Below are 72089 nucleotides of genomic sequence, written 5' to 3'. Positions count from 1 at the left end.
ATATATATATATAATTTTTATTCCATATTTCATATTTATATATACATACTTCTGAACATGTTTTAAGAGTGCGGTATGCTTTTACTGTAGAGAGACTTATAATATAGCAAATCTATGTACTGTCATCGTTTCAAGCCACGGTCCGGAGTCCTCATATATATAGCTCTATTCAGAATGGGAGAGAGTATGGTACGCAGGGACCGCATATAATGTTTAATCCTCATATAAGACAGCCCCGGCGTTCCATATAATAGGCTCAGTCGAAAACGATATACTTAAAAACGGCTTATAGAGACAAAAGGGTTGCATTATCGATACCAAGTAGTGCACATTAGACTACCAAAAATAGGGAAAAGGTGTGCCAACGCCAGATTTAAAAAAAAAATGAAAGGGGGGGGGGGGGGCAGCCCCCAAGTGCCTGTGGAGAAAAGACTTGTCAGAAGTTAAGTCATTAATTGGATTGATTGTTTTAATGAAGGAAGCGAAAAATTTAGAAATGATGTTTGTTCTTGCCCAGTAAAAGCAAGCTCTGGAAGAGATGTGTCCTAAAATAAAAAATTAAAAATAGAATTAAAATTAAAGATCGCCAACTTACAGTTAGAAAAAAAAGATGAATATCTTAACAATAATATAATTATCGAGGCACTCATACTTTATCCATATTGAATAAACGACGCCCCCAAGACAGAGTTCTTGGGTTTTGATGGTCACCATGCTCATTCTGGAAAAGGATATCCTAATACACATGTACCATTGCCGAGATTTAGCCATTTCTGACATAATTGACTGTTTTATTATTTAAAAAAAAAACAAAAAAAAACTTGCATGGTAAGAAATATAAGAGTCGGCAAAATCTTTCATCTTCTGTGACAGAACGCTAAACAGGATGTCACGTGACCGCCTAAATCACGTGAATCGCACATGGGCAAAACGGTTGCAGATGTGCGTAAATTGGACAGGACTAGTTTTAAAAATATTTCAACACTGAAACCCTATATCTTTTCTTTTATGGAAGTTACTCAATTAGTTTCGCAAAGTTTTTAATCAAACCTCGTATGTATTTTAGTTCAGACTGCTTGTGTGTCAAGTTATAATGAAATCAGGTTAAAATCGTAGGAGGAGTAGTGTTTTGAAACATTGCTTACAGACAGACGGACAGACAGCTAGCCGTCGTCAATCGATATTGACTGTTGCTACACTGAAGGGCATGAAAATACTGTTTCTTAATGAAATAAACGTTTCTCGACAAATCGGATTCAACTAAAAAATGCAGTATAATTTTGAACAATGTTCTATGGGATAATCTTCATTCTCTCAAGAAAAATGTATGGCAGCGGTGGGATTCGAACCCACGCCTCCGAAGAGACTGGTGCCTTAAACCAGCGCCTTAGACCGCTCGGCCACGCTACCACTTGGACATGGCCAATTGCCTGTGCTATCCAGGTGGTTCATTCTCAGCAGTGTGTTATATCTATGTACTGATCTGCGAATTACTACATTCTCGCATACTTATCTTTTACCCGAAGGCCAACATATTTATGCTGTTTTAACATGATAATAACCAATCACTGCACAATGATTAGTTGTCAGTAATTGTTTATAACAGGAATAGAAACTGTTCATCACACTGTGCACACGTTTTAGAATAATTGTTTTTTTTTAGAGAAACTTATAAAATGATGAACTTATCAAATATATTTATTCTGTAACTGTATCAAATGACAGAATGTAATACTCTGTTTTGTCTTGCTACAGGTGTTTGTACTAGGTTTGTACTACAGAAATCACATTCGTCAAGCAAATTGGAAATGACGTGCTCTGTAGGGTTCCATGTACACTTGGTTTTATCCGTAAGAAGATTCCGAGGTCCGACGCCTATGAAATTAAATGATTCAATTTCATATAATAAAACAAAAATGTGATTTTTAAAACCATTTATATAGGAACGGATTTTTAAAAAAAAAAAATTCTCTAGTAAACCCTTTGCCCGCTGTTTGTCCTTAGTCTTAACCTTGCCACTTTTTTCGTTCACATGATGTGTTGTCAATTTTAACTTCCTGGTTGCAGTTTTATTTTCGCTGACTTACCTTGTCAGTTAAGAATACAATAAGACATGTCATCAATTGTGTCGCCTTCTAGCTGCAATATGCATTTGTGTCCCCGTTAACAGGGAGTCTGGGTTATACTTTGCTACAAGTTTTATAAATTTATGATATAAACGAGCCATCAAAAAATAATGTATTTCTACAAATCATTTATGTCTAAGCTTATATTCAAACGAGGCTCAGTCCGATTCTGGATCTTTTAATAAATGGCCATTAATTTTTTAAGAGAAATCTAATAATGAAAAAAAATAGTTAAGGACACATTATACAAATATTGTTTTCTTTGGAGGAGACTTAATAACATGTCACAAGTTTAGAAAAGTGTATAATTCGTAGAATATTTTCTCAAAAGAACTGGAAAATGAAATAGACTTGGAAAATATTAGTAAATATTTCAATAAAATAAGTCTCCCCCAAAGAAAAAAAATGTTTGTATCATCTGACCTTAAGCCTAGAAGAGAAAAAAAAATATCTGCATCAATTTTACCCTGGTCCCAAGGCCTTCCTTAGCTCGGGAACCATACTACCTCAGTTTAGGAGTTATTTTCATTTTCCCTTCCCGACTTTCGTTTATCAAAGTTTTGTGACATATACAATGTAATATTAATTGACTACGATCAATGGTTAACTACTTATAATTCACATATTTTTAAAACTTTTCTGTATTTAATAATAACGTTAACCTTCCAAGGTTTTATGAAATGTTTCCTTGTTACAAATCCTTACACAAAAGTCGGATTTTTTTTTTTCAAAAGTTTTTTGATGAGGAACAATATCACAAAATCTTGTCAATGTAAATGTGTAAAATGTGTAATTTACGTAATGCAAATTAAGAAGAATGGAACATGAGTAATTGTTGTGTATTTATTATCTTCCACGACAAACCATACTAAGAAGGAATAAGGCACTTAAACCCGTCTTTAATTACTTTGACTTTCAATCCCAACAGTTAAACCCTTTCCAGCGCGCTTTCCTTTCCGGAAAATCCGGCAGATATTCAACAAATCGGGATCGTTATCCATGATACTGATCCTGCGCTCCTTGACGCGCGATGAACCGTCAACCTCAGCAAAAGGATTTATGTTTAGGGCATCTTCTCTTACTTTGAAGACGAAGTCAACATCAATTTTAGTTGGCGCTCTCGGAGGTGGTTTCTGTTTTAGCAAATCTTGTAAAAAAAAAAAAGAAAAGTGCATTTATCAAGATACGCAGGTATGAAGTAATGAGGGGGGGGGGGGGGGCGGCCACCTTTTTTTCTAAACATGTTTTAGGAAAGAAAATGTTTATTGAAAGATTGCCCCCACCCTGCCCCGCACTTCTTGTTGCAGTGTAGTGTCAAATTAGTTTTTTTTTCGAGTTTGAACGATTTTTTTTTTTTGCTTAATTTTTTTTAAGTTGATTTTTTTTTGTTTCTGGTTGCCCTCCCCCTCTCCCTAAAAGACAAATTAACGTCACTCCTATAATAACAAATTTGTGTAAGTTAAAAAGGCGTCTAAAAAGAATATTCCGAGGGTTGGGATAATTTCTACACACTGATAACGTATGTCGGCAACATCATTTACATATATCAGAAATAAAAGTGGTCAAAACAAACAAAAGACTTTCATTGAAAAAAGGAAGGAGGTGGGTGGGGTGGGGAGGCTTATACACAAAGAAAACAAAAATTACCACTGTATGCTGCAGTCATTCCGCTGAATGCTGGTGTGTATCTTTTTTCGTACAGACTGGCGATGGATATCTTAGCTTTTTCTTTATTTTGGGTGGTTTGGTTCGACGCCCCAGGAGATGGTTCTTTCCTGCGGTTAATTGCCAATAGGACTCCGTAGTTTGGATCCGAGCGTTCAGACTGACGACTAAGAGTCTTAGGAGGACGGTCTTTATTTTTACACATGGAAATACCCATTGCCTATTGAATTACAAATAAGATGCACTGCTTTGAATTGACATATGTTAATCCACGTGAACATACATGTATATATATTCATATTACTTAGATCTATGTTTTTACATATCTATACAATGTATGTTTTATCAAAATTAATGAATGCTTAAATTAACTTAATTTGACATACTGCACACATTTGTATAGAATTATTTGACAAATCCCAAGATTTATCTAATTATATATATGTGTAACCAAATTTTTTTAATCAAATAAAATTTATGTAGTTCAAGCACTTGTTAATATAAAATTTAATTACCGATAAATGCTTCAAGACTGATTTTGGTTTTCCTGATATTTGGTGTCAAAAACCAAGGCACACATAGGACAAAAATTGGTATTGCCTTAATTTACCCTTGTTGCCTTGAGAGTGAGTCAATGATGGTCATGTTTGCCAGCTGCCCTTTTTTAAATAATTGGGAAATTTTTATTATTTTCTTTTTTATCTAGAACAACATATCTATCGAAATTGATGTGTTACATGCGTTTTAAAATAAAAAGCACTGAAAAATGCAATAGGCTGTGGGAATTTTATCTAATGTTTTTTGGGGAAAAGTACTCTTTCAATTCACAGGTAATTGTGATATTTACAAAATATGACAAAGGCGTCGGAAGCGGGGGGGGGGGGGGGGCTACCCCCCCCCCCACTTTTTTGCAAAGACATATATTATTATATAGGCATTGAAAATTGGGGTTGACCTTTTTTGTTGGTTAAGCCCCCCCCCACTTTCAATTTCCTTCCGACGCCTTTGTATGAGCTTGAAGAGAAACAATTGTCTGTGGTGCTTGAAGTATATAAATTTCATATGAAGTAAAAATAGACCATATGCAGTTACACATTATATATAACTACATGTATATAGCTTGATTTGAAAAACATTCTGAATATAACAGGTTTCGTTTTGATTTCCCTCTTGATTTCGTTTCGTCAAAAGATTTTTTTCATCAATTATTCTTCTAAAACATATTTACAATGAATTCCATATAAAAAATCCAAAAATAAAGGCACACATAGAAAAAATTAATTAACGTTTTAATTATTCAAAAATTATACCGAAAAATGCAATAGGTAATTTTATAATTTTTTTGGGGAAAAGATTTAATACAGGTATTGAGGTTACTTTTGACATGATTTCAAATTTAATTCCATTAAAATGGTTTAATTTTTACATAGTTATTTTTATTAATCGTAAAGTACGGAAAAAAGTATCTAAAACAATTATGACGTCATAATGAATTCAGCACTGTAAAGACAGTTACAGCCTTTTGGGGAAATGTTTCGGTGTGAAAGTAGTAAAATAATGTAAAGAAACACACGATTAGTAATATTTTGAGATGACAGCTTAAATATATGGAAGAATTCACATTGAACCTTTGTGTGAAATACACACCTTTTTTCCGTATGCTGCACTTTGGCTCTCTGGTCGTCTATTTCTAGTTTGTTTCAGACCAGCGAGTTACAGATATGCAGCTAGTGCTAGACAAACCTGATTTTTTTTGCAGTATCTTTATTCTATTTGACAGTATTAATCAAAATTTGCCTTCTTACTATAATATTTTCTTTGTAAAAAAAAAAGTACTTACTTGAATTTACTTCCTTTATTTTCTTTGTGTTCTTTGAAATCTCAGCTAAAAATACCGTTTTATGTGACGTAGTGCAACATCACAATCGATTCCTTGGATGTGACGTCACAATAAGAAACAATTTTCTATTCAAAAACGTCGCTTGTTTCTCGCTTACATGTTGTCCTCAAAATTACAAGAATTTTGTAAAATAACTAAAAAAAATTCATACGTTCGATTTTTTTTTTTATCGTATTTTCATTTTTCATGGGAGGAAAATCCCAATTATATTATACATGTATGATATCATTTGTAGCTTTTCTGATATGAAGTAAACTCGAAAAAAAACCGCATCGAACATTTCCAATTTAGATAAAATAGAATAAAATTATCTTATCGATGGTAAAGGTAAACTTTTTAATAATATTTAGTATCGTACATATTGAAATCATTTTAGAAAACATAAAAAAGCAAAGAAAGAATTTATTTGATTTATAAGGCTTTTCAAAAATTGGATTTAAATTTTTTTGTTTAATTTGTTTGTTAAACATAATAAAATTATTTACAAAGTGTAGGCAAAAGAAATAGAAAATAATGTTTTCATCATATGTTAGATTTTTATGTGATCAATTTTATAAGTAAACAGATTATTGAATTTTCTACTCTTCCGTCAGGTTTAAAACATTAGTAATGTAAACTTGACAAAGAAAAAATGTGAAAATATTAACACTTATTTTGAACTTGTGAGTACGATTTCTAAATGTTCAGTTATATCTCTTGTCAGAGATATAACTTTCTTTCCCATTGCATTTGATTGTTACTTTCACACTGATTTAAAAATGATTTTATTCATTTCAAGTTTTTTAAATAAATGCTAACAAATAATTTTGGAATGCTCCTCCAATTTTTTGTGAAAACTTATTGAAAAATTAAACCCCCTAAATATCTGCTTTCTAATGCCACCACCGTTATGCAAATTATATCATGTATAAAATTATTTACAAAGTGTAGGCAAAAGAAATAGAAAATAATGTTTTCATCAGATGTTAGATGTGATCAAAGTAAATACTCACAGGTCTACATTAGGAAACTCTGACAAAGAAAAATGTGAGTATTATTCGTATTTTGAACTTGGAAAGTTATATCTCTTGTCAGAGATATAACTTTGTACCCCTTTATAGATTTAAAAATGATTTTATTCATTTCAAGTTTTTTAAATAAATCTATACATAATAATGCTCCCCCGTGAAAACAGAATACCCCTCTCCTTTCTAATGCCACCACCGTTATGCAAATTATATCATGTATCCTACTAGCTGCAGAACTGTAGCTCTCCGAAAAAAATATATTGACAGACCGCATTGACAGATCTTCATCTGTATTTTTCGGAGAGCTACAGTTCTGCAGCTAGTTGATTTGAAAATGTAGCGATAATAAAATGTACACGTTGACCATTTTTAGTCAATCCGCCGAGAGAGGTCAAACAAGCTGTTTTTTTTTTTTTAAATGACCTAATATAACATTTTCAATGAACTATCATTTTCACATTCCGTCTAAAAATTTAGGGTACAAAAAAGTTGCATGATCCAAGGTCAGATAAAGTACACACTACGCATTGACCTATTCTTCCACTTGGTAACTATAGCAGAGTCTGCACATTTTTTTCTTTGTGTCGTTTGAAAAAGAAATAAATCTGCAAATGATACTTGTAGGTCATATGAAAAAAAAAACTCTGCCCCAAAAAGGACGGTAGGACATTGACTTTTCCTGTAAGCGGAGCTGGGTGTTCTCACGCTCCATTGAAGAACGCGGTATATCATTGTCTTCTGAATAGTATTACACGTTTAACAAGTATTATTTAAATTTTTATACATGAGTTATCTATCACAATCTGGTAGAATTTAAGGACACGATCCAAACGTCCTTAAAGCGAATGTCAGTAAGGTGATATCACAAAGCCTAAATGATTCGTTGTCTCTGTCCAAAAAATGATGACAGACTACGTAATGTGCTATATTATCTATTATCTGGTGCAGTTTTTTATGCATAGCTCTCATTTCTCAATCTCATATATAAATGTATATATATATATATATAGAGAGAGAGAGAGAGAGAACAGGAGATTCCCAACCGCCCCAATCTTGGGGATGATCATCAGTCTCCTGCGTGCTTGACCACGAACTAGAAAAAGTTAAAAAGCCACGGAAATTTCGGTACTGCCAAAAACTAGTACTATGACCTTAATGGAAGTCAGATACAGCTACTTGACTATCGGTATCAATGGGTCATTATAGAAGTAGTTATATTATTTATATAACAACTCTATCTGAATCTATCGGATCTACTAAATAAATAGGTAAATAGACACGAACTGAAACTTTACAAAGCTCCAAAATGACTAACAAAAAGAATTATAGAAAACTGTCAAATTTTCGGTCGTCTTGTCTCTTCCTCGGGACAAAAAGGTTACAGAGTCATGGAAACAAAGGAAAACGAAAAATATTTAGCAATACAACGACAGCCACGTCAAGGACTCCTGATCCACTCCTCTCTACATAACAGGAGTATATCAGAAACCCTGATGTAACACTATTTAGCTCTTTATATATCAAAAATCTACTCGCTTAATAGGTCCATGTACTGTACTCTGTTAAAATATGATTTGCATAATTGAACGAATTTGGAAATTATCAATACATGTTTCATTGTTAATCAGAAATAAAAATAAATCCTCTAATTAGTTTAAAATAGCGTGAATTCAGAGTTTATTGGATAGTAATTTTATTTTTTAAATGTTAAAAGCAAAAAGTTTTGGGTTATTCAGAATTTGATAATGTAGTTTACTAAAGATTTTTCACTATTTGGAAATTATAGTTTTGCCTGTCAAAATTAGGAATTATAGATTAAGTTCACGTTTTCATTTTAGTTCCATAAAGTGACCCCCTAACTGAACTATTAAAAGGTAACTTTAAAAGTTTCAAGTGTGAAGATTTTCTTTTTTTTTGTATAAATGTTTTAAAAGCAAATAACGTGTGGAAGTGTTAGGTATATTTTGTTTCTTAACTAACATTAAAGCCAATGTGTGAAACTTTTGAGCGCTAAATTAAAAATTAGTAAAAATGAATAAGAAATAACTGTGGGCGAAAGTAAACATTAATTAATTATTGATGTTTGCACATCGGTAGGTGGGAAATCAAACTTTAATCAAGCTTGAAAATAAAGAAGAAAGATGTATTTAATATAATTTTAACAGTTTAACAGTTAAACAGTTTAAGGTAGAATACACACATCATTATCTTTTCTCATGTAATTATTAAACCAAAGCCAGGAAAGAAAAACTTATTAAGGTCTTCCGTCTCCAACGGAAGACCTTATTGTTTTCGTTCGGTTTCTTTTTCCCTATTATTATAATTTTTCTTACCGATTTTGTGCACGCGACTTCTCAGAAACAACTTGCTCGATTTTCACCAAACTTTCAGGTCTGATAGATATTCGTCTGAACCTTGTCGGAAATTTTCGTCGTCGATGACGTCACTTCCAGTCGTTAGATATGGACGATTTTCTGACTTTTAGAGGGTTGGCTTGTCTTAAGATATTGAGTTGAGATTTTCAGTGAAGATAGTGGAAGGATAGTATAGATGTGACATTTTGCATCTAGACCTCTCCAGGGAAAAAGGCATCGACGCTCGCCTGGGCTCAAAAAAATGGGTTTACAAGCATCTCGCAAAATTTGACACGTTTTCTTTTATATCTTTTTCCTTCTTAATATTTTGTTAAGACATATATAATAAAAGATGTGCAATATAATAAGACCTTTCATTTGATATTTGACCATTTGATATCAAGAAAAAAGGGGCTGATCCCTCACATTAGGGACTCAGAGGGGTCAGAAGTCTTTCAATAAACCATATTGAACAAATAAACCATATTGAACAAAAGATGTTCAAGATGTGATATGAATCAAAAGAAAGAAATTTAATAAAAATTTAAGGAAAACTTTAAACCATTCTCTTTTTACGAATATCTCAGTCAAAATCACATCTCATCTGATCGAGAAATCGGACGGAAGACCTACTCGTTGCTCGCAACGAGATCTCATCTAGTTATTATTATTATTTTCATTATTTATTTATTTATTTTTGATAAACTGAATGCAATAACAAAAATTTTTAAAAAATCAAAATAGAACCACATACGAGGGCCGTTCAAAAATTACGCGGACTCTGCTAATATTTACTCTTACAGACGTCATATAGAAATTTTCTTAAAGATTCCAATAAATTTTGGGCAAAATGTCTGTATTTTAAAAACTTTCTCCTAAAATTATCGCTGTGTTAATATCGCTGACGGAGAGATACGGAGCACGACAAAAAAATTAAAACAAAAGAATGCGGAACCCAAAATTTAACTCATTTATTTTCTATAATTCGCGAAATTTTTCGACAATTTTCTCAAATGTATCTTTATATTGTTCTATTACTATGTATGTAGATTTCTGACGTGGATTTGAAGTACTAACAGAAGTAAAGTGTTTTTACTCCGATGCGATTCCTGTGAAAACGACTGTGAAAATACATGTAGGAGCACCACACTTTTGTTAAATTATGTGTAATGCTCGAGATATCACCAACATAGATTCAAAATATGCAAAATGAAAGATGTAGTAAACTTGGGTATTAGTGACATTTGTCTACAAATGGCAAATTGGAATTTTAGACCGTTATACCTCTGTAAAAAGGCTATACGGGAGGGCGGGACGAATCTTATCGACAAAAAATTTATCCGGACTGTTAAGGTCGTACGCAACGTAGTTTGAACTTTATTGGGTTCTTCCCTGGGGTTGAAGAGTTCCACTAAATAAAGGACCTGCGTGCAATACTTTTAATGTCTATATATGGATTCACCTCTTCTAAAACAATGTTTGATAAAAAAAAATCTGGAAATTATGTTTTGTAATTTTTGTACATTTTTCTTTGAATAATGCAAACATTTTCACAATTTGATATCTTTTCAAAACCCCAGGTATTGCATGCTGATTTTTTGTCAAAGAAAATGTGGTGGTATTATAAGTTTAAATTCAGAATATATTGATAAATTATCAGAAGGTAAGGTACCTTGCATATGTCCTTAAGAACGTGATTGAGAGTGATCAAATGTAACACTATATCTCATAAGTACCTGAAGTCTTTGGTTTTAAAACAAAAAAGAATATGTTTTACATGTTTTGTAGATTTTAAGCTTGACAAGAAATAGTGTATGGATGTTGAAAAGAGAGAACAGGTAGCTCAAACTGTACGTACAGGAACTCTTGGGAAAATGTTGAGAAAATGAAAGTTAATATTTTTAGCTCACCTGAGCCCAAGGCTCAAGTGAGCTTTTCTGATCACATTTTGTCCGGCGTCCGTCTGTCTAGCTGTCTGTCTGTCTGTAAACTTTTCACATTTTCGACTTCTTCTCAAGGACCGCTGGGTCAATTTCAACCAAACTTGCCACAAAGCATCCTTGGGTGAAGGGGGTTCAAATTTGTTCAAATGAAGGGCCACGCCCTCATTCAAGGGGAGATAATTGGGAATTTTTGAAAAATTGGTGGCATGCTTTAAAAATCTTCTTCTCAAGAACCATTGTGTCAGGAAAGATGAAACTTATGGGGAAACATCCTCAGGTAATTTAGATTTAAGTTTGTTCAAATCATGACCCCCGGGGGTAGGGCGGGGCCAAAATGGCCGACCAAAGTTTTACATAGAAATATATAGGAAAATTCTTTTAAAATATTTTTTCCTATGAATGACAAAGCCATAATTCATCATATTTATATGGAAGCATCCTCAGGTAGTGTTGATTCAAGTTTGTTTAAATGGCCCACCAAAGTTTTACATAGAAATATATAGGAAAATTCTTTTAAAATCTTCTTCTCAAGAATAGCAAAGGCATAATTGATCATATTTATATGGAAGCATCATCAGGTAGTGTAGATTTAAGTTTGTTCAAATCATGACCCCCTGGGGTAGTGGGGGGGGGGGGGGCAAAATGGCCGACCAAAGTTTTACATACATGTAGAAATAGATAGGAAAATTCTTTAAAAATCTTCTTCTCAAGAATGATAAAGCCATAATTCATCATATTTATATGGAAGCATAGTCAGGTAGTGTAGATTCAAGTTAGTTCAAATCATGACCCCCGGGGTAGGGCGGGGCCACTATGGCCGACCAAAGTTTTACATAGAAATATATAGGAAAATTCTTTAAAAATCATCTTTTCAAGAATAGCAATTCCATGATTGGTCATGGGACTACTTTTGGGGTTAAACTTTTCAATAATAGATCAATTTCTACTTTTTCCTAGCCGCACTGCTCAGGTGAGCGATGTGGCCCATGGGCCTCTTGTTAAATTTATAATGTCCGTGACGTCGAAGATTTTGCTGCTCCGTGACGTAATGATATGTCCTGATAAATCACCCAAAATTGATATGAATTTCAACATTTTGATATGAAATTTTGAAGACCATATAAGTAAAGATTCTTTTACATTATGTGTGACATTTTGACCGAATATGTCGTCAAATATTTTTTCTGTGCAACAAGTCCGCGTAATTTTTGAACGGCCCTCGTACATGTGCTAAGTTTTTCAGTTTTATTTTTCAGTTCTTTATTCCCAGGGACGTACATCCCATAAGCATCATAAGTACAACACTGTATTTATCAATTACATACATAGTACAATAACATGTTATACACTTACCAACTAGTGATACATAGCTAATTGATTTAAACATTCTAATTTAAGTTTTAAATTTAAGAAAAAGCAGTTTTCCATATATTATGTACATGTATAATACATAATACTGTATTTTCCTACCCTGAAAAAAAACCCGAATTACAGAAAATACTGGTAGGTAGTCCTTAATGAAAAAAGGTTCGCCATTATAAAATAAACAACATGTGTCTGTGAAACACTTATGCCCCGTTTGACAGTATATGCCTTTCTGAAATGCAAGTCAAACTCCGAGGTCAAAGATCACAATGTTTTCACCCACGTCTTAAGAATTGTGAAAGCATAAGCATCTATTATTAGTCCACTACCTGTGAAACGGAGGGGACTATAAGTTTCCTCTGAGTCTGTTCATCCATCTGTCTGTCTAGCTGTCCCTCTGTCTGTCAGTTTGTCCCACTTGGCTTTCCGCACTTTTTTCCTAAAGGTTGCAGATATTGAGCCGATTTTTGGTATGTGAATGTATCTTGATGAGTTACAGATCAAATTTGCATTTGGTTGCGTGTCATTGATTTTTAATGGAATTACGGCATTTTGATTTTTTTTTTATAATTGGGATTACTATCGGGTTTATGGTGCAAAAAATTAATGTTCCAAACGAGCTTGATTCCAAAGAGAAAAGGGAATCCGGTATGGGGAAAAGTATTGCTTAAGCAATCTCTCAGAAAGGTTGTTCAGAAGTAATTACCATTGTCACAAGAATATGAAAACATTAGCACAACCAATCACAAGTTATGGTTAAATTTTTCAGGAATAGGTGAAACTATAAGGTCAAGGTCAGAAGTTCAAAATTGTTGGTGGCAATTGGCTGGTCTTGTCACAAGGTATACACTTGTGAAATATGAAAGCCATAGCTCCAACCAATCAAAAGTTTTGGAAAATGTTAATGTTTTTGTGGATAAACAGACAACCTGATGGAAGAGCAGAAGATACGTGCCCCTAATCTTCGATTACGGGGACATTAAAAATGACGTTGAAGAACGCTATAGCAGCAGTAGGTAACGATAAATATTATTACTTGTAATTATAAACGGAAAAAAATCCAGGAAATACGGCATATGCGAGTTGTATTACAATGAGAGAAACTCTGTATCAGATGAAGTGGATCTTTGAGAGAATGGATTACAATCTAATCAACTTTATAAGTTAGTAAGTTGCTGATCTTGTGATTGCTCTTACAAAGGAATTTTTACTTCTGGAACAATTGTTTTGCAAAATAAAGTTCATTGATAGAGAAACGTTATTAATGGGTGGGTATTGGTCCAGACTTGTGAAATGTTGAGGGAGAGTATTTTTAGCTCACCTAATCGAAGGGGGGAGGGGCTTAGATGATACCCTCAGCGTTTGTGTCCAAGGTTGAAGTTTTTTGGAGCAGATTTCTTTTCAAGTGCATGTACTTCTATGTTCTATATTTAATCAGAAGAATAGACAAGGAGATGCATCTAGTCAAATTGATTGAAATCAGATCCTTTGATCCGCTCACTTATAGATCGCTACATAAGGATCTGAAGAAACCCCATTCAGGGTCATCTCCTGGTGACCTTTCAATTATCCAATCAAACGTTCACTTCCAAGAATTTAGAAGTATCTCCGAATACATCGGAATTCAGTTACACAAGTTAAAGCACCCATGAGACACGAACGGAAAATCGTGACCTAGTTTCCGTAGTCTGCCAAGAGAACGACTACAGTCTTTTCTGTACAGAAATATAATAAGTACTTGCTTTTGTAGCGGACAGTATATAGGGAAATTATACTACCTCCCTAGTGAGCTAGCTTTTCTGGTGATGCGGTAGAGTCTCCCTCTATTTCAGGCAAGTTAAGTAACGGTGAGCCTGTTTAACCCTTGTATGGGTGACCGCTTCACGTTTCAAAATTGGTGGCAGCGTAGTGACTCACTCTGGTGTCTGGTGTCCTGCTTCAGGAAGTCTTAGAGCTAGGACTAAGTGTCCATTTACAGACTTCGTGTCTGTGGACGGCAGGGATTGTCGTAAACGTAACAGGTTCCGACCTGCTTCAGGAAGCTCTATGGCTAGGACTTTGTGTCCATGTACGGACTTCGTGTTCTGGAACGGCATGAGAACTCATGCTAAGCTTCGGGTGGAAGCTTCCCTGAGCGGGGGGAAGTGTAGCGGACAGCGTATAGGGAACTTAAACTGCCTCGCCAGTGAGCTAGCTTTTCTGGTGATGCGGTAGAGTCTCCCTCTATTTCAGGCAAGTTAAGCAACGGCGAACCTGTTCAACCCTTGGATGGGAGACCACTTCACGTTTCACTTTTATATTTGTTTTTAGCCCTTTGTTTGGTACGAAACGATATTATTATATATACCTCATTATAAATATTCTAAACAACGCTTTATCTGATTGGTTCTAAGTTATCACGTGATCGGGCCGTAAAACTTCATATTTCCCGGCCGTCGGCACGCTTTTCATCATATTCCACCTCTTCGGAACACCTAGTGTATTTTCCCGCAATATAGTTCTCGTTTGTTGAACGAAAACTTCCGAGAGAAGTAGACATCACAATAGCCTGGTTTACGTCACAAAACTCATGATAATGTGGGTTTTATAGTAACTTTACGTGAAAAATAAAAGTGAATTTGAGAGCGGTGCAGAATTTGAGAGTTTATATTTATTTCAAAGGTTTTGCTTGTTTCGGTATAATAAACAATTCATTGCATGATAGTGAGGGAAACGTGAAGACTTATTCAGCCAAGAAATATCATATTCCCCTCGGGCGAAACCCTCGGGGAATATGATTTTTCTTGGCTGAATAAGTCTTCATATTTCCCTCACTATCATGCAATAAATGTATAATATCTACTCCACAGCTACTTTCACTTAAACATTCATATTCCCGAACGTTGTTTAGATACGATATCTCTGACTGGTCAAAAATTTAATGAGTATTTTTATTAGAAAGGTCACCAGGAGATGACCCTAAATGGGGTTTCTTCGGATCCTTTTGTAGCGATCTATGTGAGCGGATCAGATTTCTTTGTACAAGTAAGATTGCAAGTACTGCAATTTCAGCTTAAGAATGACCAGTGTTTTTGGAGCAGGTTAAAGTTTTTGGAGCAGGTCTTATTTCAATGCAAGAATATGTATAAAGTCAATATTGGAGCAGGTCCATTCTACAGTAACTATTTGCCCTACTTGGACCAAACTTGCAAAACTACACTTCTGGACTTACTTCGGATCCTGGAACTGGTCTAGAATCTTCAACTGAGTAACAAGGTGAAAGTTTTTGGTGACTACATTTGGCGTATGCTAACCAACTCATCACTGTTGATAAACTAACAGTAATTAAAGCACATGATAAGAGTTGCTTTGGAGTTGCTGGATTTGACCTACAATTTGCAAGAAGTGACCAATATGAGCTACATGTTTTAGAATTTTATTTTGCCGTCAAAATGTGTTATTTGATAAATTTGTATGTAATTTAAACCTTTATGTTCAATTATACTAAAATAAAGTATCAAATTGTTTCAGAAAAAAAGCCTTCTGTACAATCAAATATATAGTATTATTTTAGGATCAATATTGTACAGGACGCCAATAATGCAATTTTGTTTCAATCATACATGTAGCTTATAAAAAGTTCTTCCATCGCAAATATAAACAAAAGAAGATTATAAATGTTCTTTTTCTCTGTTCTTGAAATAGTTACAATTTTGCAATAAAAAATGTCAGACATCAAAGTCGCAACTCATTTGGAGCAGGTCTATTCTAATGTAACTATAAAACATAATTGGGTCAATCATGCATGGATGAACACTACTAGATTTGCTTCAGATGCTGGATCTGACCTACATTTTCCTAATGAATAACCAGAATATTTTTAGAGCTGGTCCTATCCAAGTAGCTTTTAAGACCTACTTAAATCAAATTTGCATGGATGATGCATCTAGAATGCACACCACTAGATCATTATCCTTTTGCAGTGGAAGGGATACAGTGACACAACCATGTGTGCCATTGTTTGTTGGTGTTGTAACGTTTTCGGGTTCTTTTATGGGATTCGGCTGTTCTATCTGAACAATTAAAGAATAATCAAATTTCTCAATCACAAATTTAAATTAATAATATATACACTAACGCCTTCGTTTCTCGGGAGCGCGTGCGCCTTCCAAAGACTGAAGCGCGTCCGCTTCTTATCTTCAGTCAAAGTGTATCAAGGTACAATATAAAAACAAACCAAAGCCTCGAAAGTCTATTTCAGACACGTAAGACTTTATTTCACCAAGGTTTCCCTTGAAGTACCTACACCTTTGACTTCTGTTCTGGCGATCTTCTCTCATCAGCCGTCAACAACAGACTCTCTCATCAACCCAATTGTCTCCGTATTTATATACACTCCAGGTCACATGACCTGCGGAGAACCGAAGGGTACAAAAGAGACAGGAAGTTAAAATGCAACTACCGAGAAACGAAAGGATTATTTGATCTGGATTACAGTTTCGCTTCATTACCCACGCCTCCAGGAAATGCGTCTCGCATTCCTCCTAAATCATGAAGAACAAAACTTTAAATATCATTTACACTGTATATGTTTTTTTTTAAGGGTTTTCTAAGAACGAGCAAAATCACTTAAATCTGGCAATTAATTATTTACAATATGTACAACAAGTTGCATGCTCTAAATTTTGTAATCTACAACAAAATCATCATGCCAAGCAGGTAAGCGTCTTGTGCGCTTTGGCCTGCTTTGAAATCAGCGCTTGCATTTGAATTCTCTTCTTACTTGCAGCAAACTGCTCATTAGTGTCAACTTCAGGTAAGTTTTCTGTTTCATTCAGGGTCTCTTGCTCATCTTCAGAAAACATTTCCTCTTCTCCTCTTAATATCTGAGATCTACACTTGCGCATGCGATCAAAATGAATTACACTGCTCTTGCCTCTATATCCACATGCTACAGTGTAAAGAAAATCGGATAATTTCTTCTCAACTGTGTAGGGACCTCTCCAAAATGATGTAAGTTTTGGAGAGCAGCCACTTTTTCTGGTCGGAAAATAAACAAAGACTTTTTCTCCGGGCTCAAACGAAGACCATGCAACCTTTGTATCATGATATCTCTTCTGGAAAGCATTTCTCTTTCAGTATGCTCCCTAACGATTTTATGCGCAGTTTCCAGACGTTCGCGTAGAATCCAGACCCACCGATTCGATGGTATATCTTTGATATCCGGGGGCATCTCATACATCAGATCCAGTGGAGTGGTTGCTTCGCGCCCTAGCATCAGCATGTTTGGAGAAAAGTTTGTTGTCTCATGCGCCGTTGATCTGTAGGCCATCAATATGTAAGGGAGGTAAAGATCCCAATCACGATGGTTTTCTTGAACATAGGTACTAAGCATGGAGAGCAATGTCCGGTTAAATCGCTCTACCATCCCATCTGATTTAGGATGGTAGGGAGTGGTACGTTTTACATCCCTAGAACCGACACATTTCCGCAAACAATTTGCTCTTATTGGCGACCTTGATCCGAATGTATTATTGAAGGTACACCAAATCTAGCAATAACTTGATCCATTATTGTGCGTGCTACAGTTTCTGCTTCCATATCTGGTAGAGCGAATGCCTCTGTCCACTTCGTGAAGTAATCGGACACTACCAGTATATGGCGATTTCCTGTCTGTTTCTGGCAACTCGCACAATATATCTGTCGCAATTCTCTCCATAGGAGTACCAGATCCAACAACTTGCATAGGAGCTCTTTGCTTAGGATTTGGATTCTTTCTCTTAGTACACTTTTCGCAACCCAATACATATTGATGAACGTCTTTTTGAAGTCCTGGCCAGTAATATTTTTGCCGTATTTTGGCCAATGTCTTGGTCACGCCTAGGTGCCCTGCTGTATGATTGTCATGGCACATTTTCAGTGCTTTCCTACGCTCTTTATCTGGTATGATAGCCTGGTAAATTTCTTGCCCCGAAAGCAATACCCACTTTTCACTATCAGTCCCTCTTTAATGCATAAACGATCAAACTGATTCCAAAGGGATTTTACCACAAATCCTTGCTGTGCTACATTTGAAAGAGATGGTCGCTCACCCTTCTCTAACCAAGAACGCACCAATTGAATGTCTTTGTTCTCAGATTGTGCCTCTTTTAAAGAAAGGTCATTTTCTTCGATTGGACATAGTCTTGTGCTCACAGCGCGCACTTCGTGCTCTTTTACCGATTCTTCATAAAATCCACACTGAGAACAAGGTATCCTGCTGAGAGCGTCAGCATTTCCGTGTTTACGACCGGGCCTGTGTTCAATCTTGAAATCGTAAGTACTTTATCACTTCAGCCACCTCGCCATCTGACCTTCTGGGTTCTTAAATCGTAAAAGCCACTTCAGTGAACCGTGGTCTGTTCTGACAAGAAAATGAGACCCATAAAGGTAGTGACGGAAATATTTCATAAAATGAACAACAGCCAACAGCTCTCGTCTTGTAACACAATATCGCCTTTCTGCTTTCGTCAAAGTTCTACTTGCATACGCTATCACGCGCTCTTTGTCATCTATTATCTGTGATAGCACAGCGCCTATTGACGTTCCACTTGCATCAGTGTCCAGAATAAACTGCTTGCTTACATCAGGTAATGCTAATATTGGCGCACTGATTAATCGATTGCGCAATATCTCAAAAGCTTCTTGCGTTTCTGTTGTCCTACCTTGCTCAGTTAACCGATGCAAGGGTTTTGCTATTGAGGCAAAGTCTCGAATAAAACGCCTGTAGTAGCTGCAAAGTCCCAAGAAAGATCAACTTCTTAAGACATTACTGAAACCGGCCATTCTGCATCTATCTTCTAGGATCAGTAGAAATACCCTCTTTTGATATGATATGCCCAAGGTATGAGACCTTCTCAGCAAATAGGTTGCATTTTTTAGCCTTTAGCTTCAGACCTGCCTGTTGCAATCGCCTGAACACTTCTCCAAGGTTTTCCAACATGTCCTCAAACGACTTTCCGACAACAATTATATCGTCAAGATACACCAAGCACTTGTCCCAATGAAGTCCTGCAAGTACTGTTTCCATGAGACGCTCAAAGGTAGCAGGTGCGCAACACAGACCAAAGGGCATAACTTTAAACTGATATAATCCTTTGCGTGTAACAAAAGCAGTTTTCTCCTTGTCAGCGTCTTCCATGCCAACTTGCCAATACCCACTGCTGAGATCAAGTGTGGAAAACATTGCATGTCCGGAAAGATGATCGAACGCTTCCTCTATTTTTGGGAGCGGATACGCATCTTTCACTGTAACCTCGTTCAATCGACGATAGTCAACGCAAAAGCGCATGGTTCCGTCCTTCTTGCGAACCAACACAACTGGCGAAGCCCATGGGCTCATTGAGGATTCAATGACACCCTTTTCTAGCATTTCGTCGACTTGTTTATCCACCTCTTGAGATAAATGGAGAGGTATCCGTCTAGCTGCTTGCTTAATAGGACGTGTAGTGTGCTCGGTAAATATTTTATGTTTCACTACATTGGTACGCCCTAAATCATAATTTCAGGTAGCAAACAAATCTTGGTGCTCACATAAAAATCTCTCTACTTTAGATAACTGCACAGAGGACAAATTTACTTTGCACCTGTCCAGCAGTTCTTTCAAATCACTGCGCAGTCCGAAAGTATTATTCACTTGCTCAGCAGGAGCCTTCTGCGCTTCAACTGCAGTCATTTTTGCAATGAAAGTGCCGTTGCGAATTTGTTGGACATCGTTTTTAACATTCAGGAGGCAAACAGGTACAGTATTATTTCCCTTAACTAAAGTTCGACCTACTAGAGCACGTCCACTCTCTAGAAACTTTCGCTCCGCTTCTACCAAGTAATCTGCACTGCCAAATTTGTTGTTTTCTCCTTGGACCTTTGCTTGAATAACTATTTCACTTCTTGGTGGAATGCATACATCTGAGCTTGCAGTAACTCTATAGCAACCTAACGTGCCTTCCCATGAAAATCGACATTCTTCATTATTCAATTTCAATGTGCTTGTCTGAAGATCAATTGCGCCATTACAAGCTTTTAAGAAATCAAGTCCAAGAATTCCATCGACAGTGATATCTGCTACTATCACTTCAGCATTATTCTTTGATTTCCCTTCTTGTATAACAAATTGACCTTTCCCATACTGACTAAGTCGTGATCCACCAGCATTCGTTATTATTTGTCCATTATCTACTAATCTAGGCTTGTCTGTCAACTGATCATATTTTTTCCTAGACAGTAAAGTTAAGGATGCGCCAGTATCAATCAAAAATTTACTTTTCATACCATTTACTTCAACATCTATGAAAATGCCTGTCTCTTCACATAAGTTGCTTGCCCCGACATTTCCATTTGTACGTTTAGATCTCTTCCGCCTTTGCCGCGTTCGAATTCGACGCGCATTTCCCTTTGCGGAATGATCACTGCGCTCATCAGTATTATTGTTTTTCTTCTTCAATTTAGGACAATTTCTACGAATGTGTCCTTCCTCTGAGCAATAATAGCATTTGATCTTTTCGCCCTTTCGTCTATTGCCAAATTTACGTTCCCCTGGAACATTTTGACTTATTCCACTGGATTTGTTCTCATCAATGCGCTTTTCTAATGAATCTAATTTCGTCTGAAGTGTCTGTATTAATTTATATAAATCTCTAGGATGTGATTCGTCTTCATTTGTAGACTTTGTGAAACTCACAACGTGACTGTGACCTCTCTTTTCAGTTTTGTAATAGGCATCCAACTCGACTGCCAAACGAATAGCTTCGTTTAGATTTTGAGGTCTGCTTTGTTTGATGTGCAAACGCATTTCAGAATCAGCTAACGCATCGATGAAAGCCTCTTTTCCTAGTGTTTCTCGCACTTCCATTGATACTGAGGAATAGGCCAAACTTGTGAGTCTTCTGATACTCTGTCCTAACTCTGACAAGGTCTCTGATGCTCTCTGGCGTCTCTCCTTTAACTGAGCGCGATACAGCTCCGTTTGGTTTGGCGGTGCAAATCTCTCCTCCAGTGCTTTAACCAACAACTCGTACTGCTGACCAGTCTCGGCAGAGACATTCCCAAGCACTCATTGAGCAGCACCTCGTAATGAGACGGCTAAATAGAGTCCTTTTTATCTGTTGGACCAATTATTAATTGCTGCGCAAGCATCAAAATGGGACTTGTAATCAATCCATGAATGACTTCCGTCAAACGTCGCAGGCTTTATGTTACATTTTGAAGCCTTTTCCTCTCTGCTATTTTCCTTTTGTATTAAGGAAGGGTTGTCTCTGGAGGGAACACTTTCTATCCTTTGCGCCCGACCCCCATGAGGTAATTCCTCATTTCTTATTTGCGCAGGAGGCCTTATTTCATTTTGCTCTTTCGATGGTTCTTGCAATTGCACACTCCGTGGAAGTTCAAACGGAGAATGCGCAAGAGTGTTACACAGCAAATGAACTGGATGCGGATGCGCTTTTGATATCAGGCGCGGCGTTTCACTGCTAGGCCGTGGCGCAATCGCTTCATACTGTTGCGCACTCGCAGTATTATCTGTTGTCAAGGGGGGTGTACTCGTCCCAGAAGCAGAATTTCGTTGCGCCGTTTTTCTTCTCATCGTAACACCATCTGCATCTTCTCCAAGATGGAACCCTTGTTGTGCGCTTCCACCAGCCATTGTCGCAATGCCTGAATCGCGCATGGGTCTATCTGTAGCAACTGGTGTAGACTGCTTTTTCAACTCAAGGCGCAATCGCTCACAACTCCTTTCGAGAAATGATATCTCCTCATTTATCATTTCCTCCATCGCACACGTTAATTTACAAAGGCAGATAAAACACAATTAAAAACTTGTCAATTTAAAATTTATATTACTTCGATTATTTGCCGAATCCCACCGCTGCCACCAAATTTATGTAACGTTTTCGGGTTCTTTTATGGGATTCGGCTGTTCTATCTGAACAATTAAAGAATAATCAAATTTCTCAATCACAAATTTAAATTAATAATATATACACTAACGCCTTCGTTTCTCGGGAGCGCGTGCGCCTTCCAAAGACTGAAGCGCGTCCGCTTCTTATCTTCAGTCAAAGTGTATCAAGGTACAATATAAAAACAAACCAAAGCCTCGAAAGTCTATTTCAGACACGTAAGACTTTATTTCACCAAGGTTTCCCTTGAAGTACCTACACCTTTGACTTCTGTTCTGGCGATCTTCTCTCATCAGCCGTCAACAACAGACTCTCTCATCAACCCAATTGTCTCCGTATTTATATACACTCCAGGTCACATGACCTGCGGAGAACCGAAGGGTACAAAAGAGACAGGAAGTTATCACAATGCAACTACCGAGAAACGAAAGGATTATTTGATCTGGATTACAGTTTCGCTTCATTGTGTTATCTCCTGTGCAAAAAGGAAGTGACGTAATTTGCATCATGGTATATGTGGTACGCTGTCTTGATTTATATAATCTTTTCGAAGGAATATTCCGCCTTAGAGTGCCCTGTTAGTTTAGTGCGGGGCTTTACCTTACTTCAAGACAACATTCGTTGGGGGGAGATCTGTATTCTATAATTTCCTATGTTAGAAACTCATGACACTTTGTTTTTGACTTCACAACTTTGTTAGGCTCCCTGGACCGATTACAAAGCATGTTGATTTTAAATTAAGTAATATGATTTCTAGCAAATCAGATAGAATTAAACTTCGCACGTGAGCAAAATTAATATTTTTATACATGATCATGTGCTCATTTTAAATTTCTTTAAAATATATAGCTTAAGAGAAATTGACATGGTCCGCGGACTTTTGGAACAGCAATTGAATAGGAACACGTCAATGGAGAAAATATTGAAATATCGTTCACCTGCTTCAAGTATATGAAAAATAAGTGGCTGGATTTTCAAACAATCGGAATCTTTAACAGTCAATTACAGTCCTGAAAGAGTAAAGCAATCTCAATTGTGACATTTATTTGTTTAAAACTCGTTACAAAGAAAGGGGAATACATGTAGTTTAGTCATGCAGAAGCGAATATTTTGAACAATATGCAAAATCTCTTTATAAGATGGAGGACCACTTTTAAGGTATAGAAATATCGAGGGGGGGGGGGGTTAAGTAATTCATCAGAACTTCTGAACAATTGAAAGCAAAGAGGTTTGTCTAAAAAAAAAACTCTAACAAGGAAACGGAAGAATTTTAAAAAAGAAAACTATCGAAATAGAATAAAGTGGGAGAGCACCCCATCCCCTTCTATTTTATTTGAAAAATTATATAAATATTATTTGGGTGCCTGTTTAAGAATACACCAGCATGAATGCATGATAAACCGAGAAGAAAGTCTGAAATTTCTGGACAGAGGATTGGAAATTAGTTGAGACAACAATGGGCCTTCGTAGGATCCTTCGGGTTCCAAAAGACCCCCTGAGTTGAACATTGAAAACCACGAAGCGTTTCGTCTTTCCTGTTCATCCGATTAGGGCTAATACACACCAAGGTTATATTTTATAAATACTTCTTTGAACTTTGTTTTTGATGGTGATTGAAACTGCTGAAAATGGCGAAAATGTCCATATATTGTTTTGTTGCTTTACTATTAGGGAATGCGCCTATTATTAATGGAGGTAAGAGTTGTAAATCGATAAGAGAGGAAATAACACGGGCAAGAAATTCTGAAGTTGAGTAAAAAAATTAATAATTTTTCTTAAAGTGATGCTCTTTTGGAAAATTTACTTAGTAATTAAATCAAATATCATAGATATATTACTAACCAATCAAAGGACTCAAAGGGTTTTATTTGCACAAGTATTGCACAACTGAAATAGCAATTACGACAAATGAAAGTATAAATGTGACACTTGTTATCACTTGAATGCTAAGAATTGCTAGATTATTGAGGCCTTGGATTGATTGCTTTTGAAGTGTTTGACATAGCTGATTTATATGCAATCTATTTTAATGCTGTTTACGCAGACAGCATAAAAGCAGCGTTTTGCTTAAAACACCTCTTATATAATTTTACAGTTTCTAATATCTTTAAAGATCAGACAGATTCTGTTTAAATACCTACCATAAACATTTCTGGTCCAAAAATCTTTCAAGAGTATTAAATCTTTTGTTCATATGTTAATAACTGAGCATTAATGGCTATACATGTGATCTTCTACCGGGCTGATGACGAACTTTCAATAAGTTGCACAAAGTGACATGTGATCTTCTACCGGGCTGATGACGAACTTTCAATAAGTTGCACAAAGTGGGCACGAAGCTTCGTTTTCAAGGATAGGGTGTAGAATCATAATTGTCAGCAACATACAAGAAACTTATTTTGAAAGAATAAAGAAATCAAAATTTCTCAAACTCGAAAGAACCTATTTCGAGGGGATGGGATGGGGTGAAGGTTCCATTTTTTGACAAGATTTTCTTATAGTGTTGCATTCACGGGCATGCACTTGATTACATTTCCGTAGGAGGTAATTATGTTCCCCAAACGAAGTTGGGGTACATATTGTTTTTACTCTGTTTCTTACTATTATTATTTTTCTTCCTGGGAAAATTTTGTCCGCGAGTGATCTTGTAAACTACACATCCAACTTAGGTGAAACCTTTTTAGGGTCAATAGACATGTTATGTAGATTTGCGGAACGAAGGTCATTTTGCGCGCACGTGCTTGCAAGAGCGCGCACGTGCAACACGTGAAATGATCAATGTAATGGATATTGCCGTAACTTTCCTATTTTTTGATGAAATGTTTTGAAACTCATAACGTAAAGATATATTAGTAGTATAAACAAGATGACATGGTCAAAATAGCAAGATCTCACGCACATGCACGTGTGCTTCGCTCTGATTGGCTGAAATTAAAGTCTCAATATCTTTCTTGTTTTCTGTCATAATCCTTTAAAATTTTGAACATAGTCATACATTATGGAGATCTACAGTTTGAATTATAAGAATTATCAAGAAAGCACGTGCGTGCACGTGTGCTGCAATCTGATTGGCTGAAGTTTTAAATTTCTATAACTTTCTTCGTTCTCAACAAAACGGGGTGAAATTTAAAATATGAATAGGTATAAAGGAATCCTACATTATGCTACTATTAAAATTGAATGCAAGGACGTGCATGCATGTGCGCATGCGCAAAATAAATATCATGCTTGAAAAATGGTAACATATTTTATATTTGTATTATTTTTTTTTTGATTCTCAGTATATAAAGATATGTTAATAATTTAGCCCACATGCCATGATCATTTTGCATATGTATGAATGTGCGCGCGCATGCAAAAGTTATATAATATAAAGTTGATATCATTGTAACGTTTTATTCTTAAATGAAATCCTTCGATACTGAGCAAATACAAAATAAGTCTAACATGAATAAGGTACAAAGAGGGATTTGGGGAGCGTTTGGGGAACATCTGTAACGGTCCCCGTTACAATTAACACTAGTTACACTGTATTTTCCACACTGCAACAAAAACCACAGGGGCTTGTGTAGATAAAATAAATCAGTTAAAAAAATTAGTACCTAGGAGAAAAAAACATTTTCTCCTAGGTACTAATTTTTTTAACTGATTTATTTTATCTACACAAGCCCCTGTGCAAAAACGGGGTAGATTTCAGTGAAAGTATCCTTGTCAGATTAACATCAAAACATTACTTTCGTGAAAAAGCAGCCCCCTCCCCCCGATACTTTGTGCCTGCACTGACAGACAAATTACATGTATTATTCAGCAGGCCACACTTGGTCATACGAAGAGGGATCAAACGGCCCATCCTCCTGGAAGTCTAGTTATCCCATCTGCGATGAACAGGCCCAGTCCCCCATTGATCTCCCTCCCATCGCAACTATGACGTATGATAGAAAACTGGTACCATTCCGGCTTCATGATTTCGATAAACCAGGCTCTACGTATAATCTGTCAATGAAAAACAACGGGCACACTGGTAAGTTCAACTCCACTCAAGTAAAATGGGATCTTATAAACGAAATACATGTTTAGTATATTAGTATTTATGGAACATAACTCTTCATTTATTATACTGAAAGAGATAATCCTGAGATAATTTTGACACTAGAAAAGATTCCATATTCTGTTTAGACACAAAAAGGGATATATGTTGGTAAACTAATTTTACGGATCAACAGATAAACGGGATTTGTAGATTTAGTACATGATAATTTTCACCGGAAGCTTTATCTAGTATAATTTATGAAATTCAAGGGTTAGAAGCATTATTGAGCCCGCATGAATTACTTAATAAATTTAGGTAGTTTAGCTTTTTTCTTAAAAAGTGAAAGTGGACTTAGAAGATAATGCCTCTGTGATGGTTTCCGGTGGAGGTTTGGTTCACTCCACCTACAAAGTGGCGCAGTTCCACTTCCACTGGGGTAGTAACAACACCAAAGGTTCGGAGCATACATACAACGGGATGTCCTATCCAATGGAGGTAAAATTTAAACTACAAATCATGAAATTAACGTCTTTGAACAACTGAGACTCAGAGTACTTGAAATAAAACACACGTTTCTATTTTCAGCTTCACATTGTGACGTACGACAGCCGTTATAATAACGTTAATGAGGCCGCCGACAAACACGCAGGACTGGCCGTTCTTGGTTTCTTCTTCGAAGTAAGTATGCCAGAAACTTATCCATTTATCAGGAATAGTTTATTCTTTAAACAGTTTAAATTTTAATTGCACGTTATTGATATTTCTGTTTGCATTTTATCGAAAAAAAATATTAAAATTGCAACGATAAATCATTTGTAATTAATCAGAATGATTTTTTATAGATAAATGACGACGCCAATTGTAATTATTCTCCGTTAGTGGAAGCCATGACGAACATAGAAGTTTACGACGGTATATATTTTACCTTACACTATAGTAACACATAACGAAAATGAACAATGAAATCAATATTAATATAAAAGGGGAAAAATTAAAAAATAAATTCCAAAATTCTTGCAGGGAACAGTTTTAAGTTTCCTGGTTTTAAGTTGCGCCATCTGATGCCGATGATGTTCGGTCAATACTTCCGGTACGAAGGCAGTTTAACCACGCCCCCTTGCTTTCAATCAGTACAGTGGACTGTCTTTTGGCAAAAGATTCCCATTTCTTCTGCTCAGGTAATCAGATGAAAGCAATTCAATAGATGTTTCTAATCACTGAGAAAATCGACAAAAAAGCTATAGATGTGCATGTCAAACATAACAAATATCAGGATGAAAACGAGTTAAGTAAATAATAAAAATCTAACTGTACAAAAGATATTTATAAGGTCGGTTCATGTTGCTAAATTTTACATTGCAGATGGAGAAGTTCAGAAAATTATATACAGATTCCAGCAAAGCTCACTCTTTGTCCAATAACTACAGACCTATACAGGCTCTGAACGGACGAACAATCCGGACCAACGTCAGACTTCCGGAGACTACTTCCGGTTCATCCAGTGTGTTCAACAACATTTTGTCATCCATTCTTGTTTTAATATCAGTGTCCAAGATTTGGGTTTGATAAATGAAATTTTTGAAATATTTTTAATATTTTAATTTAAGAGTGTTCGTTTACTGTTGCAATATAGTTCACAGAAAGACATCATATATAAAAAGATATCACTTAAGTTTTCATAAATAAGGTCAAGGGCTTTGAAATGTAGATCGCATTTACTGATAGGAAAACCAAAATAGGGCGAATTGATAATTATAAGTTATAAACGTATGCTAATGAGGAGTTTAATAATTATTTTGAGTCCTAGTTGCATTAAATTAAATTTATCGAGATATTACAGTAAGCTAGATTTCACTAAAAATGTTCTTTAATAGCTCAATAATGTATACTTTAATAAAAACGCAAAATATATGTATATTAAAGAATCATAAATTTTCAAGTTCGTTGACACTAGAATACTTATGATATTTGAGAACAGTTTAGTCATGACGACAGGTGCTATGGTGTACACAGCTAACATACCTTTAGATGATTTTTACAGACTGCTGTTGATTCCTTTATCCCTTAGATACAACTATTATGTACTCAAGCAGATGTAAAAATAATTGTTCGGTTTCTTTCTTTTCACTTTTTTTAAAGACCAAAAAAACAGTACTTGCGTAGTTATAATATACTTTTTTATGATATATATGTATGAATTTAAATCCTGTTTTTTATCTATTTTAGTTGAGAAAAGATATAAAGTACATGGGAAAATAATGCGTGTCTTCTTTTTCTTTTTTTTTTTAGTTAAAACATACGTTTTGCACTATTTTTGTAAAATATATCAGGATCATGAATTGTATGTAATACAATGAAAAGGGAAAAGATATAACGAAAAATAATCGATCTAAAAATTATCCTAAAAAATACACACATCTGTGGATATGACATGAACATGGACTCCTAGAAATTTCAAAGGTTGAACCAGGTGCCATGAAAAAGTAAGCATCCCCTGTTGATCTGTCACATCCGCCATAAGACCTTTGCATTGATAATGTAGACAGAACATTTCGTAGTCCAATTCAATATTAAAACAAATTAAAGACCTAAAAATTGTTGTTAAACAAATCGGCCAAAACACGTCCCGGTGATGGGTTACATATATTTGCTAACAAGGTCATTATATCGGCGACAGAATTTACGAAATGCTGGCTTCAAACCCTGTAACATCAACTTATATGTCAAAAGCATGTCAAGAATGGTATTTGCGGAATGCTCTCGACTATCCAATGGGAGATATAAACACCATCTGTAGGTGATAACATAAATAAAGAAGGTTGACGATGTAAAAGTTAAAGTCATCTCGACTGTCACTTTAATTGTTAGTTGGTCCTTACAATGCCTTCCAATGTTGACGAATCACACTACCAGTGCTTCAATCAGAAAGGAATGCCTTTTGTACATTTAAATGTGAGGTCCTTATTACCCAAAATTTCAGAGCTACGGATTTTTGCTACAAAATCGAAAGCCTCAGTCATAGAAGTTAGTGAGACATGGCTAGATCAATCAGTTTTTTGATGGGGAAATTAACATTGAAGGTTATCATATATTACGACGTGATAGGAATAGAACATGGGATGGTATTTGTTTATATATACACAACAAATATGCCTTCACCCAGCTGGAAGGTATAAACAACAATAAGGACCAAGAGTCAATCTGGGTTAATCTATTTTTACCAAAGACCGAACCAGTTCAGATTGGAGTGTGCTACAGACCACCTTGCCAGTCCAATTTTCTAGAATATTTTGAACAGTCTTCAAATGCTACGAAGCGACTGCTAAACCTACATTTTAGGAGATTCGAAGTCGTCAAAATGCGTCCGGCGACGTCATTTCCGGTCAAACCGGAAGTCGTCAGAAAATGCACATTTTTGCCATTCTTGACAAGTTTTTGGGGAACATATGTCACTGGAAGCATAAAACTTAATTTTCCGTCCGTCGACATCACTTCCGGTCAAACCGGAAGTAGCCAAAAATAGCTTATTTTTTAAGGTTTTGACGCAAAATTGAAATTATAAAGTCACTGGAGACGACTTAGCTCATTGCTTTCTTTTGTTGACGTTACTTCCGGTCAAAACAGGACAGAAGACTTACTCGTTGTTTTGCAACGAGCTTTGCTCTAGTTATTATTATTATTATCATTAGTTGTTTCAATTACAATTATGTGAATATTTGGTTTATATTCATACTACAATTCATTTTTAAGGATCTCTGTGTTGTCAACTTGATCCCATATCTTAGCTATAGTATTTATTTTTTTTTCTGTTTATTTTATCTAACATCCAATTAGTATAAGGACCCCATTGGAAATAAGCCATTGGCTTTCATGGGTTATCCTTGGTATACAAATGTAATGTCTATCATATATATATTCATGTCTTCCGAAAACTGATTGATTCCGATATTTTATCTTAATTCTATTGTTTAGTGCCAACTTTTATATCTATCATAAAATTATATTGTCAATAATGCATTGTAACAACGTATATGTAGTATACCAAATAAATATCTATCTATCTTAGCATCTATTTTCTGTTTAACATCTAAATATGAAACTTAAAGGATATGGCAGACACTGTGGTGTCTTGTACTTCAAGTTCACTGAGGAAAAGGTAACAAAGTGCGCGGTGATTTCTGGAAAAAGTTCCAAAAAATGGTATACATGAGGACAATGTAAAATATTTAAAATGCATGAATTCAGGTCATTTTGATTTACTTAAGTATTTATTTTTTATAATATAAAAGTAAAAACTATTTTCAATTTGGTTCTCAGCGACAAGGTTATCATTCTACTCAGTCCAAATTGATAAAAGGAAGGGTATACACTATATTAAACTTAAGATTACAGTTACAGTGGTCATTTTTTTTAAAAAAAATGGTGATGAAAATTATAGTAAAATTTCGCTGTCATCCTACTTATAATTTTAGCATGGCTTTGTCAATTCCAGAGAGCAATTTGCGTTTTAATGATAACAACCCTTTCCCCCACTTCAGTGAAATTCGAAAAGTAAGCGAGATAAATTCATTCCGTCATGCGTTATTTTCGTGTTCAGTCAATGTTTAATTTTGAAAATTACGTGAACAGAAATATATACCAAGCATGAAGGACAAAAGGTTGTCTATATAATGAGTCTGCAATGTTTTACCAATTCATCCGCGAAGGAATGTTTCCTTTGTGTTCCGAGATCGTAAATGCATTTCTGGGCCAGTGTTAAGTTTATAAGAAACAAGATATGTGTATTTAATTATTTTATTTTTTAAATTAAAATACATATATATCATTTTGATAACAAGAGGAAAATAATACAAGAACAAAGGAGGAAAAAACAGAATTGCAGTATTTGTTTTTCAATAATATTCAAAATAAAAGTAATTGAATATCAGGTAAAATGTCTATTTGCAATGGAGTCCTCTTCCTTGGTTCAAGGTCATTTGTAAATAGCAAGTAACAAAAAAAATCTAATAAAAAATATAAAGTACAAAAAACAAATTGCATACATAATTATCTACTCTAAATTTAAGATCTTCGTTAAAATTTTGTAATGTTTTCAATGTGATAAAAAATGGGTTTTATCTTAATAGAGCGAACAACTGAAAAATAATAAAGTTCAATAACCTTATCTTTAAAAAAGAATCAGATAAAAAAGGTTTAAAAAATTAACAAAGGTATGCGTTTACTGGTTACGCAATAATAAAAAAAATTAGGACACAGAAAAATATATGACTTCTTCTTATTGCATGTACTACTTAAGCCCAGTTAAGGGACACATTAAACCAGCTGTCCTTCAGAGGGGTTTACAGAAATTGTATCCATAAAGGAAAAATAATGATGTGTGAATAATCCGGGTTTAGTTTGAATTCTATGTATGTAAAAATCATGCTATACAATAGAACAACGAGGAAAATATATCGTTTAAAAAGTGGATTTTTTAAAGAAAAGAAGTCCTTTACAAAGAAGAAATGAAACCACCTAGAAGCCAAAATGTGGTCAGATGGCGTACAGTGCATTCTAGCCGTTTTAAAACATGTTTCATCGCCGGGCGACAGGTGCTTTTCTACTCAGCATAAAAACGCCCTTCAATGACCTTGCGCCGAAAAATCTAGGAGAGAGAGATTCTACAACTCTTTTTTTTGGGGGGGGGGTTAAATTCAAATTTACATTCGATTTCTAAAGTTACGACTTTCCAATTTTTAAAATATATAAAAAAAAAAAACGACCCTTAGTAGTGGCAATGAACTAATCGTGTTACCTGCATCAACTTTTTTGCGTTTCAACATCATAATGTCTGATCGTAAAATTAAAACGATATACACTTTTTAAAGATTTTTTTCCTACAGTTTTCATGTTATTTTTTATTTAGATGCTGCTTGCATCCCCTTTTATGTTTTTGTACGGTCAATCATATGCAAATTCCAGCATATAAAAAAAATGTAACAAAAAGTTAGAGAAAGGACCACTCTCCCAATAAGATTTTAGAGTTTGGATAGTTTTCTTTTATTGGCTTCATCAAATAACCACAGGCACCTGAAGCATGGATAATACCCCCCCCCCCTTTTTTTTAATAAAAAAAATGTAGAGTGTTTAGAAATATAAAATTTCCCCGTTTGGATAGTTGTACTTTTTCTCATTGGCTTCGAATAAAAATACAAATAACCTTGTCGTTAAGCACTGATACTATATCAACAACTTATATCACTTTTTAATATTTATGTTTTTAAAAATGTTTATTCGCTAACTGAAACAGCTGCAAGTTAAAACAGTAGATGTTGCCCATGTGAAAATTAATTATGATTTTACGTCCGTTCAACGTCCCTTGTGTGGGCGGCGGAAAGGGTAAAAAAGACATTAATGTAAAACTAACAACTAATTTCAAAAACATAGTGAAATACAAAACAGACAACCTTAAAACCAAATCAACAGACTCGTTTGCAAAATCAACAGACTCCGATGCAAAACCAACGATCACCAATGCAAAACCAACAGTCATTCACAGAATTGACGCTAGATGGCGTGCGAAAAACAGACATCTTTTTCACCCTTTCCGCCGACCATACCCTTGGAGAATTTTTCATTCGTATTATGTCGTCACCACTTTCTGTCGAGTAGAGCAATAATGACATTGATTGTATCGATTACATATTGAGTAATATTTCATTTATTTTAATCTGTGTTATTTTATACCAGGTATCAAAGGACAGCTCGCTTTTACCGCATGAAAAAATATCACGGAATAAGAACTCTTTAGCGGACAGAGTGTCGAAGGTCCATACATGTTGCAAGTCATCAACAGAAGTTATATGATCAATAATGGATAGAAGGTACATGATAGACCTTTCTTACAAAAAGCTGTGAATACACATCAATTTTATTTTGTACAACCATCCCCGTGGGAAAGGTCCCCCTAAAGACATGTTAAGAATCCCTGCCGTCATGCTCGTCTGGCCTAATGACTTCTGTCCACGAAGATTGAGAACATTTTTTGTCTGTCATTCTGTCTGCCCAATACTTTATTGGTTAAATCTAGAATTATTTTAAACAGAACGTTTTTGCACACTGTGTTCAACACTATAGTTTTAATGCCCTCTCAGCTATACTCAGTTCAAAAGACGACCTTCTTGTCCGTGATGCTTGAAAGGATTGACCAGAGGAAGTCTGGTATAAGTTGTGGTATTACAAACTTGTATGGGTGCTCGCTTTGCGAAATGGTAGTCCCTGAATAGCGGCCACTCTAAGCCTACATGTTGTTGATAGAAATTTCAATCTCTATTTAAAACATCTTCCTGTCCATAACAAAAGCTTCGTTTATGGCCAAGAATCATTGTTTATATCACAAGTTGACCGAATTTAAAGGCAGTTATGTTAAACAAACACGCAATATATATTCAACGTAACATTTTATTTAACAAATTCGTTGATCTTTGCTTGTTTGTGTAATTTTTCCATTAGATTCTTTTGTTAAAATATTCTGGTCATAGTTGTTACGGTACAATATTCGACATTTGGAAAGCGGCAGAAAAGACGTTCGGAATTAACTTATGCAACATCTATTGGTCGACGAAATCTCGGAAATAGGCCGATTAGGGGAATGTGTTGATTTTATAGAAACAACGTAAATATACCATGTATACTAACCTAAAGAAATTATACAGAGCAAATGAATCATTAATTTTTTTTTAAGAATAATAAAAGTTTTTTTTTTCTATTTTTATTCAAATAAGAGACATTTTTATTTGCATAAATCTTATGATGTGCGAGACTTTTTATCCCACATGTACCTGGTATACCGGTATTCGAGAATTTTTAAACTGTTTTAAATACCTTTATTTTATCACGATTTAAAATAATTGCAGTAGTGTGAGTAGTCAGATCAAAAATTTAGTATAAAATTATTAACAGTTTAATGGAAAACAGGTTATCAAATAAAATTTAATCACCTCATTCGCAACTTCTCGGGCCTTCAAACAATACCATAGGAACACTTGGAGTAATGTCAATATCTTAGAAGGCTCAAGTGAGCTTTTCTGATCAATTTTGACCGTAGTCCGTCCGTCTATAAACTTTTCACATTTTCAACTTCTTCTCAAGAACCACTGGGTCAATTTTAACCAAACTTGGTACAAAGCATTCTTGGGTAATGGGAAGTTTAAATTGTTAAAAATAAAGGGCCAAGTCCCTTTCCAAGAGGAGATAATCAAGAAAAGACAAAAAATAGGCTGGGGTCATTAAAAAATCTTCTCAAGAAACAGTAGGCCAGAAAAGCTGAAACTTTTGTAGAAGCATCCTGGGATAGTGTAGATTCTAAATTGTTCAAATCATGACCCCCGGGGGTTGGGCGGGGCCACAATAGGGAATCCAAGTTTTACATAGAAATATATAGGAAAAATCTTTAAAAATCTTCTTCTCAAGAACCATTGGGCCAGAAAAGCTGAAACTTATGTGGAAGCATCCTGGGGTAGTGTAGAATCTAAATTGTTCAAATCATGACCCCCGGGGGTTGGGCGGGGCCACAATAGGGAATCCAAGTTTTACATAGAAATATATAGGAAAAATCTTGAAAAATCTTCTTCTCAAGAACCATTGGGCCAGAAAAGCTTAAACATATGTGGAAGCATCCTGGGGTAGTGTAGATTCTAAATTGTTCAAATCATGACCCCCGGGGGTTGGGCGGGGCCATTGTCCAAGTTTTACATAGAAATATATAGGAAAAATCTTTAAAAATCTTCTTCTCAAGAACCACTGGGCCAGGAAAGCTGAAATTTATGTGGAAGCATCCTGGGGTAGTGTAGAATTTAAATTCTTAAAATCATGACCCTCTGGGGTAGGGCGGGGCCACAATAGGGAATCCAAATTTTACATAGAAACATATAGGAAAAATCTTCTTCTCAAGAACCAGTGGGCCAGGAAAGCTGAAACTTAGGTGGAAGCACCCTGGGATAGTGTAATTCTAAATTATTAAAATCAAGATGGGGGTGGTGGGAAGGGGGGGGGGGTAGGGGGCCACAATAGATATAAGAAGAGGGGGGATCTGGTAAAGAATTGCATCACCAAAGTTACTGTGAGCGATGTGGCCCATGGGCCTCTTGTTTTTAATTTATTTACTTGTATTGACAAAAAAATATTTAGTTATCCAAATGAGATACGAAAATCATATTTGATCATTGTCCTTTAAGTATGCGATTTTGTCTGACCTTGGATTTGATTTGAGTCGTTCTATCTTAGGTTCGGTGTTCTGAACAGAAAACAAAACCAGATTTAACATCCTTGATCACATGAATGTGAAAATCAGCAAAACGTTGAAAGCTGGATGAACTTAACAGAACGTGTCCAATGCGATATCAAAATACATTTAAATGCGCTGTTCAAAAAATATATTAAAATACATTTAAATGAATGTTTAACTATTTTCTCACTACATCACCTTGTAAACTTTAGTGTAATTCAGATGAATTTAAGGTAATTGTTTTGGAACTTGCAAAAACTTCTGAAAAACCCTAAGCGATAGTTAAGATTTCACACATATTTGATTTAAAACCTGTATATGCCATTTGAAGTTTTAAAAAAAGAGCGACATAAACAGTCCATCCTCGATCTTAACAAAATAACAGGATATGGTTCTTTTCACATGTATATTACAAGATGTTGTCGTTAGTAGAAGTAAAGGAATGGAAAACCAACATGATTCATAAAAGGATAATTGTAGATTTTAATCTGTTCAATTCAAATTAAGAATTAGGTAATTTGCCGGATCGCAAATATTCGACTTTCCAAGAACATACAGGGGGTGTAGCTAGATGTATATATACGCAGAAAATATCAGGGGGTGGGGAAGCTCGTGGGTTTTTTCCAAATTTTCATTCATTCTCTTTTCTTTAGAAATAAAGACTCACAATTATATTGTTTTTACGCAAAGACTTCCACTGAATCTTATACGTATACTTAAAACTGGATTTCATTTTGTACTTTTATTTAAGAATTACTGTCTAGTTTGTTGGTTATGTCAGGCATCAATGATAGCTGGAAATGTGGGATAATCTGCATAAATTATCCCACGTTTGCAACTATAGATTCCTTATAATTCCAATTCATTGAAAATTAAATTGTAAATTTAAATTTAAAAAATGTTGTTTAATAGATTTAAATTACACATGGCCTTCCATGTCAATTTCAATACTCCCCGCCCACTGACCTTAGACACGAAGACAGACGCATGAGATCTACATGTATAGGCATTCTCCTGACCTTTGTTTTCGCTTGGCGAAATTTACATTCCGGTTGAATTATCAAGAAATCAACTCACCTAACTTTCAAAGAGTTATCACAGATAAGAATAGGAATGGAAATATCATAGTATAATGTACTAAAGCATATAATGTTCAGAAACAAGTAAAATATTAGTGGAAAAGTATTGTACAGTATTTTATATTATGTATCATTTATTCTTGCCATTCAACGATGTGATTAAAATTTAATTTCTCAGACGTCTTGAATATTGTCAGTCTATAATAGAATATGTGGAAAACGTATTGAAAGATTAATTGGGTTTCAATTTTGGTAATGATTAAATAAGAGATTTCAAATACTTTGTATGAACAGGATAACACAAAATTTTGTTCGAAATAATATGACAAAAATTATTTGAATCAAAAATATATAGTAGATGATATTAACCCTTTTTTGGCAGAATGATATATATATATACATTGTTTAATTTGCGTATAGGCAGCTATGCACCGACGTATTTTTTACCCATTGTAAAGGTAAGTATTTCTAAACAATGACAACCGTAGCTACTGTTTGTTGTTCTAGGTAACATTTAATCTACACACAACCAGAAATATGTCCATAAAAAATATAATAAACAAATAAATATACGATAAATAAAAATTTTGAGTACTTAAGTTATAGTCAAATAATATAATAAGGATCCCTTCGAAGTTGGTCTTTATTGAACAATATTACATTTTTCCCGACATACTCAGGTTAACTAAATCTGAGGTACGCATCGATCCAGCAATTTCAGTGACAGAGGTTAAAGGTTATACACGGTCAACATAATCGATATGGTATTGGAAAACCTCATCAAGTCCAACCCTTTGGGAAAGTATCAACACGACTCGGTTTCTTTTATTAATCGCAGAAGGAAGATAGAGAGTAGAAATAGTCAAATGAAGTTGTTTGCGCAGACAGACCAAAGTCCTGTCCAATCTATATCAAGTTTATTTTCTTAAACAACCATTTGTTCATTTTCGGTATATTTCTAGTAGATCTAATACTATCATTCAGAGGAGGAATAGGATAAATGATGAAATGAACTTTGGAGCAAGCTAGTACACTTTTTAAAAAATTATTGAACTTTTTTGTACAGAAATTTCAAAATCGTTTATATGAAAATTATAACCCAAATGGGCTTCCCTTCCGAAAACCCACCAAGTCTATTACATACATTTTGTGTTTTAAATATTCTTAACCTTCAGAACTAACAAGACTCATAGCTCCATGACGAAACATTGCATCCGATAATATTTGTGATCGTTTCTCCGGAAAAAAAAATTTTTCCCTGACTTTTTATTTGGTTCTTTGATAGGATATAAAAATTTTGGATCAGAAAGATGAAGAGCATATTGGTACTTTCTGTCATTTTGGGGCAATTTTTATTGTCCGGTGCCGCTGGAGGTAAGACTTTTCTCAGAGTCGTTAAAATAAATTATAATTTTTTTTTTACTTTACTTTAATTTTATCCAAAACCACCAGCATGCCAAATCAAAATAAAAAAATTAATTAATTAAAAAATAAATACAGCATTCATCCATTTCTTACTTATCCTTTCTTTCCTTTTTATGGAATTTAAGATACGGTTATTTTTTTTTTTTCATTTTATATTAATTTTAATTCACTAATACAAATTAGAAAAAAGTTTACTGAATTGCTGGTTGGGTTCGTTGGACATACAGGGATACAGAGATAAATTGTATGTTTCAGTCATTCGCTGTATGGTGAAATCCTCCCATCTCATTCAAATATCCATGTTATTTTTCTTCAACATCTGGGCCGTCCCCCACCCCACCCCCAAAATCATAAAACTTATATTCTTCCTGTGCAAATTGTTAATCGATAGGGCAATGAATTTTATATATTTCCTGTTTGAAAAATATGCAGACAAAGTCGTTTTTCAATTTTCAGCAACGAATTCGGTTATATGTCTCTATAATATAGGATCGATGTTAAATACATTTTTAAATATTATATGAAGTAGCTAATCTAAAATATATATTGATTATTACGTCCGTATGTTGTAAATTTAAATGCATTGCCAGTAAATGTAAATTTACATTAAGAAATGATTTCGTTTGTTTGTTTGCTTAAGTTTTTTACGTAATAACCAAATGACCTTTAAATGCTGACCAAGCCCAACTGAACATGCTAAGACGCTTAAAATCCGGATCATACGGTCATTTCATTTCATATCAAAGAAATACACAAACAAAAAAGTCTTAACTGGTTTTGACTAGAAAAAAAGAGGTTATGTGAACGTTTATCTTCTGTGTATCCCCAACAACAATGACCATACGCTGTTTGATACAAGCAATTATGATTAAATGGACAGAGATCAAGCGTATAGAAAGGATTTAGTTCCCGCGAGGGCATCCAATGGGTTGACGAGAGGTGGTATATATGTACTTGTTATAATTCAATGAAAATTCAAGGCCAACATATCAATCTGTTATTTTTAAAGCTTTGATAGAAATTGATTGCTTCAAATAGCATGAAAATTTAAATTACTCTGTAATTCTTCCATTAGAGCATTAATTCTACGAAAAGTAAAGTTTACGACGTCAGCAATGTTAAAATATGTTCATTAAAGAAATCCGGCTGACGATTAAACCCGTCTGACGATAAGCCAGAAGGAACACTATAAGTGGCGAATTCTGAATTAAGTTGTGTATATTTAACACCTAAGGTACATGCCGAACATCTCTAATTTGAAATACAGGTGTAGTTCATTTTTTAGATATTAAAAATTACTTCTAAAACTGTTAAATCAATTCCGAAATCATTCTTCTGTTTCCTATAAAGATGCAGAAAAATCAGCAATAAAAAGCATCAGTGCACAAATAAAATTTAAACATTATCTCTTTATTTAGTATTTTGCTGTCATTTAGATGGTTTTAAATTAAGAAGACTTTTTTGGAGCGAAGACGTGTGTGTGAGATGATAGGGAGGATGTGGCGGGGAGGGGGGGTGTAAGGAAATAAAACATCCAATCACAGGAGTTCGCGTACCTATCAATTTTGCCGAAATTTTTGGTAAATAAAAAAAGATACGTAATACTTATTATTATTATACGTATTACGTAATTTTTTATTTAATGAAAATTTCGGTATAGTTGATAGGTACGCGAACTCCTGTGATCCAATCAACCAATAAATTATGGTCACGTGACACATTGCTAACTGGGTTTTAATAATGAAAAGAAAATATTCAAGACATGCATGTATATAAAATAATTCTTTAATGCTTTATTTTATAAAGAGCTTATCATTCAAAAAAAAAAGAAAAAAGAAATCCTTATACTCAGGTTAATGACCTTTGCTTTGACCTTCTCAGTTACAACCTTTACCGCCAAGGACTAGTTCATTTAAGTTCCTTAACTACCCCTTTAACTTTTTATGCACTTTTTTATATTTGCTCTTTCATTGCAATTTTATATCACTTTTTTCTATAAGAATTAAATACCGCAACGCTTCCCATTTTATATGCTATATTTAAGAGTTTTGCCTCCATCATAGGATGTCTAATTAAAATAAAATTAGCTGTTTGAAAAGGACAAGTGGATCGCATTTACTATTTAGCTTCCTGAGCTGAAGAATCAGGTGAGTTTTCCTGATCAAAATTTTTCAGTTGTCGAAGTTTAAATAAGAAAAATTTATAATTGGGGTGGGTCATGAATTTCTTCTTTCGAAGTTTAAATAAGAAAAGTTGATAATTGGGGTGGGTAATGAATTTCTTCTCAAGAATCAGTGGGCCAGAGGAGATGAAACTTACATGCATATGAAAGCTGGCCATGGAAGTGAGACGTGTTTCATTCTGTTTTCCGGTGTCATTAAAAAGAATTCCAGGATTGGTATTTTTGTCCTTAATTTTGTCCAAATTCACCGACATACATAAATATCATATTTTTTTTATCCAATATATTCATTTTTTTTTAATACTTTCTTTCTTCTTTCCTTCTTTAGGGAATTTAAATCCGACCCATATTAGGACAATGATACTTAAAGAGTTTTCAGCCTATTGTCCTTTACAAAAATTTGAATTTTTCAATTAAAATTTGTATATGACATATAAATTTTAATTGAAAAATTCAAATTTTTGTAAAGGACACCATACATATCTGTTATGCATTCAATTCCACTGAATCCGAGGCTAATATGGATCAGATACCTTAAGATATGCTTCAATTTCGTAATTTTGTAATTAACCTCAATATACAGCGGCAAAAGGACACATATTGAGATTTTTTTTTAAAAATCGTTCCCATGAAATAAAATTCGTTCCCACGTAATTAAAATTTAATTCGTTCCTGTGAAATAAAATTCGTTCAATACTTATCAGATTAGACAAATTTTTACCTAACTGCTTTTGGGGCATATAATAGCACCGATATAGTGTTACAGTGTATGTAGCTGTATGGTGAAGCCCATCTTTCCCATTGAAAAATACATGTTAGTTTTCTTCAACATCTGGATCCCCTACCCCTACCAAAAAATCGATCGTTTAAAGTTTATAAAACTTGTTTCTCTATTGTGCATGAAGTATGTCTTGAACTAATTTTCCATTTGAATATGCAATAAGTTGAATATACTGGCGATGTTAAATACGTTCTTTTAAATATGACATGAAATTGCTTATCTAAAATATACATGTATATTGATTGTTATATATGTGTAAATTTAAATTTTATTGCTACTTAATGCAAATTTGCAGTATAAAATAATGATAACATGACCACATGACCATAAAATGCTGACTTTGCCCACGTGAAAATAATATTTAAGGAAGCTTTAACATTTAAAAAGTGCTTTATGGACTTGAAGAAAAATACACATGTATCATATAAAGATGCGCCTATTGGGATTATTTAGTTAGTTTTCGAAATAGGGTACCTGCCTTATTTCAGCAGGAAAATGTTTAAAGACAATAGACTTATCATGAGCAGAAATCACTCTTGTTTACTTACATAGGAAAAATAAATGGAAAAAATGAATTCATTTACTTATTCTTGGTCTAATAGAATGCTAGGAATATTTTAATCTCTTACAAATTGTGTAAGTAACTGTAAATAACCCTTTTTATCTACTAGTATTTTACTTTTAAGGGCAGATCAATCAAACTGCAAAAAAACTACCCTATAAATAGAACTCTTTAGTGTATAGTTTAAAGAGCTTCCTTAAAACGCTTAAAATCCGCATCATATGGTTAGTTCATATAAAAAAAATTCTAACCGGTTTTGACTAAAGAATAGTTATGTGACTTTTATCTGTTGTGTACCCCTAAACACAATGACCCTATGCTGTTTGGTACAAGTAATAATGATTTAAATGAAAAGAGATCAAGCGAAGAGAGGATTTAGTTTCAGTTATGGCGCCCAATGAGTGGGCGATACATGTAGGTGGCATATCTGTCCTTGTTATAATTAAATGAAAATTCAAGGCCAAAGTCCATCTGTTGATATTTTCATACCTTTCATTGGATTTGATTGTTTCATATAGCGTAAAAATTTCTATTATACGTAAGTCTCCCATTAGACATTAATTCTCAGAAAAGAACAAAATAAAAATAAAAAAAGATACGTCAGCAATGTTAACATATTTTTATTAAAGAAACCCATTTGATGAAATTTGTTTTAAAATAAGCCATGAGGAACATTAATGGATATTCTGAATTAAGTCGAGAGTGTATTTAATTTCAAAAGAACTTGTGGGATAATTTTTGCCTGAAATAATCATAATACCAAATTAAAAATTACATCCAAAAATATGTCCAGTATATTCCTTTTTCTTTTTCTTTTTTTTAAATATCAAGCTTTTTAAAAAACCACTGCACCGATATTATGAGATAATATGTCCTTTTTATGGACTCATATTTATATTAATAAAAACTTTATAATACAGAGAGATGGAGGATATATGTGTGTATGAAAAGTGCATGTGTGTGACAGTGTGACGTAAAAAAAGATTTTTAAAAAACTAACAAATTAGGGTCACGTGACACACAGTAAGAGGATTATGAGATGTTTTGATATATACACGTACATAAACTAATCCCTTACTGATATATTTTATTTAGAGATTGTGATGCAGCAAAAATCATTGTTAGGTTATTGACATTTTATTTTACCTTTTCTCATTAGAACTTTTACAGTCAAGGACTTGTGGTAGCTCATTTTCATTAAATCCGTTCTATTCCTCCTACTTCTTTTGACTTTTTAGGTACTCAAATGTCACTTGTTCTCTATTAGAATCAGAGACCATAACGCTTTTCATTCCATATGCTGTATAATACAGGCTTTTATTTACCACGTGGCGATTTATATGTCTAAATCAAATTAGCTGCTTGAAGAAAATAAGAAGATAAAATTTTCTTTTTAGCTCACCTGACCCGAAAGCTCGAGTTAGCTTTTCTGATGGAAGTTTGACTAAATCGTCGATGACACGATAATACAATGCGTGGCGCAAAAACGATTCAGCAATGAAGATGAAGCAGTGGTAAATAGATGATGACACCAATGCGATACCGTGACAATACGATGACAATGTATCAATAGCACGATCAAACAAAAGTAAATATCGATTCATCGTCATCGCACCATCGTGTCAACGCTATCATACCATCGTTTCATTGTCAACGGCCCATCGTCATAGCATTGTCAAGACATCGTCGTCGCCCCTTTGCACCATCGCTCCACTGGCATTGAACTATCGTCATCATCGCCATCGTATTATCGTAACATATCGCAATATCGATCCAAAACTCGATGGTGCAATAGTAAACTACATGATATGAATGGGGATAGGGTCATTTAGCTCACTATCAAGCCATCGAGCGAGCATCGACTAAGAGTTGATGGCGCAATAATTGCTAGACCCTATAACGATGAAGCGATGATGCTATAGAGCGATGACGATGATGCCATGCCGCGACATTGCATCGACGACGATGCGATACCAGCAGCACGATGGCGTGGAACCCTTCATCGCACCTTCGTATTATCACCTTGTCACATCGCCTTGTCACTTCATTGTCATCGCACTATTGCTTCTTCATGGCATTATCGTGTCATCACACTACCGACACAAATTATCCTGTCATCGCCTTACCGACCCAAATCTCGATGTTTCGATGACGTAATATTGATCTTGATTCACTAGATACATGTGCTGCAATGCAGGGACAATTTTAAATGTTGATGTACATGCAATAAATTTTGAAATACAGAGTAATCAATATTTGATATGAAAAAAACTATAGTGGCCAAAAAAGGATCTATGATTTGATGTTCTTTTCTTTTGTCTGGTTGATAATGTTTGTTTTTGTTTTGTCTTTTTTTCTAGTTTGGAACTATACAGACCAGGCAGCATGGAGTTCGATGCCCGGGTCACAGTGCAGTGGTAGCAATCAATCACCCATCAATTTTCCTCCTATGGTTGAAATGGTCTACAGCGAAAATCTAAAAGCATTTACTTTCACCGGTTATGATCAACTAGTAACTAGCCCTACGATTGTAAATAATGGACACAGTGGTAAATATTGTACACATTCATTCAAATTCAGGACTGATTGTATTTTCTATTCTCACAAAATATCTTTAAATATTATTACCCAGCTAGCTCAGGAAGCATATTGCGGAGCCGGAATTTTATTGCAATGTAATCTATTCTTAACAAATAAGGAAAAAAAGTAATAAAACGTCATTTCTAAAAAGAAAAGTTTCAAGAAACTTAAACTAGCTTTTGCTTTATATAATATTCAATATAATTTGAAAAATATGTTTGATATTTCCTCAGGCACCTGAAGTATGGATAATACCCCCCCCCCCTTTTTTTTAACGAAAAAAAATGTAAGAGTGTATAATACCTCAAAAATATATAATTTCCCCGTCAAACACATCTATATGTCGTTATATGCAAGCAGATTGTACTTTTTCTCACGTTTAAAGAATGGCCCTATGCGGTGTATTTTTATTATACCGAATAGGGCCATTCTTTAAACGTGAGAAAAAGTACAATCTGCTTGCATATAACGACATATAGATGTGTTTGACGGGGAAATTTTATATTTTTGAGGTATTATACACTCTTACATTTTTTTTCATTAAAAAAAGGGGGGGTATTATCCATACTTCAGGTGCCTGTGATATTTCTTCTTCCGAGGAAGTACTAGAACCGATTTATCTTGCAATTCGAACACTTCTCAGTGACGCATACTGTATACTAAGTGAATTATTACTCCAGTTTCACTGGATAACTTATTTCTGAATCTAAAACACATTTAGATTTTTTTCTGCTGATCTATTCACCACGATAGTATAACTAGTATTTAGTCTATTGTAAAGTCTTTCTCCAGCTAGTAAAATATATACCTAAATTGCAAGGTTCTGTGATAAGAGAGGTAACTCAGTAGGACAAATGACTTAAATTAATTGGCAATTATCGAATTTTGCTACGTAAATTCTGAAATTGTATGCATTTTAAATTAGATTTCTTGAGTTTAGATCAAATTAAATACATTAATAACTTGATCTAAAAGGTCACTTTTACACTAGATTGTTGTAGATAAGTTTAAATTAAAAAATTGAAATTTTTAGCATAATTTATCTATTATTTTAGACATAGATGTACATGTATAAGAGGACGAAAAACATTATCAAAGTTATACAATAAATCAATTTATTTAGTTTGAGTAAAATAAATAAATTAATTTATCAATATGTGCAAAAACTGCACGCTTTTTTGTGCATGTATTGAGTGAAGTGAAATTGCAGAACATTTATAATTAATTACATAAATATTCTTTTAGTCACCGTGACGTTTACAAATGATGCCCGTGTGTCGGGAGGCGATCTGGGAAGCACATTTAAAGCGGCCCAGTTTCACTTCCACTGGGGCAATGACAACACCCGGGGGTCAGAGCACACCTACAACGGCATGACTTACCCAGCGGAAGTAGGTCACATAGTATTGTCATAGTGCTGAAAAGATATAGAAAATAATGCTAAAAAAAAGATCAATTTGAAGTCATAAGTATGTGGCATACCAATACATACTAGAAGTCAGTGGAATGTCTTTATGTACAACTATTACATGTATTTGGTTTTTATTGAGAATATGATTATCAACAACCCATTTTTCAGCTCCATGTAGTCCATTATAATACAAAGTATGCAGACATCAGTGAAGCTGTAAGCAAGCCCGACGGACTGGCCGTGTTGGGGTTTTTCATAGAGGTTAGAAAAATTAACATACTTCGTACCTATTAATTTATGTTTTTACCTATTGTATATGTTATTAAAAGAATCCTTTCCGTACCCCTCCCCCTCTCCCTTTTCGAAAAAATGTCCAATTTGTTGTCAAGGTGTGTGTGTTTTACCTATTTTTATTCAACCTTTTCAGGTTGGTCCAATTCATAATTGCAACTTTGGACCGGTCATAGATGCACTGAAGAACGTCCCAGACAAAGGTGTGTTTGATTTGCGTTTCTTTCCCGTCTGAATAATGATTAAAAAAAAACAAGTAAATAAAACATCAGAGCACCTATAGATCGTTTTTAAGTTTTATCTGTCTCACGACGTTAATTCCCGTATTAACAACCGAAGAAAGCATTTTAATATGTATGCCCCCGTAAACGAAGTTTCGGGGTTATATAGTTTTTGTCGTGTCCGTCAGTCTGTCTGTCTGTCTGTCTCTCTGTCCGCAAAAACTTTAACCTTGCCCATAACTTTTGATTTAGTAGAGCCATGACTTTCATATTTCACATGTGTATTCCTTGTGACAAGACCTTTCTTTGGATACCACCAAATTTGACCTTTTGACCTTGGAGTTTGACCCACTTTTACATGAAAATTTTAAACTTTTACTTTGGCCATATCTTTTGAACAGTAGAAACTAGGACATTTATACTTCACAGATGTATTTTTTGTTGAAAGACCTTTCATTGAATACCAACAACTTTGACCCTTTGACCTAGACCTTGTAAATTTCCGTACTTGTGAAAAAACTTTAACCTTGGCCATAACTTTTGAACAATAAGGGAAGGGCTTTCATACTTCATATGTGTAATCCTTGTGAGAGGACCCTTCATTGGATACCAAGAACTTTAACCCTTTGACCTTGACCTTTTTGTTTGACCTACTTTTAAAAAGCAAACCTTGAAAATAACTTTAAAAGGGTTGGGGCTAGTGCTTTCATACTTTACATATTTAATTCTTGTGACAAGACCTTTCATTTGATAACAAGAACTTTGACCCTTTGACCTTGACCTTGGAGTTTGACCTAGTTAAAAAAATTAACCTTGGCCATAACTTCTGAATGATTAGGGCTAGGGCTTCCATACTCTACATAAGTATTTTATGTGGCAAGACCTTTCATTGGATACCAATTACCTTGACCCTTTAGATTTTTGTACTTATTGAAAAAACTTTAACATTGGCCTACTTTCAAATTTCACAATTGTTTTTCCAGTGAGGATACCCTACTTTTGGTACTAATTAATTAAATTTGCATTTAAGAAAAGTTTAATCTTTGCTATATTGCTATACATATGGGGGCATCAGTGTTTCACAAACACATCTTGTTATTCTTTAAATTTCAGGTAATACTTCATCGTTGACCCCCTTCAAACTCCGTCACATGCTTCCTATGCAGCTAAGAGACTACTACCGGTACATGGGGAGCCTGACCACGCCCCCCTGTTCTGAGACGGTCAAATGGACAGTCTTCAGGGACAGGCTTTACATGTCCGAAGAACAAGTAAGAATGAAGACAATAGGGCTGGGCAAAAATATCGATATTTCAATATATTGCGATACAATGACAAAAAATATCGTATCGCAATACGATTTTGTAATATCGATATATTGGCAATATATGCTTAGATTAAGGAATTTTGTCATTAAATATAAAAATGGACTTATGAAATTTTGTTTTTAAGCCAAACAGTAAGACAGAAGTTGTTTTTTGGGAGCATTTCAGAGCAAAACTTAAATAAAATCAACAAGATTTTTTTCCGTGTTGGTTACTTATAGTTATGTACATTCTGCATGTAAATTAAGTAAATATACTAAGTAGTAAGAAAATGCCATCTTAAGTAGATTGAAAATATTGCAATACATATCGCAATACACCTTAAAATATCGCAATATAACCCAATACGAAATCTCGGGCCAATACCCAGCCCTAGAAGACGAGCAGGGTTAATTAACGATTGGTTTATATCAGTGAAAATTTTACCTGTCATATGGATCGCCTCCCCAATTTTTTTTTTCAAGTTTTGTAAACAATTTTCATATATTTCTTGAAGGTCTTCTCGTAGCCTACGTTTTTATTTATGACTGTACATAATTACGTGATGATTCTACAATTCTTTGGAACATTTATGTCATTACTTTAGACATTATAAAATATACGCTTACTTTTTCAGCTACAAGAATTTCGCAAGATCTACTTCGACTTATCAAAGTCCAAGGTAATGGTGGACAACTGGAGGCCTCCTCAGCCTCGCAATGGAAGGAAAGTTTACATCAGTTTCGATGTCAACGCCAATTCCTCACCGGTGCATCTGGTCAATTTATCCTTAGCTATTTTTATATTCTGTGTTCAATGGTTAGCCATGTAATCATAGTTTGTGACGTCGAAATTCTACAGCAATAATGTCAAGTGTATTCCCACATCGAAATATTTTCCATTTTCATTAAATAAGATTATAGCATACTCGAATGTGTTTCAGTGAAATGCAGATTTTTTTTTTCTCAATAATACATGGACAAGAGTTAAAAGTTATCAAATGTTTTACATGCTTGTATAAATGATTGGCATTTGCGTGTTTTGTGTGTATATTGTAGTTAATAATTTGAGTGTTTGATGTGCATATTGTAATTAATAAGGTACTGTAGGAAAATTTGTGTCACTTCAACATAAAATTTGTGTCACTTCAATATAAAATGTATACTACTGTTTTGTGAATTTGTACATGTAAAATATAGACATCTACATTTCAATAAATGTAAATAATTAGGAATTCAATATGTAAATATTGTATTTAATGTAAAGAAATTTAAATTAATAAAACATATGAAAACTATATTCATCAATTTTGAATTATGATATATTTATACATTCATGCATAAAACAATTATTAATGCTTATATCAGCTACACCTCCTAAGATTTTCAATTTAATTCAAGTGTTAGTCTTTTGTGCATCTACTGCAAAATAAGTCTTCCTCTTTGTGCGGTGTTGTACTTCTTGCCTGGGGATATCTGTGTTCCCAATTATGAATTTCTTTGTCACCACAATACACAGTACATGTATTACTTATATGAATGAGAACAACTTCCACTGACTTATACTCAGATCAGGAACTGGCGCTAGTGCTATCTGTTGATAAGTATCACAGGTCCGCTTATAGGGTGGGAAATTGACAAGCACTTTTGATTCCACTTGTGAAAAACGCCACCATCATTTCACATTTTTCTCCATATTATACAGAAATCTAAACAAGCGAGGCCCATAAATACTTTCTGTGGGAGGCTGAACCTGGGCAAATCCCATTTTCTCAAAAAATGCAACAGCTTTTTCTGCACTTTGTACGCGGACAGGTCGTTTGATGACGTCCAACATGGACGTCATCGCTTTCTCCAAGAGTCGTCTGCCAACACCCTGCCCTTGGAAGTCTCCCTTAAAGCTGACATGAACTCTTAAAAAGGCATCAATTTTCATCTTTGTACGACTTACTACATTCCTGTACGCCTTTGTCCGCCATATTTCTTCGATTCCGCCATATTTAATCGAACATTTTTGGCCACCTGTACCTGCTATATATAGCCTTTTACAATTGTTTCACTTGAGTGATTTTCTATCCTGGCTGTCGACATGTGCACATCTCCGATAGCATAGTTTTTAGAAGTCAATAAACTGACCAATACATGTTTGAAAAGTAAAAATTCAACAAAAACTAGAACTATACCGAGAATTAAATTATTTTTGAATGCATTTGCTGCAATATAGAAAATACACTTTCACGGAATACATTCAAGTAGAGCAAAAATTCCATGCAGGTCAGTCGAGAAAACGCGTCAAACGCAGTGATAGAAATATTTACCTGAGTACTGCTATCGTTACATGGATGTGCACATGTCGAAAGAATTATCCTATTTTACTTTTATTGAAATATGCATCTCAGAAATCATGTATAATCCATTGCTAACTCAACAGTAAAAACTGCTTGGACACACGTGGTCCATGCCGATCATTTTATTTGGTCAGGGAAAATATCAAAGGTTGAAAGCGCCGTGGAGTTGACTGAAGAAAATGCAAATAATTTTTTTTTTAAAGAATAAACATTAATCTTGTCTGTAAATGAAATAATGTAAATAAAATTTTTGAAAACATGGTTTAACTTCATCAAATTTATAATAAAGCATGCATTATTACGAATCATTCACCTTTTGAAGATATGAAGATATTTTCCTGTGAAAGGGGGGGGGGGGGTAATAAAACATGCATAACATTCTCATAAAAATATTTTAAGAAAAACGTCTGAAACAGATCGGATTTCTTTATGATCAAATATATTCAAATAAATACTGTGTATTGGCTTTATTAGACCCAATATAATTTGATTTAAAGTTGTTTATAATTTTATGCACAATGAAAGAAAAAGTGAGCAAATTCACATACCCCACGCTCCCACAAAAGTCGAAGTGTTGAAATTCACAGAAAAAATAAAGGAATCGTAATTTCCTTGTAATATGCCCATATATACACATTGTATCCTAAATATCTGCAAAGTTTGACGAAATTGTGTGCAGCGGTTTATGAGGAATTGCCCTGACAAACTGTTCATCTTTAGGCTGTTTAAAGTTAATTCTACGTTTAACGTCACATCTAAAGTTCAAAACCTACGAGGGAGGGAGGAAAAAAATAAACAAACAAAATTTTCAAACAATTGTGAATTTATTCAAATTAACCTATTCAGTACATTAAAAACATTACAATTAAAGTAATATGAGCATTTAATTGATATGACACCTAAGATTAATTTTCCTAGCAGAGTTTTTCCTTAGTATGTAAATCAGTTTGAGTCCTATTGTAAGCAAAAAATGTAGTCTAAGACTGAATGTGCAGGAAAGTGGCTTTTAACTAGGCCTTAGTTGTCCTTTTGATTTATATTGCCACACATCCATGGTACCCTGGAGGCAAATGCTTCTTCTTGTGGGAATAGTTGCTCAATATCTACAATTAAAATTATTGATGACAATATTTAAAACTGTTCATGTTGAAATATCCTCAAATTTAATTATGTCGTATTTTTTCTTAGTACTAGATCTACTAGCATTAAGTTTTGAAAGTGTGAATACTAATATTTGGACCATACTGATAGCTGTTAGGTTATCTTTAATACCTTGAATTCCACACAAAAGACAGTATTCTTCACGTCTTGGAATACCCCAACCACTTTCCTTTTTTTCCTTCAATTGAAAGGCCCATTTCTTCGGTAAGCTTCTCCCTGCTCAAATGGTTATGACAAGTATTATCTTTTCCAAAAATTGTAGCTATTTGTAGGTACATAAATTATGAAGAAATCAATTAATTTACTCATCACTGTTCCTTTTGATTTTTACAGAAATATTTTTAATATGAAACATATTAAATAAGATTTGAATGATGCTTTTCACTGTATATAAATATTGGTTTTTGACACACTTTCCACTCAGTAAAAAAGTTTTTCGATTTTCTCCAAAATACAATGAAAAGTTCAGCCAATAATCACGAACTGAGAGTCTGTCAGTCTGTACATGTGATTCGAAGACTGACAAAAAATCAACAAACTAGACTTTGTCATTAACTTCAATCATAAAATCATCTATTTTTTACTTACATTTATGGTCCCAAGCTCTTTAATTCACTAGTTTTCTTTAATAAGACACCAACTGCCTTTATACTGCGGCTATCAAAGCACATTTTCTGTCAATACGGGAAGCAGAATTTAGTCGCTAATTGTAGAACCAAACCAGAACGGACATACGGAATTCCGAATTGTTTGTTTTTTTCAAAGACGAATTTCTCATAAACCTACGCGCGCGGGTGACGTTAAACATAGTTTTAATTTTAGACAGCCTTATATTCAAGATATCGCCAAAATCTAAACGTAAAAGTGCGGAAATTCCCGAAAAAATAAAGATTTCGGAATTTCCTGGTAATGTGCAAATACAGACACATTGACTCCTTTAAATATCTCGAAGGTTCGACAAAATTCTGTGCATTAGTTTATAAGAAGTTGCACTGACCAAAAAAAAAGGGCTGACTGATGGGTCCAAAACATTATACCTCACGCAACTTGTTGCGAGGGGTATAATAAACGAGTTTGATTCTGTGGTACAATGATAATGAAAATAGAATTTAATTTGAATTAAATTTCTAGACATAAATAATTAATGATTACTAGAAAAAGCAGATAAAATGAGAGAGGAAACCCCCCGCGAGGATTTCCGCATTCTTCCTACAATTACCTTTATAAAAATTCTATTGTCTTTTGTCCAGGTTCAGCATATACATGTAAGTGTTGGAACCGGGGGTGGCTTTTGTACAAATATATACTTAGTATAGACATTGAATATTGCTGTGTAGTCCCCCCCCCCGGGGGGTATCATTTAGTGAGCTCATTGCTCACAATACCTCTAGTTTCTCTTTCAATTTGGCCGTTTGGGTTAACTTCTCGTCCAAATTAAAATTATTATTCAATTTATGAAGTTTCGACATCCCGCCTGAAAAAAAAAATCCTTGATCTGTCCTTAAGCTTAATAAATGGACAGCACAAAGTGCATAGGATCTTATACCTATTATTGCTCTAAGAGATGGCTACAGAGTGAGAGAGAGGGAGAGAAAGAAAGAGAGAGAGAGTTCAATATACAAAAGAGTAAATAAAAATTATCCGTATTCAACCAGTGTCAAGATTCCCTACCCTAGCTTTTAAAATTATCTCCCAAATATTTTACAGAAATTATTTTTAAATATAAAAAAAAAAAAATAGCTAGACTATCAGGCAGGGATACTGAAATCTCGAAAGTCTCTCTTTAACACCATAATTATAAAACATTTATACATACCTCAAAATGCACATACATTTCAAAATTGAATTCGGCAGAGATGTCTGTCTTCCAAGAATATTTAGATTACGGTCATGTCAATTATTTTTGCACCCCCCCCCGCCTATAAAATCAAATGCCTAAGTGTCAATCTGAACAGGGGATGGCATTTCTTCGTGTGTTTGTGTGTTAAAGAACGTATAGATCTATGTACACATAAAAATTGTATTTTGGTTAATTGCTTTTAAGATTTGAAGTAAATAATTACCGTACATCAAATTACTTGGTTTAGATTAGAGATTAGTACTATAATAATCAGTTATAATTGACAAATGAATTTTGCGACGCAAACCAACTGCAGACTATATACATGACTTTGTATAGAATGTATATTAGAACTACATGTAGATAGACAATTCACAATTATAGCTTATGAATAGCAGTTATAATACCCCCCCCCCCCCCCCCTTCAGCCGCGCAAATACCAAATAACTTCTCTTTCCACTTGTGATATTTTCCCAGACCAAAATCTGATCAGCACGGACTAGGTGTATCGACGTGCTTGTCTGTACGGAGTAATGACAGTGTGTTTACTATTGAGCTTTTACGGAGTTTATTTCTTTTTTGTGATGCATATTTCAATAAATGGAATTCAGGGTGTATATCACTTGACTTGTGCACATCTTCGAACCGATGCAGTAACCTCATTACCAGGTATGGGTACGTTTACAGCGTTCGAGGCGTTTTCTCGATATGCACCAATTGCATAGGGGCTGCAAATCAAAGACGTTGGTTGTTTTGTGCCATTCAAATGATAATAATTTTAAAATGTGTTTGCAGATTTTACTGCTTTTTATTTCAAGTTTATTCTGCATAAATTGGCGCACTGTAAAAATACGTACTCGTGCATCTAAATTTCTCACCAAACTTGCATTTTTTTCTTTTGATTCAAATCAATAATTATTCAGAAATATGATTATTACTTTGTTTATAGTGGTTTTGAAATGTCTTGGTCTTCTTATTTGTTCTCATATATGCTTTACCATCGGAGATGTGCACAAGTCGATACCAAAACCAAAAAATCATTCAACTGTAACGAGCGCATTGGGGTATACATCGTTACAATGAGACAAGGTATCTGAAAGAAATATGGCGGAATACGGCTATCGTTGGTATGAAACAAGTCGTACATAGATGAAAATGTTGCGTTTTTAAGAATTCATGTCAGCTTTAACAAACAAAAAAGCTATAACGTGGTAAAAATCGGAGTCAAACGTTGCATCAGGTTCCTCTAAACTAATGTCAGCTGTTTTGAAGCATATACTACCAATAAGAGTTGTTTTTCCGTATAGAGTTTCGTACGCAAAGATGACTTGATGTTCTTCAGGTATGTCGAACACTTCTCCACTGACATCACGTGAAAGTTGTCTAAATTTAGGTCGAGAGCGAAATCGTTGCTCTTCCTTAAGCGTTACTTTACCTGTAAAAAAAAGTACACATTAATTTACTTCTTACTTGTTATAAATGAACTTTAAAAATGTCATACTTGGGATATGAATGGTAAAATGGGATACTTTTCTAAAAATAAATCTTTTTTTTTTTTTTGATAAGCCAAAAATTCCAAATCAAACAAAAAAAAACAAACAAAAAACAAGCAAACAAGGGCACCGAGGCAAATTACGTCTCTTCCGTTTTGCACAGGACATAACCCACATAAACACACACACGGTTGTGTTACTATATCCCCTCCAACTCCGCTGCAAGAGAAAAAACCCGTTTGGGTGGGTGAATGGGGGGGTTTGAACATTTTGCAACCCGCTTTTCTTCAGATAAACTACAGCTGGTAAATGTAAAGGTTAAACTAGACTACAGACTATACAATGTAATGGCTCATGCAACCGATTTTCGACAGTTTAGGTTTTTTCTTTGGAATGTCCAAGGCAATTGTTTGGTCATTAATTATATAAAGTTCATAAATAGAGAACGACGAAATGGTAAAATTGTTAAGTTTCCATGAAAAACTAGTTTGCTGTAAAAGTAGTTGAAATAGGTTTTTAGTATTATTGAAATTTTATCACCAGATCAAACGCATCGATTAAGATGGTGATATTTCACACTGTATATTTTCATTATATAAACGTTAAGTAAGTCTCCACTGTAGAAAATATTCACTGAAAGTCCGCCCCCCTACCTACTTTTTGTTGAAGTTAAGTAACAAAGAGTAATGAAGTATGTTGTAGAATATTTGCAAATATTTGTTACTGAAAGAAGTTGCCCCCCCCCCCCCAGGAATTTACCAAACAAACAGAGCTCTACAAAAAGTGGATGCTATTACTGAGGATCAAATATATAATTTCTTAGTTCTTTCAGGAAATAATCTATCCCCAATTCGTACGAACATGACAAGAATAGGCTTTAAAAATTAGCTTATAGGCCGAGCACTTTGATATTAATCGAATCACACGTTGAGGCTGTATTGACAAAAATACCAAGTACTTAGGCTATCACTTTTCAACTGCATGGTCACACTCACACACTGAATTTTATATCAAAAGACAGAAAAAATCGTATCAGTCTGTTTACGTATTTTAAATTTTTACCGAAAAAAACCTGTGCGTGAAAGGGGGCTTTTAACAGACTTACCTAGTAATTAAGCTAATGAAGAGACATTATTCCCTACTGCTGTATTTTTTTTTCAAATAAACAGATTATATATTATTGCTCGGAAAAAAAGATAATTAATTTTTAACATCAAGTATCAACTGCTTGAAATGTACAAAGAGGGAGAACTCTAGAAAACATATTTTATTGAAACATTTCTTTAATTTAAGCATATTAAGTTTTTTATTTCTGTTTTTTCTTTCATCATTAGAAAAAAAAAGAAACGAAAAAGAATGAAAGAAATGAGAGGAATATGTACGCCTGCAAGAGAGATGAACAATGCGAGATCCACTCCTCGGGCACATCATCATGGTGATAAAAATAAAATGGCGACGAGACCATCCAACATTGCAATTTGGATTACCACTATAGCTTCATATGTGTGCTGAATATACGCCAAGCATGGCGATAAAACAAACAATGATGCTATTCTGATTTAGAAAAAAAGTAAGAGACTGCACTCGACAGCCATACAAACTGGCAAAAAAGCTCTACCTGAATACGTCATTTTCCCGCCATTTATGGATCTTCGTCTTCACTCGGGATAACTCGGGTAAAAACGTAAAAGCGCATTATTTTTCCATAACAACAACACAAAACTTCGCAAAACCCTTTACGTCATCAAAAGATGGGAACCGGGCACTTTCTTCGCAAAATTCATACGCCAAATAAATTTATTCCTCTATTTATCAATTCCGTGATTAAAGTTATGTAAGATTAATCACTATTATAAAACACTACAAAATGAAGGATTTTGGGAGGACCAAACTTCAAATTGTCATATGATTTCTTAAACATTACAGCAGACTATTTTTATTTGCGGATTAATTGTTCTAGGTGATTTACGTCTGATAATGGTGGCCAAGTAAACTGCGAGAGTCTTTCAAGAAAACAGCCATGAGTTCAGAAATAGAGCCCCATATTACCAAAAAGTATGAAATCAAGAAACGGTTAGGAAAAGGGGTGAGTGACTTTGAAGAAGTTTTGACTGTATTTGATAAGATTACTTTTTGAATTGGTTTTGTAGATTGGTAACGAGGTACGCTTTCGTCTCGATCTCGGACTATACCAGCAGAAAAATTACCTAAAACAAACGTTCTATTAAATCTACCCTTCATTCTCTATATAAAAATCAACAAGAACTCCGGATCGAACGGAAGTATGTGTTAGTACATGTATAGATTTCATGATGTTCATTGATGACTTCATCTAAAAACGACAAACATAGTCAAAATTATGCTTTGAATATTTGTTACAATTTTAATCTTGTTTTCCTATAATAAATATAAATGTTGTATTTTGGCGCATTGTCAAATTTTGCAAATCATTAACATGACTAATAAGCACTAAGCTTATTGACATATCTTTTATGTGACTGAAATTTATATCTGAATGAAATATGTATTATCCTTTATTATTAATGTATCACCTCGCTCCTTTATACTTAATGTTCTTAAACAGAATTACAAATAGAAAGAAAATTAAATATTATTAGTTATTAATAAAAAAAACTAATTTAAGTAATGGGAAAGGAAACATGTCAGAAGTTGCATGTTAATACTCCGGAATATTTTATACGACTATGGACTCTTTCAGTGATGAATATGGTTTGTTTTTCACCAGCTGCAGAACTGTAGCTTTCCGAAGAAATATATTTATTATCAAACAGGAGAGCTACATCGGTGCCACCCACTGATGAAAATGTAATAATTATTGCGCACAAAAAATGGACTGGTTCTTGATTTATTTCTCACTGTTTTTAAAACTGCTATCTAAAAATATTACTAAACCTGTGTTCCTAACATATTCCTTTACTGTTTCCCTGTAAGACATTGAAACGTTTTGATTTCAAAATTTAAAATTAAAATTTGTATGTTGTTAAACGTTCCACACAACTACAAAACATTTTGAAAATATAATCCAGTGATAGTCTTCTTTAACATTTTCTGCTCAGATAGTCATAGCTGGCTTTGGTCATTGCAACCATTATTTACAACATTGTTTAAGGTGTTGCTGCTGCAAACTCACTAACCATCCAGTAAATATGTGTTGGTTCAAATCCTGAGTGAATATGCAATTTTTTGAACCGTTTATCTACCAAATGATTCCACAGTACTTTACAAATTAAACATAATCACTTGTTTAAAAGAGTAAGTAAGGTTGCAAAAAGCTTTATTTCAGGAAAGCATAAGGTTGAAAAGCATAATGTAATTAGTGTAAAATTATTAGTTTAATTCTACTTTTTCAGTTCAAGTGTTGAGTGGACTGGTATTTTAGATTCCAAAAACAGCACAGATTTCTAATGTAAACTCACAGCTTTCTTCAGTGAATTGTGTTTCTTTATTAACATGTTATACTAGTATTTTTTTCTTCTCAGGCTTATGGCATTGTCTGGAAGGCAGTGGATAGAAGAACTGGAGAAGTTGTGGCTGTCAAGAAAATCTTTGATGCCTTTAGAAATCAAACAGATGCACAGGTATGTTTCATGGCTCATCACTCTCCAGCCCTGAGATTAAATTTCAGGTTTTCTGATCACAATTTGTTTATCTGTTCATCACAGTTGTTCTTTATGTGAAAAAAAATTCTTCCTAAAAAAAAAAAAAGCTGATAAAATTTTCTTTTAATCATCCAAACAAGAGCTCTAAATTCCTTTAAAATTTAAAACCAGTAAGATTGTAACCATCAACAATTGAATAATATAGCATTTTACAATGTGCAAGAACAATATCACCCATGAGTAGGTGTGCTTTATACAATTTTTGTAATTACCAGTACTTCTTTTTCAGAGAACATTCCGAGAAATCATGTTTCTTCAAGAATTTGGGGACCATAACAACATCATAAAATTACACAATGTGATCAAAGCAGAAAATGACAGGGACATCTACCTTGTCTTTGAATTTATGGGTAAATCATTTCAATATTTTTATTCATTTATGTTTATGACCATATGAAATTGGTATACCATTATAAAAAGAATCTTAACTTTAATTGTGATAGATAAGATATTTTTAATGGTTCCCGAAGTTTTGACTGTATTTTTCTTTGCAGGGTATTTTGTTGCCAGAAAGTTTACTTTTAAAAATTACATTCTGAAATTTGAAATTATTGTTTATAACAGAGACTGATCTTCACAATGTCATAAAAAGAGGGAGCATTCTGAAGGATGTCCACAAACGTTACATCATGTATCAACTGTTCAAAGCCACCAAGTACCTCCATTCTGGCAATGTCATACATAGAGACCAAAAGGTATGTCATGATAGAGACCAACATAGAGACCAAAAGGTATGTCATAGGTAGAGACCAACATAGAGACCAAAAGGTATGTCATGATAGAGTCCAAAAGGTATTTCATAGATATATTATACATAGAGACCAAAAGGTATGTCATGATAGAGTCCAAAAGGTATTTCATAGATATATTATACATAGAGACCAAAAGGTATGTCATGATAGAGTCCAACATAGAGACCAAAAGGTATGTCATAGGTAGAGACCAACATAGAGACCAAAAGGTATGTCATGATAGAGACCAAAAGGTATTTCATAGATATATTATACATAGATATATTATACCAAAAAGGTATGTCATGATAAGAGTCCAAAAGGTATTTCATAGATATATTATACATAGAGACCAAAAGGTATGTCATACTTAGAGACCAAAATGTATGTCATAGAAAGAGTCCTAAAGGTATGTCATACATAGAGACCAAAAGGTATGTCATACTTAGAGACCAAAATGTATGTCATAGAAAGAGTCCTAAAGGTATGTCATACATAGAGACCAAAAGGTATGTCATACTTAGAGACCAAAATGTATGTCAGAGAAAGAATCCTAAAGGTATGTCATACATAGAGACCAAAAGGTATGTCATACTTAGAGACCAAAATGTATGTCATACTTAGAGACCAAAAGGTATGTCATAGAAAGAGTCCTAAAGGTATGTCATACATAGAGACCAAAAGGTATGTCATAGATACAGACCAAAAGGTATTGTTATTGTTTCAGCAATAACTGTAAATACATATAGACCAAAACAGCAAAAGGTATAATTGATATCATTTCTGCAATAGCTACACATTAATTTTCTGGTTATCATTATTGTATACAAAGAAGTTTTTATCCCTTTGTCCTTAATGCAAGTGGGTAAATTTTAAATATGGTAGTTTCAAAGAAGACAGCATTATATTTTAAACCTTGTCTGTCATGGCAAATTTTAAAATGGGGTAAAACTGTCTACGAGTATGAAAAGTCAAATATCACATGGAGTAAAATATTTGCTGTACATATGCAGTATCTAAGAAATATAATTGCTGATTTTCAATGAAAGTTCTAGAGAAAAGGCCACTGAAAATAAATTGAATATTAAAGATCATTTTATACTGATATCATGGAGATATGTTCAATGTTGAGTTAATGTTTTTCAGCCATCCAATATATTACTGGACAGTGAGTGTGTTGTTAAGGTCTGTGATTTTGGACTTGCCCGCTCGCTGACCCAGATTGGTGTGGATGCTGAGACAGGAGACCCAAACCTGACAGAATACGTGGCCACTAGGTGGTACCGGGCCCCAGAAATCCTACTGGCTTCTCACAGGTACTGCATAAATACCTACTCCAAAATAAATCACCTAATGCATGTCATCAGAATTTTTTAAAAATATGACTTATTCAAAAATATCTCAGTTACAGAGATGAATTATGGTGCTTTTTGTATTTTTGTTGTATTGTTCTTATTGATAAAACTATTTTGGATGTGGATTTCAGGTACACAAAGGGTGTGGACATGTGGTCCTTGGGTTGTATCCTTGGGGAAATGTTGGGAGGGAAACCGCTTTTCCCTGGATCCTCTACTTTGAACCAGATTGAGAAAATTATGAGTACGATTCCTTTGCCATCTAAAGAAGGTATGGTTCAAACTGAAGCTTGTATACATTAAAAATGTACTTTTTTTTTCCTTTTACGACATTTTAAAAAATTTCACTTATTTCTAGAATGCAATATTCTGTCCTAATTTATTTTGTTAGTTTTTAATGGCTTTGAGATCTGTATAATTTATTAAGGAACCCATAGCTGGAAGCTAGATTAGCCCTTATTTTTAAAAAGAAATATTAATTGTTTTGTTGACATTATTTATGATATTCTGTGTGAATACATCATTGGAGTTTGTATCTTTTATGTTAAAAATTTGTAAATTAATAATTATATGCATTGAACTTATAAATTAAATTTTTCAGACATTGACAGTATCAAGTCAGCTTATGGTGCTTCTATTCTAGAAAAAGCTACACTAAAGTAAGTACAATTTAGTATTGAATTTCATCATTAGTGCTTCTTGTAATTTTAATATTAGTAAAGTTTGATTCAAATAAATGGATACTTTTGTTTTTCTGGTATGTTATTCAGAGGGAAGTAAAATAATGCAAATAGCATTCACATGGACCTAATGTATTAGATAATTTAATTTGCAGTTAGTTAATTTAAATTGAATCAAAATTTCCTATGTGAATCTGGATCAAATTTACTTCACAGAAGCTTGTGATTGTTTTGAATTAAACTCACCATGTGAACAAGGCATTAATATATGGCATTTTTTATCAGGTCTAAGAAATCATTAGAAGAGCTGTTACCAGATGCCCCTAAAGATGGCATAGACCTCCTAAAGAGACTGCTCCTGTTTAATCCAGACAAGAGGATTACTGCTGATGAGGCCCTTAGACATCCATATATCTCCAGGTATGATCATAGCAAGTCCAAATATCCAGTAATAAAGCATATTATACCTTAAATGAGTATAAATAAATATATTATAATGAATGTAAATAATGTATAATACTGTGCATCTGTAGCAGTAGACAGTTTCATGTACATGTTCCGGTATATCATCAGGAAAACAAAGCTGTTTTTGTAAATCCCTACAATTTCTGACATTCCCAGGTTCCACAATGCTGCAGAGGAGATCTCATTGAATTATGATGTTGTTCCCCCGCTGAGTGATGACGTTCAGCTGACAGTGGAGGAGTATAGAAACAAATTATATGAGGTAATGAGTCAAAACTGACTGAGAAAAGTATGGGGGAGTGGGAAAATGGTCTTAGGAATATTGTTTACTGATAAAAAGAGGGAAAGTATATACTCAGTCAGTAGAACATTACTTTTTTCTGTTATATTGTCAACATATCTGTGTGATTTTAGATGATAATTCAGAAGAAACAGGAGAGGAGGAGAAGGCGACATGAGATCCGCAGTGCACAGCAGCTGAGGGAGTCCAGCCCTGAGGAAAATCCTCCTCCCAGTGAACCATTTCAGAAAGAGAACACAATGCCTGCTAAGTTTTCATCCTCCAAATACAACAAGCCCGTGGCCGAGGTGCATCCCAGCTCAGCCCCCCACCACCAGTCCTCCTTCACTTCAGGTCAGGGCTTAAACCTCAAAATAAAAGGGTGTCAGTACATAGTCAATGATAATGTTACCAATTTTCCTGTTGATTTTAGAAGTATGGTGAATAAAAATAGGAAAATGAAAAAGATTGTTATAAGACCATGAGAGAATTTTGAGATAATTAACAGAAATTCATATATTTACAATATGATCACAGAAAAAGTGGTGATGGGGGTTTGTTGAATCTTCCAAAAGACTTCACACTTATTAGATGAACCTTTGTCTTTTTTACAGCTTTTGGGAGGACAACACACACTGACTCAAAAGACATGAGGTCGAGGCAGCAGAGCCGACAGAAGACGTACGACCAGATTCCAGCCTCACATTCCAGTACTGCTGCTGTAAGTCAGGACAAACTGTCACTCAGGGGGCGGTACTCTGTACTTACTATATAGATAATACTTCATCCTGTATCAATCTGGTGTTTCTGAAAGATTTTTCTTTCAACAAATCAATGATGCATTCTGTCTAGCCAGCTATATTTGTTTAATAAATACTAGATAGCAATGGAAAAGATGGTGGTATCTCTGGGGGTCACATAAAGATGTCAATGAGAGAAATAACTTGTCTGGGGAAATTAACATACCTGGTATACTGATTTAATGGGCTTTTGTTAGGAAATATTGTATCATGAATAAAAAAAAAAATTCACCAAGCTGATTACTTATAGATGAGCTAACATGCATGTACGTTAATCAATTTCTTATTTTTTGCCTATTTTGAAAAGATGGGGGTGAGCTTAACGTATATTTTTGAAAGGAGTTAACATTCCAATCATTGGGGTAAAGTTTACCTATGTATTGACACAGATGCAGTTGTATGACATTTTTGTTCGGGCACAAAATCCAAGACTTCAAACAAACCCATTCCTATTGGGTAGAAACCAGGTGAGACAGGTCTTCTGATTGGCTGGATTTCAGGCAGAGCTTACTCATATACGACTAGCATGGCCGTTAGCTAGATCTCACATTTCCTGTCTTGTGTATTTGTATCTTGTCCGCCCTAACTTCTATACACACATATTTTAAATATTTACCTTTTAGTTTTTTGTTTTTTTTTTTAACCCCATTTATGAATTTATTTCATGCATTTCTTGCCTCCAGTAGTTTAATAAAAATGGTATCCAATATTTTGTGCAGAAGTCATTTTTCATTGAGGATATTGTATTTTGACCTAATGAAATAAAACTTCGTCTATTATTAAATAGAGGGTCAGTTTTAAGCTGAATTTTATTTAAAAGATAATTTAATATGTGTGTTCTCCTAATACTTTTGTTGTGATCCTTTAGAATAGACAGGATGTGTCATTAATACTTTAATACTTATATATATAAAAAGCTATTTAGAAAACTAGATAATATGTTATGGTTTTTAGCTCTACTGGTCAGAGACCAGAAGAGCTTATGCGATAGTAATGTGTCCGGCGTCCGTCCGTCTGTCCGTCTGTCTGTCTGTCTGTCTGTCTGTCTGTAAACAATTTTTCAAAATGCTACTCCTCCTACAGTTTTGATCTGATTTCAATATAACTTGGCATATAAGTAGACTATACTAAGATACATAATTCTGTGTATCGGATTTTGATTTCGACGAACGGTGTTGGCATTGTTACTAAAAATAGAAATTTCTGTGAAATTCTTTAAAATGCTACTTCTCCTACAGTTTTGGTCTGATTTCAATATTACTTGGCACACAAGTAGACTACACTAAGATACATAATTCTGTGTATCGGTTTATGATTTCGACGAACGGTGTTGGCGTTGTTACTAAAAATAGAAATTTCTGTGAAATTCTTTCAAAATGCTACTCCTCCTACAGTTTTGGTCTGATTTCAATATAACTTGGCACACAAGTAGACTACACTAAGATACATAATTCTGTATATCAGTTTTTGATTTCGACAAACAATGTTGGCGTTGTTACTAAAAATATAAATTTCTGTGAAATTCTTTCAAAATGCTACTCCTCCTACAGTTTTGGTATGATTTCAATAAAACTTGGCATATAAGTAGACTACACTAATATACATAATTCTGTGTATCGAATTTTGATTTCAACGAACGGTGTTGGCGTTGTTACTAAAAATAGAAAATTCTGTAAAATTCTTTCAAAATGCTACTCCTCCTACAGTTTTGGTCTTATTTCAATATAACTTGGTATATAAGTATAAGACTACACTAAAATATATAATTCTGTGTATCGGTTTTCGATTTCGACAAATGGTGTTGGCATTGTTACTAAAAATAGAAATTCTGTGAAATTCTTTCAAAATGCTACTCCTCCTACAGTTTTGGTCTGATTTCAATATAACTTGGCACACAAGTAGACTACACTAAGGTACATAATTCATTATATCCGTTTTTGACTTCAATGAACATTATTACCTTGGTTAATAAAGATAGCAATTTCTGTTACTCTCAAAATGCTACTTCAAATACAGTTTTAGTCTGATTATAATATAATGTGGCATACAAGTAGACTACACTAAGAACATAAAGAGACTTATTCAAGGATCATTATTCTCTTTTTTGCTAGTGTAAAGTTTCATTTCCCAACTGCTTAAGTACTTTCCTCTTCCTTTGCTATAAGTACAGACCAGTAGAGCTTCAGTCTCGACAGAGACTTCTGGTTCCTTTCTTTATATGCTATGGGTGATATGTCCTTAAAGTACAGAGAACTTAAACCAATGAAAAAGGCTTGGATTTATTAATGAATATTTATGTATTATATCATCAGAAATTTTAGAATGTGAAAATTTTGACTAAATAACAGAGAACAAAGATATAAAGCCAATAAAGACTTTTCTATAAAGGTTTTGATTAATTTTAGAATGATATTCTGACATTACATGTTTGTAGGTTTTAATGAGATGATCTTTTTTGTAGATGCAGGATCCTTATCCCCCCATATCAAAGAACCGACAAACATCGGCCCCCGCGGCCACAAGAGCTGGATCTCGACCCACCTCTAAATATGGTAATCAGCCATCCATGACAAAAGACGACCGAGGAGGATTATCCGTCACCAGCTCTCGACTGGTAAGTCTCGGCCGGGACTTTATATGTTGCATGAGAGATTCTATCAGATATTGTACTGAGTCCTCAAAATTAGCTCCTACTCTCCCTGTCTCTTTGGTTCAGTTAATGTGCTGCTTTTAATTAGAGGAAATTTACACTGGTTTTCCAAGGAAGTCTTTCTGATTTCCAGGTAATGCCATTAATTAAATACCCAGCATTAAAACCTCTCTCCCTTCTCTTTCAGTCTGGTAGCAAAAAATAGCGTATGTTGACATTGAATTCACATACACAGATTATCCTTTGATTGCCAGTGATTTCTGAACTTAGAAAATGCTATTGATTTGTTCTGTGATTAACTTTCAATCTTTATTTTCCTTTTTGTTGTTAGGAATTATCAGGATGTGATTCACTTGCTTTGTAAATTGTTGGCTTTGTTTTGTTATTCCTCCAACTAACAAATGAAGGGTTTTTTTGTTTTTTTTTTTATTAAGGACCACAAACAAGAATTAGAAACAAGTTATTGAATTGAATCATAGGGGATTCAATTTTTATATTCTGCCACTAATAATGATTTTATTTTTGTTGATGTGATATGTCATCCTGATAATTTCTTATTGACATGTGTATGCAGTGTTCAGGCTAGATATTAACCCACTCTAACTTTCCTATTTCTTGAAGTGTGTGCGTCACTATACACCTCTTCATCTTGTTTGTTTTTGTTACCTCCCTTTGTGTTGATTCTAACATTGTTCTGGGTGAATCCATTATTTGGGCTCATTTTATCAACCAGAAGCCTGATAAAAAAAACTCTTCTTGCGTATTGTTTCATGTGCTTTTCTGGCCTGAATACTGTTTAGGTGCCATTTTATGTGTATTTTTTCAACACTGTATAGGGTAAATATTCTTTAGCCTTTTTTGTAAATAGAGAATTGATCTCAATACTTTTGGATAAAGGTGTAGAAGCTGGCAAGCAAACTGAATTTAGAATTTGAATGGGAGCAAGATTTGATCCAAAGCACTGAATAAAAACCCTATACAGCAACTTTGAAAAAAATTAAAATTCAGGTAACATGATCATGCGGATTTTCTCTACAGTTAGGCATTGGTCGGTTGATAAAATGTGCAATGGACCCACCACTACCACCCATAAGATCTTCATATCAAGCATATCGTGATTCGTACCATGACCCATATCAGCGTGGGGGTGGTAACTCGTACCATAATATATTCTACGATTCATATCAAGAGGGGGATGTAAGTGCAAGTGTGGCTGATGCTTTGTGCTCTTCTTCTAATCATGCACACATACATGTTGGTTGTAGTTTGCAGCTATCATAAACACTGCACAAAAATGTTAGCTAAAGATTTATAGATGAAGAATTTGATATTTTACCATTTTCAATATTCCCATCCAATTAGATAATAGATATATTTTACATTTTAAATCATTTCAGTGTCATCTAGGAATAACATTCTAATAGTTAACCACATTACCAGTTATCCTTCAAGTTATTTTCTGAACCAGAGCTATGGGTCAATGATCATCAGGGTCAAACCTTGGTCATGACAAAATTATGTCACTGAAAAATAGTTCCAACTCTTTCTTCACCAAGCACTATAATCTTGAAGTGAAATTTGGGGGTCTTTTGGATTATACCTTTAAAAAAAATCAAGGTTTTTATGTCATAGCAGTTGTTAGCAAAAGAAAGATTCCTCACTGTTTGATGGTCCTGGGTGCCAAGTAAAGGTCTAAATTTGAGGTACTAGCTATAACAGTATAGTAAAGTCCTATATGAATGAAATATTCTTGCAAGGAAAATATTAAAAGCTACAGACAATAAATTTTCAGATACATATAGACATCATTCAATATTATGAAATCTCATTTCTACCCTAGTTCTATCTAATTTTCAAAATTTGAACTATGGACAAATAAATATTAAAGCTAGATCCTAGGTACCTCTGTACAGGTTTGCATTAACTTCAATACATGATCCATTGCTATGAGGGTGTTTTTCATCATTTGTTAAATTGTAGAATAGAGCTTTTACTTCTGTTTATAAAATGTGTGTTGAATGCTCTGGATTTGTTTGATTTGGCATTACACATATTCATATTCTTAATTTTATTATCTCAGACTCCCAGATATTTCCAATGTTTGTGACCTTCTTAACATCTTTGAGGTATTTGAGATATTGAAGTTTGACTGTATAAAACAGTACAAATTATAATAGAATCTTTTGAGGGGAAGGATTTGTATTTTACAACATTGTGATGTGGTGCCTCATGTTTTATGAATTTATTCAAAATGAGTAAAACTTCAAATAATGATTTAGCTTTCAGCTATATAGCACCTGTGACATCAACTATTTTTATGCGCCCGGATCGATAGATCTGAGGCGTATATTGTTTTTGTCCTGTCTGTCTGTCTCTCTGTTTGTTTGTTTGTTTGTTTGTCCACAAACTTTAACCATTTCCATAACTTTTGAATCATGAAAGATAGAAACTTCATATTTGATATGCATACTCCACTAATTAAGCTCTTTCAAATGACACCATGTTCAATGACTTTCTGACCTTGAGTGTGACCTATATGCTAAAAATAGCTTTTTGTCTGAAAACTTTAACCTTCCCCATAACTTTTGAACCATGAAAGATAGAGACTTCATATTTGGTATGCGTACTCCACTAATGAAACTCTTTCAAATGACACAAAGGTCAGTGACCTTGTGACCTTGACTGTGACCTATATGTTAAAAATATCTTTTTTGTATGCAAACTTTAACCTTCGCCATACCTTTTGAACCATGAAGGATAGAGACTTTATATTTGGTATGCTTACTCAACTAATAAAGCTTTTTTAAATGAGCCAAGGTAAATGACCTTGTGACCTTGACTGTTACCTATTTGTTAAAAATAGCTTTTTCCAATTTTGTTGCTGCCGGGCGCATAGTGTTTTACAAACACATCTTGTTACCATATGATATGAATGTATATTTTTCTGTTTTATTGAACAGTGATTAAATTTTGCAGCCCTGACTTTGGTCCTCCAATCATAACATTCAAATTTTTATGTTTTTTGGTTTTTGTTTTGGTTTTTTTGTTTGGCTGTCTGTGCTATTGGTAACTATGACGAAACAGGATTTTAATATTTTGATATAATATTTGATACATTTTTGGTAGAAGCACATTTAGAAATACAGCATATGATATAGAAATAATACCGTCATAAGTTACATTTTAACCAATTTTGCATGATGCAGTTTATTAATTTAAAAAAAGAAATAAAGAAATGCTTCATAAGTGCTTATTACTTGATATAAATATTTTATATAACAGATACTGGTAGATTTTTCTTTCCACGTCTTGATCCCTGTAGACTTCATGTAGTTCCCATGTTAAAATCACAGGAAATTTATTAAAATTCACTACATGTTATTGTTGAAAACACTAAAATGTACTTGTGTAATTATTAAATTTATCATAAGATGTAATTAAAATTTACTAGATGGAATAAAATTTACTACATTGAAATAACATTTAAAATGACTTACAAATTCACTCCATTTAATTTACTGTAAACCAACTATTATTCGTGTCATCTTTTATTTGCAATTCATCAGTGTGAAATCAATCTTCGACGATCAATTTTCACAAGAGAAGAAATATGCTCTACAAATACAAAGCAAAATAAATTATTAATATTTGTGACTAAAAGTAAGTCAGGAAATTCATGGATATTTCTTGCAGGGGAATAAAAGTTGATTTACAGTAATTGCTGTGTTTTTGCAATTTAAATTCACTGCATTGCAATTGGAGTAACAGATCTGTGGCAACATACATACATTACTTAAGAGCATTACATGTAAAGGGAGGAGTTGCTATATTTTTTTTAAATTTCATTATTGTTTTTCTTGCATGAAGCCAATATTCCCAATAATTTAAAATAGGCTCTTTTGCAAATTATTTTCCATTTTTTTTAAATTGATTTTCTTTATAAGAGTTTATTCTTTTTTTTTAATATTGTTAAGAATTGAAATCTATCCTCTAATAGAAATTTAATTATATACATATTATTATATATTCTTGAGTAAATAGAACTGATTTCTGTCAGTAAAGTTTGATGATTTTTTGTTATTTTAAGGTACCAGGACAAAGGCCAGTATCTGCTACAACCCAGAAACAGAAACCAATCTATGGAAAAAAGCAGTTCAACAATGCAATAAATAACCCTTCCCATGGTGCCCCTAAAGCTTACTTTGGAAGCTACACCCAGAACGTGGGAGTTATCTCCTCCTCTGGACTAGCCGCTTTACAGGGAGGTAAAAAATCATGATGGTCTTCTGCAGAGCACTCCGTCTCCATGGAAACATATCTGCTGTGTACTTATTATCTGGCCAATCAAAATTCATCAGGTTTTGAGATTTTCTGTTAGACTGTCTAGTGGATCTTTAGAAATAAGACTTGGTAATTTATAGTACAATACATTTTTCTGGAAATATTGATTTTGTGTAAAGTGTATGTCTAATATACAGGCATAGACATTGAAAATTATTTTGATATTTTAAACAAGAGACATTGCAGGGATTATATTGGAGTGGAATATCGTGAACATGCTTACTCAGATTGCCATACAGAAGTTTAATCAGTTTGGATGGTACTTCAATATTCTGCATTTAATGATCTCTTTAAATGTTTCTGTATCCAGTTATTTCACTCAGTTTATCTCCCTTCACTCTTTGCACTTTTCATGAAATGTCTAATGTACTTTATCATCTACAACATTTTAGAAGTTGGGTTTCAGTAACTTATTGTACAAAAAGATTATTGCTCTAATACATGTTTAAGTACTTAGAGTAACTGAGTGGGATTGTTTCTTCTTAATCTTTGCAACTGAAGAAATCTTTACAATTAATAAAGAATTTTGTGGGTTTTTTTTTCTAAAGATCTACATTAATAAAATTAAACCCTAGATTTTTTTCAATGTTCTTTATTTTTAATGAATACAAAACATCTTGAACTTTCAGAAAAAAATTGATTAAAAATTTTTTTTTTAAAAATCATTTGCATTTTTGTAGATTATTGAGAAATATATCCCTTGTTATAATGTGTTCATTAGCTTGTACATAATAGCATTTCTTGCATGATGCAACCATCCAAGGAAACCTCATCATATAGCAGTATTAAACCCATTGACGTACATAACACAACATTCCAAAAAAAGTCTGGTTTGCAAGGTTATTAATAATGCTAGAGCAGTTTGGTTTGTAAAAGGTTGTTTGTTAGAATTTGGAAATAGTGTCAAAATTCAAACATTAATGTTTTTTGACATAAATGGAACAAAGTCCAGTTAAATGAGCTGGATTCTTACTTAAAGTTGTCACAAGTTGATGTTTTTATTGCCATTTTTTTAATCAATGATGTGTTTAAATGAATATCATTGTAACATGTTGCAATGTTGATACAGTTTTATCGTATAAAATTGTTATTCATGCTTAAATTAAAATTATAATCATTTGCATATTTAAGAATATACATTAAATGATGTGTATGTAAAGTAATCATATTTATGAAATATTTATTGTGAGTTTTTGTTAAAATCATATTCATATACATGTAACATTTATTGTGTGATTGATTTTTTAGTTGTATTTGAACATGTATTGCTTGCATGCTTTTTTTTTTTTTCATTTTACCTCCTTTAAATAGATTGATGAAAAAATGACTTATTGTGTGTGAAGTTGTGCGAAAGAATCCAGAAACATTTTTATGTCATGTGAATGCATGTGAGAGCATGTTGTTTTTTTTAAATCTCTCTCTAATCACTTTTCCAAATCAGTTTTGATTTTAAAATACTTTTTTAGAATAAAAAAAAAATCTTATGGTTCATTGAAGTATCACCCATTAACTAATAGATTTCAGGTAACATCATTTGGGGGGGGGGGGAGTTGACAGGCATATATTTAAATATGATATTTAATAGGAAAAACAATTCTGAGGTGCATTTGATTTATAATATTGTGCATATGAGAAGAAATAGCCATGTATAAGCTCAAGTTTTGGCAAACAGAAACATTAGAGAGAGAGAGAGAGAGAGAGAGAGAGAGAGAGAGAGAGCAAATGCATGTTAAAACCTGGATTGTACATATATATTGATATGTGAGACAGTGGCACAAGTTATATGAATCCATTCTTATTGGTATGCATATTGGAGGAGCTCTATTTCTCAAATTTTAGCCACATCTTTTGATTTTATTGTTATAAATGCTAATTCCAATGATATGTGATATATTTAAATCCTTGTGATTTTATAGCAGTTGATAATTTTATTGTATATAGAGTCTAATCACCAACATTCCGTCCTATACAATGTTATCATCTTTTATTGAATGTTAAACCTAGCATTATATTTTTAGTTGTATTTTTGTGACACATCAGCTGCCCTTTTTTTTTATAAGTAGGTTCACGTTGAATAGTGTCAACCTAGAACTCGAAACTGCTACATGAAAGAAAAAATAAAGGTGGATGAAACAAGAAATAGTTTCTTTGATGTTTTATGTTTAGGTTATACTGAGTATCCCTTAATTTGGGGCACCCCATTTTCCAAGGGAGAAAGTTGTATTATCTAATATGTCACATTCAAGATGTGAGATCAAAAGTGAGCTCATCTAAGTTTTATCCCCCCAGAGCAGTTTGTCACAGAAAGCACTCAGAATCCCAGCAGAGAGTGGATCTTGTATTTGGATGTAGATGATACAAACTCCTTTTTTTTGTTCCCCCAAATCAAGAAAAAATCAATTATTTAATATGTAAAATCCAGATTAAGTTCTATTTTTCATTCCAAGTTCCTCAATAATGCCCTATTAAGGCATAACATTTTTTATTGTTTGATAAAGGTGATAGTGAAAGGACGAAAATTTGAACATAATATTTCAGAGAGATACTATTTGCTCCATTTAACCCTGAAATAAATTCAAACAAGAAGTGTTTTACAGTTTGTGATACACTGGTGCCTCTGTAAGGCAGCTTATGGCTAAGGTGAAAGTTTCTCAAATGCAAGTCAAACTGCAAGATCTCAAGATCAGCAATGTTGATACCCAAAGAAAGGACTTGTCTCAGTGAATATATCTATGGAAAAAAAAAATGAAAGCCCAAGCACCAACCATTCAAAAGTTAAGGACAAGGTTAGAGATTCCTGTATTAAAAGTGGGTAAAATTCCAAGATTAAGACAAAGGAATTGAAATTGATGGTACTCAGGAAGGCC

At 34.0% G+C, this 72089-nt stretch overlaps 5 protein-coding genes, 1 long non-coding RNA gene and 1 other non-coding gene across 9 annotated transcripts; 3 read left to right on the top strand and 4 right to left on the bottom strand.

The window, feature by feature from the left end:
* Positions 1-1328: 1328 nt before the first annotated feature.
* Positions 1329-1410, bottom strand: Trnal-aag (transfer RNA leucine (anticodon AAG)). The gene has a single exon. It is a non-coding gene; the product is annotated as a tRNA-Leu (tRNA).
* Positions 1411-2955: 1545 nt separating this feature from the next.
* LOC134283720 (uncharacterized) lies at positions 2956-5719 on the bottom strand. Its single transcript, XM_062766195.1, has 3 exons — positions 5632-5719; positions 3774-4011; positions 2956-3273 (listed from the first exon to the last, which is right to left on the bottom strand). The coding sequence occupies exons 2-3, from the start codon at positions 4006-4008 to the stop codon at positions 3026-3028; spliced, it is 483 nt and encodes a 160-aa protein (XP_062622179.1). The 5' UTR covers positions 4009-4011; positions 5632-5719; the 3' UTR covers positions 2956-3025.
* Positions 5720-23842: 18123 nt separating this feature from the next.
* LOC134283731 (carbonic anhydrase-like) lies at positions 23843-28557 on the top strand. Its single transcript, XM_062766209.1, has 7 exons — positions 23843-23963; positions 26077-26289; positions 26639-26793; positions 26884-26976; positions 27141-27210; positions 27319-27476; positions 27661-28557. The coding sequence occupies exons 1-7, from the start codon at positions 23897-23899 to the stop codon at positions 27862-27864; spliced, it is 960 nt and encodes a 319-aa protein (XP_062622193.1). The 5' UTR covers positions 23843-23896; the 3' UTR covers positions 27865-28557.
* A 9262-nt stretch (positions 28558-37819) lies between these two features.
* Positions 37820-48612, top strand: LOC134283732 (carbonic anhydrase-like). The gene is made up of 7 exons (XM_062766210.1): positions 37820-38016; positions 43953-44141; positions 45418-45563; positions 45752-45844; positions 46011-46077; positions 47209-47366; positions 48037-48612. The coding sequence occupies exons 1-7, from the start codon at positions 37953-37955 to the stop codon at positions 48229-48231; spliced, it is 912 nt and encodes a 303-aa protein (XP_062622194.1). The 5' UTR covers positions 37820-37952; the 3' UTR covers positions 48232-48612.
* A 69-nt stretch (positions 48613-48681) lies between these two features.
* On the bottom strand, positions 48682-55967 carry LOC134283733 (uncharacterized). Its single transcript, XM_062766211.1, has 3 exons — positions 55859-55967; positions 53932-54182; positions 48682-49292 (listed from the first exon to the last, which is right to left on the bottom strand). Exons 1-3 carry the CDS (start codon positions 55869-55871, stop codon positions 49074-49076), a joined length of 483 nt encoding a protein of 160 aa, XP_062622195.1. The 5' UTR covers positions 55872-55967; the 3' UTR covers positions 48682-49073.
* On the bottom strand, positions 50595-51556 carry LOC134283719 (uncharacterized). The gene is made up of 3 exons (XR_009995548.1): positions 51496-51556; positions 51019-51123; positions 50595-50849 (listed from the first exon to the last, which is right to left on the bottom strand). It is a non-coding gene; the product is annotated as an uncharacterized LOC134283719 (long non-coding RNA).
* Positions 55968-56178: 211 nt separating the features above from the next.
* LOC134283730 (extracellular signal-regulated kinase 2-like) lies at positions 56179-69724 on the top strand. Of its 3 annotated transcripts, XM_062766204.1 has the most exons (15): positions 56179-56326; positions 57741-57839; positions 58150-58270; positions 58485-58615; positions 59798-59967; positions 60138-60277; positions 60608-60665; positions 60972-61106; positions 61308-61413; positions 61566-61785; positions 62046-62152; positions 62621-62698; positions 64693-64845; positions 65920-66078; positions 68969-69724. In XM_062766204.1, exons 1-15 carry the CDS (start codon positions 56261-56263, stop codon positions 69158-69160), a joined length of 1935 nt encoding a protein of 644 aa, XP_062622188.1. In that variant the 5' UTR covers positions 56179-56260; the 3' UTR covers positions 69161-69724. The 3 variants fall into 3 exon arrangements, with proteins under 3 accessions (XP_062622188.1, XP_062622189.1, XP_062622190.1); XM_062766205.1 differs by lacking the exon at positions 62621-62698 and having other exon boundaries at positions 56180-56326; XM_062766206.1 differs by lacking the exon at positions 65920-66078 and having other exon boundaries at positions 56181-56326.
* The last annotated feature ends 2365 nt before the right edge of the window (positions 69725-72089 follow it).

Source organism: Saccostrea cucullata, unplaced genomic scaffold, assembly GCF_032062105.1.
Source record: "Saccostrea cucullata isolate Sc308-1 unplaced genomic scaffold, CSIRO_AGI_Scuc_v1 ctg451, whole genome shotgun sequence".
Lineage (NCBI taxonomy): Eukaryota > Metazoa > Mollusca > Bivalvia > Ostreida > Ostreidae > Saccostrea > Saccostrea cuccullata.
Note: the sequence above shows the minus strand (reverse complement) of the source record. Positions and strands in the feature narration are given on the sequence as shown.

Coding starts and splice junctions, on each gene's coding strand:
- LOC134283720 (XM_062766195.1), bottom strand. CDS start 4,008: ATGGGTATTTCCATGTGTAAAAATAAAGACCGTCCTCCTAAGACTCTT. Junction 3,274..3,773: donor AATGACTGCAGCATACAGTG/GTAATTTTTGTT, acceptor TTTTTTTACAAG/ATTTGCTAAAACAGAAACCA.
- LOC134283731 (XM_062766209.1), top strand. CDS start 23,897: ATGGCGAAAATGTCCATATATTGTTTTGTTGCTTTACTATTAGGGAAT. Junction 26,794..26,883: donor GGATGTCCTATCCAATGGAG/GTAAAATTTAAA, acceptor TTCTATTTTCAG/CTTCACATTGTGACGTACGA. Junction 27,211..27,318: donor GAACATAGAAGTTTACGACG/GTATATATTTTA, acceptor AAATTCTTGCAG/GGAACAGTTTTAAGTTTCCT.
- LOC134283732 (XM_062766210.1), top strand. CDS start 37,953: ATGAAGAGCATATTGGTACTTTCTGTCATTTTGGGGCAATTTTTATTG. Junction 44,142..45,417: donor TGTAAATAATGGACACAGTG/GTAAATATTGTA, acceptor ATATTCTTTTAG/TCACCGTGACGTTTACAAAT. Junction 45,845..46,010: donor TGTTGGGGTTTTTCATAGAG/GTTAGAAAAATT, acceptor CAACCTTTTCAG/GTTGGTCCAATTCATAATTG.
- LOC134283733 (XM_062766211.1), bottom strand. Junction 49,293..53,931: donor TAGCTTTTTTGTTTGTTAAA/GCTGACATGAAT, acceptor GTCAGCTTTAAG/GGAGACTTCCAAGGGCAGGG.
- LOC134283730 (XM_062766204.1), top strand. CDS start 56,261: ATGAGTTCAGAAATAGAGCCCCATATTACCAAAAAGTATGAAATCAAG. Junction 56,327..57,740: donor AGAAACGGTTAGGAAAAGGG/GTGAGTGACTTT, acceptor TTTTCTTCTCAG/GCTTATGGCATTGTCTGGAA. Junction 61,786..62,045: donor CCAGTCCTCCTTCACTTCAG/GTCAGGGCTTAA, acceptor TCTTTTTTACAG/CTTTTGGGAGGACAACACAC.